General features: G+C 39.2%; 6 protein-coding genes and 1 long non-coding RNA gene across 21 annotated transcripts in view; 3 read left to right on the forward strand and 4 right to left on the reverse strand.

Moving 5' to 3' along the window:
- The window catches only part of LOC147757381 (uncharacterized), a 64,790-nt gene extending 64,436 nt beyond the window's left edge, over window positions 1–354 (reverse strand). The window contains exon 1 of the long non-coding RNA XR_015322529.1: window positions 1–354. This exon is cut by the window's left edge and continues 780 nt beyond it. This is a non-coding gene — a long non-coding RNA (uncharacterized LOC147757381).
- An 11,563-nt stretch (window positions 355–11,917) lies between these two features.
- On the forward strand, window positions 11,918–14,166 carry LOC111245527 (uncharacterized). 3 transcript variants are annotated; one of them, XR_002671367.2, is made up of 2 exons: window positions 11,918–13,348; window positions 13,653–14,166. XR_002671367.2 is itself a non-coding variant. In XM_022794004.2 (2 exons), exons 1-2 carry the CDS (start codon window positions 12,099–12,101, stop codon window positions 13,670–13,672), a joined length of 429 nt encoding a protein of 142 aa, XP_022649739.1. In that variant the 5' UTR covers window positions 11,918–12,098; the 3' UTR covers window positions 13,673–14,166. The 3 variants fall into 3 exon arrangements, 1 of the variants encoding a protein (XP_022649739.1); XR_015319929.1 differs by having other exon boundaries at window positions 11,918–13,319; XM_022794004.2 differs by having other exon boundaries at window positions 11,918–12,507.
- LOC111245526 (ribosomal RNA-processing protein 7 homolog A) lies at window positions 14,033–17,386 on the reverse strand. The gene is made up of 5 exons (XM_022794003.2): window positions 17,074–17,386; window positions 16,192–16,394; window positions 15,691–15,843; window positions 15,228–15,466; window positions 14,033–14,929 (listed from the first exon to the last, which is right to left on the reverse strand). The coding sequence occupies exons 2-5, from the start codon at window positions 16,363–16,365 to the stop codon at window positions 14,716–14,718; spliced, it is 780 nt and encodes a 259-aa protein (XP_022649738.1). The 5' UTR covers window positions 16,366–16,394; window positions 17,074–17,386; the 3' UTR covers window positions 14,033–14,715.
- A 4,142-nt stretch (window positions 17,387–21,528) lies between these two features.
- On the reverse strand, window positions 21,529–41,714 carry LOC111244265 (uncharacterized). Of its 5 annotated transcripts, XM_086978614.1 has the most exons (21): window positions 40,659–41,363; window positions 39,919–40,256; window positions 39,481–39,724; window positions 38,413–38,705; window positions 36,878–37,186; window positions 36,227–36,409; window positions 33,795–33,921; window positions 32,932–33,191; window positions 32,353–32,558; window positions 31,741–31,973; window positions 31,224–31,407; window positions 29,451–29,834; window positions 28,446–28,578; window positions 27,963–28,120; window positions 26,392–26,674; window positions 25,811–25,919; window positions 25,373–25,587; window positions 25,022–25,189; window positions 23,810–24,596; window positions 23,443–23,579; window positions 21,529–23,218 (listed from the first exon to the last, which is right to left on the reverse strand). In XM_086978614.1, the coding sequence occupies exons 2-21, from the start codon at window positions 39,928–39,930 to the stop codon at window positions 22,916–22,918; spliced, it is 4,728 nt and encodes a 1,575-aa protein (XP_086834740.1). In that variant the 5' UTR covers window positions 39,931–40,256; window positions 40,659–41,363; the 3' UTR covers window positions 21,529–22,915. The 5 variants fall into 5 exon arrangements, with proteins under 5 accessions (XP_086834740.1, XP_022646893.1, XP_022646894.1 ...); XM_022791158.2 differs by lacking the exons at window positions 39,919–40,256; window positions 40,659–41,363 and adding an exon at window positions 41,531–41,714; XM_022791159.2 differs by lacking the exon at window positions 39,919–40,256 and having other exon boundaries at window positions 40,659–41,358.
- A 1,722-nt stretch (window positions 41,715–43,436) lies between these two features.
- LOC111244266 (transcription factor MafK-like) lies at window positions 43,437–47,655 on the reverse strand. 5 transcript variants are annotated; one of them, XM_022791164.2, is made up of 3 exons: window positions 47,323–47,655; window positions 45,245–45,472; window positions 43,437–44,857 (listed from the first exon to the last, which is right to left on the reverse strand). In XM_022791164.2, exons 2-3 carry the CDS (start codon window positions 45,468–45,470, stop codon window positions 44,574–44,576), a joined length of 510 nt encoding a protein of 169 aa, XP_022646899.1. In that variant the 5' UTR covers window positions 45,471–45,472; window positions 47,323–47,655; the 3' UTR covers window positions 43,437–44,573. The 5 variants fall into 5 exon arrangements, with proteins under 5 accessions (XP_022646899.1, XP_022646898.1, XP_022646897.1 ...); XM_022791163.2 differs by having other exon boundaries at window positions 45,245–45,595; window positions 47,323–47,651; XM_022791162.2 differs by having other exon boundaries at window positions 45,245–45,991; window positions 47,323–47,651.
- Window positions 47,656–47,721: 66 nt separating this feature from the next.
- LOC111245141 (EGF domain-specific O-linked N-acetylglucosamine transferase-like) lies at window positions 47,722–59,995 on the forward strand. Of its 2 annotated transcripts, none has more exons than XM_022793086.2 (8): window positions 47,722–47,913; window positions 49,278–49,496; window positions 49,647–49,878; window positions 50,090–50,271; window positions 50,973–51,175; window positions 51,612–51,810; window positions 52,229–52,377; window positions 52,617–59,995. In XM_022793086.2, exons 1-8 carry the CDS (start codon window positions 47,866–47,868, stop codon window positions 52,819–52,821), a joined length of 1,437 nt encoding a protein of 478 aa, XP_022648821.1. In that variant the 5' UTR covers window positions 47,722–47,865; the 3' UTR covers window positions 52,822–59,995. The 2 variants fall into 2 exon arrangements, with proteins under 2 accessions (XP_022648821.1, XP_022648820.1); XM_022793085.2 differs by having other exon boundaries at window positions 47,846–48,811.
- A 6,248-nt stretch (window positions 59,996–66,243) lies between these two features.
- Window positions 66,244–70,895, forward strand: part of LOC111245449 (uncharacterized) — a 12,586-nt gene continuing 7,934 nt past the window's right edge. The window contains exon 1 of one of the 4 annotated variants that reach the window (XM_022793827.2): window positions 66,244–66,792. In XM_022793827.2, the coding sequence (XP_022649562.1) occupies window positions 66,790–66,792 (3 nt within the window). In that variant the 5' untranslated portion in view covers window positions 66,244–66,789. Of the gene's footprint in view, window positions 66,793–69,156; window positions 69,286–70,726; window positions 70,859–70,895 lie in introns of those variants that run through there. The other 3 variants (XM_086979497.1, XM_086979496.1, XM_086979498.1) reach the window with 3 other exon arrangements.

The raw sequence follows: 70,895 nt of genomic DNA on the forward strand, positions 1-70,895 counted from the left end.
GCGTCGTCTGTTGTTTGCCACGACCAATTTCATATTGGTCCTATCGAACCGATTGTATCTATCATGTAGTGTCGACAGGAAATGGTAGTTCGGCTTCAATCGATCCCGTTGCAATTTGTTATCTCTTTCGATCGGGGTCGATCGAGAAAAGTGAATAGACTTCAGGATCGGCTCCGGAGATCAAATAAAACAACGAATATTTATCTATACATCGCAATTTGCCGTTCCTGTCGGTTTTGTTGATGTATGATTCGTTCGCCAATGGTTTGTTGAATTCGTCTGCTAAAAAGGCCGTTGTATCTATCTCATTTCTTGCATATGGTGACGGCCCCTATTTTATGATAAATGGGATGATTCCTATGAAGTGTGATTGAGTGTTTCACCCTTTCGCTCTCGGATATAAAACAGGGACAAAAAAACACGCTTTCACAAGTACGATTTTTATCTATATATCATAAGAGGTTCTGCTAACTTTCTATGATTTGCTAACTTTATTTTTGTCATACTTGAAAAAAATAAAAGACTCTACGGTTAAATAAAACTTTAATGTTTTTGGATAATTAAATAAGTATTATATTACCAGACAGATAGTTACCAATGTCTACCGGGAAACGAAAGCAATATACATAATTAATAATAGGTTATCTACAAGAAAATGAACCATATGATGGGTATTGTGATTTGAGATTGCTTTACTATTCGAGAGGCACGCCTTATCACAGTCCCGACGATGGCCCAATAGTATCATGTTTGTACTGATAAAGAAGATCCAAAGTTACCTAGGTCCAAAACCCTGTGTGCACATTTTACGTTGAATGCCAGTCAGGTAATACCAAAATCGAACATCAAACACGGAACATTTATTGGATACATTTGCTGTCGTTGCCACAAGCTGGTTTACATAACTTTAGACGCGCACTTACTAAAGATTTCTTTATGCGGAACAACTTTGTTACCGGAAAAATCTCAACGAATAGGGCTAAGAGATCATTATGAGATGTCGCAAAAAGATAGGCAAGTTACGATGGGAGACGGTCCTTTGATTGACGTTGTTGCTGGTCACAACACGTTTCGGCACAAAAATTGAAATGGGTCAGAAACCTAGGTCATTTCATCCCATACTACGGTATTACTAACATGTTACGATATTATTAACATGTCTATAAAAATATTTTGATACGAAGTGTGCGTATTTTTGCGGAACGAAGAGAACAGGGAGCAATTACCCATATAGGTAACGATCATTGAAATTTTGAGAAAAATAGATAGAATAAACTGGTATAAAGTATTCCAATATAAAATGACTGACAATAATTACTCATACTAAATAAATGACTAATTAAAGGTTTCCTGTATAGATTTTCGTTTAGTATGCTAGATACCGCTTCAAAGTGTGACCCTAGAATCACACAACTTCAGTATGAGAGTTAACTTCGGTGAAAGTTATTTTTACAATTTCAAAACCAGTTGAACTGGCGGCAGCTCCACGATTCTAGCTGATAAGCTATGGCTTTGAAATGCGGCCTCAATCTCAATGACATTAGGCATGTTTCTGCATTAGACACCTTATTAAGCTTAGAATAGATCTGTGATCTGACTCGACCCGAATACCAGATCTAGATGCCATTTCATAAACCTACATCATAATAAGTGGGATTCTGTACGAGCCTAACTTCAAGTAAAGCTTGAAGAGAAAGCCGAACTATTTTGGTTACTCCCCATTGCCTTGGTGCCCTATTTTAATCGATATCACTAAGCTATAGCAAAGTAATAGTGGTTCCAAAGTATGTGTTGCTTTAGCAGTGTTTTTTGTCAACTTGCAACGTTATTCTTGGCATTCTCGAGTTTGACAAAAACCATTGCGTTCAGCCGCCTTCGAGGGGGAATAGTTGCTAAATAACTTTACCTGTACCATTAACTTATAAAGTTTTCCAGGTATGCGAAGTAAATTTTTTCGTAGTCTTTTGCAGTTTTCTAATACTTGCGAAGGACCAGTGTCGCCAATTCATATCGTTTTCACCTGATGTACCCATCTTGCGACAACTAAAAAAAAAAGATATAATGATCTGTAAAAGAACAATAACAACAAGGGTCTTATAAAGAAGAACATCGCTTCTCCGCGGTAGTTGACACATGGCATTCAGCACACTAGAAAGATAAAGCAGACAGCCATGATATTTACGATAGTCTAATGTCATAAACATGGGAATTCCCGTTACATTGTTGTATATGTTATGGCACGCGGAGTGTTCGAACGACCGATTATGCACGCAGTACAAAAAACGTTTGCCAGCAGTTTCTAAATAACCTCTTTTGCAAACTGTTTCGCAGTCACAAGTCAAACATGTGATCAATGAGGTCGTCGATGCGTGCTTTTGAGTCAGAGTAGAACAAATTTAATCCATATATGCGTTTTTTTTCTAACGGTAGGTTCAAACTGCGTTTCGTTAATAACCCTAAAAAGCTCGACTCGTTTTATCCCGACGGTCATATCCCAACAACGAAATCATCGTAATCACCTTTTTCCATCAACGGTATATAAGTCGCTTATTTTTCGTATGATTCTGCCGCGTCGTAAATAACTGCAGCAAATAATAGCAGTGAAGCTATTGAGCATTCAGTACTTTTTGTATTTCGATAATAGAAAATTCTGTGATTATTCTCAGATCCGCATAGAAATATTATGGAATAACGAAACTTCAAACCATCGAGATCACTACCAGCAGCAACGTGAGAGCTATCAATCTCGTCAAATCGGAGATATCGTCTTCCGCCTACGCTTTTTGCGTTCTGTGATCTCAGCACTTGAGACTTCGAGCTTCGTAGGAGCACAATGCTACCATTGCCTCAAACTGTATCGAGATACATATGCATTTGATTGTTATGTTTAAATAGGACTTTTTGTTTAGTCTATTTTTCGGGTTCATTGAGAGATAGGGAAACGTGGCGTGTTTGGAAGAGGGTAGCCAGATGGAATCAGAACTTCACCATTCGTGGGAAACGTGTACCCTGTTACTATTCTCGACTTGGCTCTGTTATACCTAAACATCAAGTCCGCAGCAGAAGGAAAATAGGCGAGTGCGGGTTACATGTGTGCCACGCCAGACTGCCTCACGATACATAGTCTACAGAGGTGCCTTCTTTTCCTCTAGCCTTCTTACCAAGATTATGGCAAAGAGAGCTGTCGGCAGAACTCTCATAAGACCCATGTGGGAACAATGGGGTAAAAAGGGGCGAAAAGAATGCTAAGACAATAACAAGCAAACTAGAGCATAGCAACAAGGACAAAATGGCATGGAGGTATTCTGCCACCTCATACCTATTTCTAAAACAACATTGCGTTACAATAAGTGTTTACCGTTCCACCGATAAGGACAACATCACAATAGTATGTGTCATCAGCCGTTACGGTGATCAATGACAACAATGGAAACTATATGGAACCGTAGTGAATAGTAAAAAGTTGTGTGATACCGTGATGGTAAACAGCTTTCGAGATTTCCGCTGTTGAGCTAGTAAAATGAATAGCCAAACAAAATTCGGTGAACCAAAATAGAAATGTCGTAATAATTATTGTCATAGTATCTAGGTACTAAACCTAATATAGCTAATGCAGTGATAGTTAGCAGCAGACGAAAAGAAAAATTTTAATGGGCTATTCTCCTAATGAGTCTTTACACTATATATGAGCTACAAATGGCTTCCATTTTGCCATTTGTATCGGCTGATTGATCACTGCCGTTACAATTGATTTTTTCCAGTGCGATAGAATGTATCATGGCGGACTTGAGTTGCGACACTATGCAAATTTCCAATACTTGAGAGACAACGTGTTGTACAACTCTTAAGTACGAAAGGATAGTAATGGAACAAATGCCCATTTAAGAATAGTGGCGTTTACTTGCCTTCGTTTGGGGCGGGATGGAATGATATGGATATATAAAATGCTTGCTACAGGTTTGATTTGTGGGTTAAACGTATTGACTGTCGTCTAAGCTATTCCGCCAGTACCAGCACGTAGAATTTCATGTATTGTTGATCATGCTTTGTTTTTTTTTTTAACTGTCAGGTTCTCTTTATTTACGTTGGCATACAGCGTACTGTATTCATGCATATTAACATTATGAGTCAGTCGCTCGCGACGTTGTTTTTCTTCATATTGTTCAGCAAATTCATTGACAGTCGTTTAAAATTTCCAATAACCATAATGCACTACTGGCCTACGAGGACTCCTCCTCAGGGTTACTTAGTTGGCACATACCGTAGTGTCTGTCCTATAAGAAAAATAGGGCGAAAGACTTATTTTCCTTGTCCCATGTCTGTCTCCCAATTTATTTATGAGCGAAAAGGGCCCATCCTTTTTCACTACTTTTATTCTCCCTCTTTGAGCCCCTTTCGTCGTAGCACCCCCGCAGCAAACTCCTAGCTTATCCCATGACTTCGCGCTTCAACGGACCAAAGCCGTGTCGAAACACATTCCACGTGATCCCTAATGGTCAGACGGCGCCTGGCTGGCGACGCTGGAGTTTACTATCATAGACCCACTCCTCCACTGGCGGCCAACGGCCGTGTCGTGTGAGAAAAACACGCTTTATTATACAGCAGCAGCAGCAGCAGCAGCAGCAGTAGCAATGGACCGTAGTAGAACGCAACGGTTATTTATTATGTTAAGTTGTCACCACAAAGAACCAAGGGCCATGTGCAGGGGGCAGGCTGGTAGATAGAACCAGTTGTCAACCCGACCGACTCGTTGTGCTGGAAGTGCAATGAAAGAACTATCAGCAGCAGCCTGGCAGGCAGTAAACTTAAGACAGGCACGTCAATGCAGAGAATGGGCTGGACAAAATAGAGCAGACTATAGAAATTGCATGCATTGAAAAATCTTGGACTTTGCACATATATAGCTTAACGGTGTGCACCAACGAGTATATAATACAGTAACCGAACTGTAGAAAATCATAGAAGCATCAATAATAATAGTCTGTGCTATGCTATTATAACGTATAGCAAACAATTGCAAAGCTAACGAGGTATGCAACAGGAATGATTTTCTTGTCTCACATACTCTATTTTATTGCTATGTTTTTAAGCCTCGTATTTTTACTAGGTCAAACAGAGTAAAAGTCAACTGTATTTAAACATGACTTGGAAGAACATGCCTGCCAATAATTCCATTAGTGTTGAGCTCGTTTTGAGAACACGAGTGGGTAAAAATGTCAAAATGTGCGAAAAGTGCGAAAAGTAAGAATGCTAACTTGTCTAAGGAATGCGCGATCCATGATTCTTGTTCAATATTTTACAAGGCAGACAAATAGAATTATAGATAAGCCGCAGTTAGCCAGACTCGTCACAGTCATTTAGAGCTCTTGTGTGCAGAACTGCTTACGTATGCACTTGCAAGGCCATTGGAATACGTTTTCGTTAAAGTTCGACAGCATATCGTAAAAGAAAGGATTACCTAATGATTAGAACTGTTTACCATATTCAGCTGACACGGAAGAATTTCGAAAAGACGCTTTTCATATCAGATAATATCAAGAAGTTTTCTGTAGCTATAAGCGGCCCACATCGAAATAAATGTTCTCTTGGCTAGAGGTTCGTTTTCGCATAGAAAGTAAATACATTCAAAAATACGGACCTCTATTCCGTTGCGAAATTCGTTTACAGCAGAGGCGGCAGACGACGATATCCAGTTGCCATGGGCAAGAACCCGAATTAGGCATAAGTACTACACTAGCCATGGAAATGGGTGCCATTCAGCATTATTACTGAATGAAAATTTTCGAAATTGCGATCGAAGTTGCAGTCACCTTATATCTAGACAAATGATCGACTTTTCTATTGTTTTATGAAAGTTGCCTATTGTAAATTCTAAAAAATCATCAACCGCCAGATCATAATGGCCGTTGACTGAACTGATGGCGAACCGATTTTCATCAATTGCTTTATAAAGGTAAATAATCTAGACTATAAATCTTTATCCATTTTATACATGTCCTACCTTAGTTACGTAGGCCCTGATTCAGAGCGATTGAGTCAGATGGCCTGAACCATTATGAGGCCTGTTTTTATAAGCAGCGAACACTTTTTCTATGGTGTAACATCCCCACTCATGTTAACAATGATTCTTTTTTAGTGTTTTCTATCGTGTGGATCACAGAATCGTGCAAAAAGATAATTCCTACATTAACTAAATATAATATGTAACAAATATAAAGAACAGCGTCAGGTATGCTCGAAGCCATAACAATATTTACTCATTCTTCGGGACTGGAACCGTACCAAATTTAGTTAAAACAAAAACAGAGATCTTTTGTAGGCTTCGTACAGGAGATCACTTATATGCCAAAAGACTTGTTATTCAACTTTTGTTCGACAAAAAAACCTGTAGCAATCACAGTATAAGCTCCGGCTCGGTTTTTATTGAACTGATCTATGGAATAGTAGAGCCTCGACTACGACTGTAACTTCCTTTGACCTACAATTTACTATGTTTACAATCTTTTCTTGTACAGGTTCCCACTTTGCTTCGTATTCTGAGACTTAGACAACGAGCCCCTGCTTGAAAAAACAGGCGTTGCTGCTTTAAGTCTCGTGTACGACACATACTAGACAATTTGCGCGAATGAAAAAAGATGATCACATTCTAAAACAAAAGCCGCATTCGAGGCTTTACGTGCCGAATTTTGGCGAATCCACGTGGTGGATTCTCTATGCGTTTATTCCTAATGCTTTCAGGCTGTTCAGTTAACCAGCGCAAGCAGCATCTCAGGCAGTAACTAAATAATTTTTTTTGCATACGAGAAACGGCCCCTCAACGCATGATCCTCTAATACGCTTGTATATGACTGACGAAAACCCCAAACCTCTAAAAAAGGACTGTATTAATATACTTTATGCAGACCCTTTTCAGCTGATTGATATTAATATGGCTAAAAATCAAGTCTAAAAGTTTCCTCCACGCGAATACGAATTCGATGAGCGTCTTAGTCGATGTTGCAACGTTATCTAATATTAATAAATATGACTCTCAATTAATCTTACTAGTATTACTTCTATAAATTTCGCTCAGCTGTCTACGTATTGGTATCAGAACGTTTTCTATTACTGGCTGTTCATTTAGATCTTGACGAAACGTAGTCTCTTAGCCTTTATTATATTACCGTGAAGGCGAAGCCGTCACGAAAATAACGCTACCAGCTGTTTTCCAACAGTTGAACTATTTTTTCGCATCGACCCTTGCTGTGGCGATACACCTAAATAGTTATCGATATAAGTTCAATGTCTTTGCTGGGGTTTCCTTCAAGATGCGATAAATAGCCTGGTGGCACCTGCCGCGTTTGAACTAGCCCTGCTGGCTGTATGTCAAGTAAAATGTGGGTTACTCCAGCCATTGTGCCTAACATCAATACACCTTTTCCCCATAGTCCGTTGTTATTTTGGAGAAGACTTTTCTTGTTGGCCTCACAAACTGCATCCGCCTTACGTGACCGTCGATTCTCGGGTAACAAGTTATGCAAAGTATTGTTTACCGATGATCAACTCATGTCTTCCTTGCTATCGTCATGCACAGCGAAGACACTGCGTAAAAAATTTGAACCCGCGGCTGATTCCTAGCCTCTACTTGGTACATATGGCATAATCTCTGATCTGAATCGTAAGCTATTACTACGGAAATCATCTAAAAAAGGGCATAACTGAGTCCACTTTATACATCACAGCTGCCAAGAAGCCAGTGTAGAAAAAAACGCGACAGACTAGCCTAATTTCTCTATGGATAGAAGAAAAGCTACTGATAACTGCAATATTTCCCAAACCGTGGTTACCCGCGATTAAAATAAGAAGTAGAAAAAAGAAAAGAAAAAAATGTTTATATGAAATATACAGGCGATTCTTGCCTTTGGTGTAAAAGCGATAAAAGAACTAATAACCCGCCAGTGACTAGACTCTACTGTATGATAAGAATGATAAATCATTAAACTTCACTTACATAAAGCACTAACAAAATAGTACATACCTTTGAATCACAGCTACAGATATTTCCAATACTACTAAATATACTGCTAAAGGAAAAGTAAAAATATATCAACCTGACCTTTCTTAACCCTGAAAATAATGTCAACAATAGATGTCCTACATATCCTTATATTACATGTAGTTTCGGCTACAATAATCAGCATAATATTTAATAAAATAATAATCAGCGGCTAATAATAATCAGCATTTTAGCGACGCACATGCAGAATCGTATGTCGCCTACTTCATCAACTTCGTTTTTCGGCTCGGAATATGAATGTGTTTTAATAAACGTCTCAATTAAGGCACAAACTAAGCAAAATGCACATAAACCGATGTAATATCTGCACCAGTGACCCTGCCAGAGAAATTTTCAAATGCCGAAGAAACTTTTGCCCTAGTAACTTATTTATTACTGGTAGTACATTTTCCCCAGGCAGTACTGGCTGGTGCAGCATCTTCTTTAAACCCAAGAATCAAACTGAAACGTCAAAAAAAATCCAATTTCATCCTTTGACTTTCTGATCTCATTGTGCTTATCCACAGCTAAACAGTTTCCACTACTAATAACGTCTAACCAACCTTGCACTAAGCCTCCCATCACCCCCGACCTTCTCATGTTTCCATTGTTACGTTGACCCGTTCCATCTTCGCTGCCCCTGTCTCTGCGGCGTTCAGGCAAAGCAAAGCAAGGCAATGCATGTCCTCACGCTCCCTCAAGGCAGAATTCCTGCGAGAGGCGTTCCTCGAGTCGCAGCGGCCTTTTTGTTATTGTTGTTATTGTGGTCGACTGTTAGTTGAGCAGCTGCCCTGTTTCCGATGCTGGTGGCGGGAATCATTGACGTCCACGCTCTGTCCTCGGGTGCTTTTATCCACCACTCCTCCTCTGTTACACCCCTCTTGCTGCTCCTGATCTTGTTCTTGCCTTGTCCACTGAAGCGTGTAACCGATGTCATTAGTGTCCAGCACTAACGACCAACTTCTAGAGGCTATCAGACGCTACGCCGCACACTACATTCTCTTGGCTGACCGGCTGGACCAAGTCGACTGATCACGAGGCGGACATTGACTGACCAGCACGGGTATCCTTATTCCACCGGTTTTAGCATAGCGGTTCATGACGTCGTGGGGGATAGGTAACCAAGGTATAGGGGCCCGATCAGCTACCAATGCCGATTGCGAGCAATGCAGAGAAGAAGATAAAGGAAAAAGGGGCAAAAAGGCGGAGAAGGCGAGGGATCCTCCAATGGTCTTCGAGGCGAACATCCGCGTTAACGTACAGAGCCACACTACAACACATAGATACGCATCCAACGAAGTCATTTTTGGGAAAAAAACAGGCAGCACGCCGATCTGCCAGAGGCAGCAGGATGAAGACAAAGACGGGTGCGTTAAGATTCTGTCAACCATGTTTGAGTCAACAGTGGATAGCGACCCTTTCTTTGGCGGGAGGGTTTGTTTGGCCGATACGCTCGGTTTGTCATGCTCAGGCCATATAGAAAGAAAGACAAAGTGACCTTGAAAACGAGTACTGTGTTTTATAAAAATGCAGACGATAGCAGCTGAGCGCATAAAGAAGGAGGCCAAAGGAGCACAAGGTGAAGGTGAAGGTTTGTAACAATGACGCGATGGAAGGCTAAGACGGAATATGGCGGAAAAAGTGGACAAGAGGCTACACGAGTAAGACACAAGCGGATATATGTAGCTATTATACATGTAGATATTTAATGACTGGTATTTCAAATTTCAAACAAATAAAACAGGTTATTGACTTGATGACGCGATATTGCCCCTATAGTTTTAGTTGGACTTGACTGATCATATCCATCGTATCAACATTAAGGTTAAAAAAACAAGAGAAACTGATAAAATTACCTAAAACGATAATCTTGTCTTTTGCAGTTGTTTCCGAAAGCGGAATACTTTTAGCAATGTTTGTTTAAGGGTCTCATACTGCATATGCATGTCAGACAGAACTGTCCAATCGCTCTCCGCCTTTTCAGCGCCATGACAAATATCCATGATTAATAGAGAGCACTGGAGGTAAGTTTTCCTCTAAGGCCAACCAGAATTAGCAGCATGTCTGGGGCTTCGAAGCTTCAAGACGTTATATCAGTGAATGGTAATCAGGTGAGTAGCCCAGTATATCAGGCTTAATTGCAGCCCTGTTATATAATCTGTTTCGGTATCATCTTATTGGATACGATGATACAGTAGTATCATCTGTTTTTGATGAAATATAATCTACATCTATTACCAGTCTATTCTAAACTAATGGTGTCTGGAATACTTGCCAAGAAACCGCGAGTTTTTTGAGTTACTGGAACTGAATCGCAATCGAAAAAAGATCTTGGGGCATGCAACTCCCAGCCTGGAAAGCACTGCGATTCCCTTCGGGGCATTTGGCTTCTGAGATCCAATGATAGCTACCGAGAATTTTAACCAGAAATTAGTTTCAGTGAAAATGCACTGAAGTTTAGCAGGTACTGCACTCATAGGCAAGGCAAGAATCGAAAAATGTTTATCATTATTTACAACGAGCTACGAAAGGTTAACTTTTATCAATATGAAAATATTTTAATAAGAAATACAGACTATACATTGCTATATTGATTCATTTAAGTGGTGTGCTTACACTCTGATTGGAATATTGCAATGTTGGCCGATTGTTTACGATTTTTTCCTTCCTTAAAGGTAAGTCTTTCAATTGTACATATCATTATTCAAAAAAAAAAATAAAATCATACTAAAATGATTACTTAAGCTGATTTTTTCTTAATTACATAAAGTGTTGCTTTTTTACATTAAATTACATAAAATATAGGCAAAAAATATTAGATCTTATTACGGACATAGTCTAGAAATGACCGTACTATATTTAGCCCTAAGTAATCGAGGTTAAAACGCATTAGTGATGAAAGAGGCCAATCATTTAGTTATGTTTAGTTGTTTTGCACGCTAATGGAAGCACACCAATCAGCCACGTGCTGAATGCTACTCATATAAAATCTTTGTACTTAAATTCATTTTTGCGTTGTCTTTTTCAAGTTTTAAGTTCCACTCGACTCTTCCGTATCAAAGTTTTGTAGAGTCGGGTGAATGAAATTTCTACTATGACTTTTGATGAGGATACTTATCAGCCATCTAGTCCTGTTACAATTAATCTAATGGCAGAATTACCCATACTTCTTCCATTAAATTAAAGCACTTTTGTGCGAAGTTAACCTTACCATGAAGAAATTATGCCAAATTATGAATTAGCGCTAGTGCTTGAAAATACCTAGACAACACTCTTCCAATTATAGGCGTTCCAGTATAGAACCAAAGTGATGCTAAAAATATCAGGGACAATGAGTACTGTATTAAGCCTCACATACATCTGCAGATAATAAAAAATAATCTGCGTACAAGTTTATGAACTAATCACTACTCGCCATTCATTCTCTGAAGTTCGTGCTTTCACAGTATATGAGAAAAGAGGAAATTATTAGACTAGAAATGGAATTACTGTGGACCATTTATGGCAACCACTATCGAACTCTAACCGATACATTACAATGTAACAAATCTGCTCATGGTTCATCTATTAGTCTCGAATAATCTTCGTTGTAAATACTGCGCGGAATAGAGGACTGTGCGTTCCCTGTTCATAGAGTATCACCGAACTCAATTCATTCATTATATTACATATATACGTTGCATGATGTATATACACTTGTACCAGTCATGCTGGCAATGCAAATTTCGGGGATTAAAATGTTCGGTAAAAAATACATCTAGCTTTTTCGGACATTTTGTTTTCAATGACACTTCTGTGATATGGATATTATCAGAGTTCAAGCTGACAAGGTTGTATAGCCAGCTAATCAGCCATGTTTGTTACTACAACGATAGAACGAAGTCTGCCGCAAACAGCTGTTAAGTCCACCAGCGCGACTGCGGCGGACTTTCGACAGTCAGCTCTCAAAACCAGATGTATAAGGTAATTTTGCGAAGCTATCGAGTCTTTCTCGGGCGCTCAATTAATTCCCGATGACAATGTCAAGGCTACGAATGAAGACATTCACCAAAACAGAGCTAGAATGGTCTCAGTATTTGGACGTGGCACGACGTCAGTATCCCTCACAAAGAACAGTTCAGCAATTTGTAGTCAAAACTTCTCGAATGCCAATTCTGGTAAAGTTCACAAGTTCCTTAATGGTACAGGCAGTTTTGAAACAGATACCATTCCGAAAGAAAGCACCGACAAAGTGTCGGACAGCATTTACACACAATTCGCACATGATACACAGTGCGCAAGACCGGAGTTTACGAAGAATCCTCAGCCCGGAATTGTTCCAGATTCAGGTTCCGTCACTTCAAATGAGTTCGCAGCAACGCCCCTGGGTAAACCACCCGCTCTTCAGGTCACTGGCCTTACCACGATGCTGTTGTGCGTTCTTGCCGTTTCAATTACCATAGTCGGCCTTCTAGTGATTCTTGCTCTGCAGGGTATGTGGCCATTTAATTATATGTAAGTGTATTTAACAGATGAATTTGTGTCGCCCCTTAATAGAATGTAGCTTGTGGTTTTGTAAGTTCGATGTGGTTTGTATGAGCAACGTGAAGGTTTCGGAAAAACAAGGTACGCAAAGTCACGGCTATCGGAATATCGTAAGGTGATATGCACAACATAAATACGTAAGGTGTTTTCGAAGATTTTGCCTTACGATATGGCGTAGCGGTAAGTTTTATTTACCGGTTTGGCGAAATGAGTGAATCTGCTGGAAGAGAGAAAACCCTTGAAAGAGTTATTCGTAGCTCAGGTAACTGAGTTACCGGAAGATGACTAAGACCAGGAAATACTGAAAGCTCTCTGTGTAGCTATATGACATGCTAGAAAATAACATATTGATGTCCGCAACCTGCCCGAACAAATCCTCAACGAACCTAACAATATATACTTCGATATTCGAACAACTTACTAAAATTTGGGCGTTCGATTACACAAACCAGTAGATACACAATGTGTCGTGTGTGCCAAACAGCGACTGCAGATATACAACAATACTGCATACGTAGCACCTTGTAGTAAAATCATTCCATAAAAACGACCGTTTTTAAAAGAACAGGACAAACTAGCTTCGCCATTTGCAAGCGCACCGACGAGCTAAAGGGCGACTCAGCTGACCAGTGTTCTAAATGGTATCGACAACCTGCTACAGAACGGCGATAATCGTGGCGGACGATGTCATACTTTTTGAACCGCGCGAGGGGTCGCGACATGCCGGTTCGTCCTTCCACACTCCATCGAAGCGGAATCGGTCAGCTCTGCAACTGCACAGAAATCTGGGTTTGGGTTGCTCATTTTCATTTTGTTGGCGGTGAACCGTTCACAGTCCTTTATTTTGTTTGACTCGAACTGTCGGCTCAGTTCCTCAAGAAATAGTGATGTTTCTCAGATGTAGTAGGCGAGCCAATTTCTAGCTGAAACATGGAATACTACGAAGCGGATGGATGGCTTCATATTGCTGTAGAGTATCCACTTAAGGTATTCCCATCTTAACGGCAGCTCGTAAGACCCATAAAGTGCGACTTTAAAATCAAAAAAGGCTAGCTCCGCATTTATATAAGCCTTTGATCGTTGCAATTTTCAGCTGTGCCTGTTCACTGGTGAGTAAAGGAACTTCACGTTTTGCACTACCCAGCCGAAGTGAATGTGGAGGTCAATGAATATGGTCTACACCGCCAACCAGGTCTTGAAGCGAACTGTTGAGGGTGTGCTGCATAAAAATCGAAGTAGTGAAGTGACTGGAACACTGCGATCTAAAACTGCCATTCCTGGGGACGATACTTACAGACTCGAGGTATTACAAGGGGCTCGCGTGTGAGGTATTGTAAGGAGTTAGGAAAATAGCTTATATAAAACCGGGTGATGTCTCAGACTAAAAGTTCCGTAACGTGCAAATGTTCCAAAATACAGTGAAGATTCAGATGGCACTGAATGTAAGTAAGAAAAGGAATTCATGAAGTAGTATACATTGTTGAAAAATGTTTATATTTTTCACAAAAACTGCAACAATTGTTTTCTGTTGATGCCCCGAGATCAGTGTTGAGATCGAACTTGTACTAGAGATCACTAACAATAAAATAATTAAGCAGCGTTTTATATACATATATATACTTATAGAAAGAGAGAGAGAGAAACTTACTCTAATATATTATTACATATACATATGTATATTACATAAAAAATCTATTTTCTTCGTTAATTAACTTTTATAGGTTAAATTGCATAAATAGGTTAAACTATGAAGTACATTTTACAACGTTTACGAGCCATTATTTTTTTCCACAAATGTTTGCTCTTGTCTTAGCGACAATTACATTCGAGTGATCTGCAAATCGACCCAGGCAGACCAGTCCCACAGAAAGCGTCCGTTGACTTGCTTCCTATCGTTCGGTTTGTACGAAAACACCATTTTCGCGTGTAGCAAAGCCTACATTTCACCACTTAACCACAACCCACATAGAGATTGAAAGTTGACGAAAACATAGCCGAAAATGCCACTTTCATAGGGCCAACGAGATAAGTTATAAATTAAAAAAGTAAATTGATTGTGCTTGTTGTAATTCTCGGAAATAAATTTTTAGCCGCTCTGCGTAAATGCAACGAAGACATTATACTGAATGTATCGTACTCGAAAGCTTAATGATTGTCTAAGTCGGTCTGAATTTTCTTTGGGCCTTCATAAGCGCTACTTTACGTTTGTCCTCCTCAAACTTCCGTCTGAGCTCTTGCAGTTTATCTAGTTTAGTACGTTTTGCTTGAAACGCATAGAAATTGTCGAGTTTCATCTTGGAGTCCTTGGCTTTCTCTCTTTCAAGCACACGGTTCTGTATTGCTTCTGTTCTTGGAATGACCGGGCGTTTACTGTAACCGAATCCAGTCAGCAAATTAGCACCGCACGGTTTGACTAAACTCCATTCTCTACTTTGCATTTTTATTAGTATCAACTTATCAATTTTTTCAATGGACACATCGATATTTGAATACTTACAGGAAAATTGCATCGAAAAAATGTATCTCTCAGCCTACAATAAAACACAACCTAAAAGTTATAACTCGCATTTGATTTGGTATCGATTTAGAAAATACACTCGATATTTAATGAAAAAAGTACGCAAAGGGTGCTTATAAACCACTTCTCCACGTGTCTATGTTTACGCACCTGTGTTTTGTGACCGTTACCCAACCGTCCTCGTCAGGTTCTTCAAGTGCTTTTGCTTTCCGCTTCTCGTCCTCCAGGCGCTGTTTATACTCAGCGATTGCATGAGCCACTGTTTCTTCTAGCTCATGAGGCGGAACATATCGACGAGCGTATTCATCCGTCCACCTTCGCAATCCTACCATTTCCGTGCCACGATCCTTGGAAATGACCGTTTCGCCACGCCCTCGGCGCGTCATTATCTGTGTGAGCATCATCCAGACCAGTTATCATCCCCCTCAAAGTAATACTCACCACAACTGAAGTCGTTTTGAAATGATGCTGACTTCATATATAATTAACAACACACATTTGTAAATTAGAAGCATAGAAAGTAATTACAAGAGGCCACGAATTCGGCGTGTATTGATAAGCAGCCAATGCGCAATAGTTGAGTTAACAAAGTACCAAAATCCAGCTTAGTTACCTGGGTAACCTCGACTTTGTCTTTGAAGACAGCGTAGGCAACACGGAAGCCGCAGTAGGCTAATAATTCGTCGTTGTTCATTGGCTTGTGAGGGCCTGCTTCAGCTTGGATAAACAACTGTGCAGGCTCAGACGGGTAGAGTAGATAAAGAATCTAACAGAGGCAGGAAATGTATTCAATAATTTACTCTTGTATTCTGCGAATATGCCTTCTCTACAAGAAAAAAAACAAACGAAATAAAAAATGTGTCGACAGGCAGCAAGAAAGGTTTCGGAATTGAAATGATACACTGATGAGCGCTGCCGCTGTTCGAAAGTATAGATAAAAACTGCTGGTTCTAGTTTACGAGGCTACCATGAATTCGTTTTTCTTAAAGGAGAATAACCATACTACCGATAACGTTTCTGTAGCCTTTTTCAGGAAATTTTCATATAAACATATTTTTTCTTGTATACCCATTCCAGTTCAAATACGAATCGTAAGTCTACTAGCGGTACTTACGTCTTTAGTCATCATCCATGGAGGTATATTGGCTATAAATAACGTTCTTCCGCGGGGCCTATGGACTTTGTCATTTCCTATCGTAGTGTCGACTTTTATGAACACTTCATGGACACCCGGAAGTCGTGAACTGAATTTCACGGGAATGACATTATAGTCATCAGCTTTAGACATGACTTCTTAATTTACTTTCCTTTCCCTCTCTGAAATTCGTTAATAGGTACTCTTTATTTGTATTCAGTAAAACTAGCTAATAACGACATCCACAACCACACTGTTAAATTCGCTGCGCTTCATATGTTTCGTAAAAACCCTGGCGTGAGAAAGGCGCATATCTGTATTCGACGTAGTAGGAAAACTTGGGACAATGTGGAAGTTCAGAAATCTAGAAGCATGTTATACACCAATGTTCCAATATTCCTATATTGGCCAAAAAAACATGTGTGTTTAGTATTGATTTATAGATTTTATGAAAGGCATTAGTTCAAAACTGAGACCGAAAAATCTGCGTATTTAAAGAAACCTCATAACGAGTGGCGCCTGTTTAAGCTGATAAGGAACCGGCAAATACTTCTCTAATAACACTGAAATAGATGGGAATATACATATATAACATGCACATCTCATCCAATAAACCTAGTTCCAAATCCGGTATTATTAGGTATGTTGTCAAACGTTAGCTTTTAGCATAAAACGCAAGGTGTTTGCATTTACGTACATTTTTTACCTAAGCATCTAAAACCGGTCCATAGTATAAAATGTTTGTTGTTGAAGATTGTAATTGGGTCTTTGATACAGTGTAAGAGTACAAGCACCATACTGCGTATTTTTCAAATATAAGGGTTATTAATATTTTTATATAATATACAGTAAATATCTCACCTATTTATTTATTTGTATACGGTAAGAACTTGATGTGGAATTCGCACGTTTAACAAATTTGGAATTTTGTCGCTTTCTGATTTCTAAGTTAATTAAATTGAATGAGTATACTTATGAAACAGAACCGCTTCGTTAATTTACAAACGTATTTTGGCGTCACTGATTACAACATAAACACAACTTAACAATTCGAACGACGACCATAGATTTGCACACGATCTCAAGAATAGTGACGTTCGGTTCAGCTCAAAACATTCAATTTCTTATAACAAAAGTCAGCTAGCGCACGTGTAATCAGTGTGTTTTTATTTTGTTTCGAAATTATGATCCTACTCCGATGTTTTCGAAATCGCCATAAAGCATAGCAACCCTTCGTTTTTCGAATTAGTCGAGGCGCGGAACCACTATGCAAAATAATACATTGCCTAGAAAGACCTTACAGTGGTTATAACCTATTAAGTGTACAAACCCGCCTAAGTTATTTTAGATTATGTAAAAGCTTACAATTGGCTTTATGAGCAAGCAAGATAAATGGTTCGCTTTTAAATGTTAAAATTAATATCTAATCGAGGCATGCTTACCATGCGATTAGTTGGGCGAGTAAAACCATTGCTATGCGGACCAAAGAACGGCAACGCTTGACATGCAACCGTTGTCTAAACGCTAGAGCTAAGAAATTTCGCCTGCAACAGTTGCAGTATCAGCAGAAAAAAGCGTGAAATGAGAGGTGAGGTGAGCATTCATAACAGATGAATGTAATTTGTTTGTACTCTTAGTGTGACAATAATATACATACACTCTTTGCAAGCCTTCGAAGCAAGCGTTTTAAGCTCATTTGCATCGAAACACGACTAGCTTATATTACTTTAGCTCCAGTTTTTTGTTTAAGCTGTCAAAACTTACATTTGTTCAATGTAAATTCAGACCAAACAAAAAAGTAATTTCTTAAAAACTTTGGTTTCTTAACATTGAAACAAGTCGTGGTTTTGTTCATAGAAAATGACGTAATCGGTGACGAATAATTTAAAACCGTGAGAATCATTCACTTTAAGAAAAGCTGTTATTAGAGGTCAGTCGTGTTTTAAAATTAAAAGCAATGAGGTGAATTCAAACCAAACATTTTTTTATTGACCAAGATAGCTGGGCACGTGTGCCATAAAGCGTAAGTTGAACGTCAGCTTTCTAAAGCAAATATCCTTAGACCAGACTTCTGTCCCGTACTTCTTTAAGCAAAAAATTAATCAATTTTCCAAGCAAAGAACTAATTTTCACAGCACGTCAGTACTTTTTCTCCACGATGTACAACCTACACAAATAAACACGGTATGACAACTGCTCGTCAAGGGTGTCTCCTCTTCAAATTGAATTAAGAGGACAATTGTATAATCTATACAACACTAAGCAGATTACGAGCATAGCATTCAACGATGTAAAATCATCTATCCGCGACCAACTATTTCCACAGCTTATTCCCAGTGATAGTACAGGAATAAGGTGGTTGTCTACCAAATTTGAAGTCGCGCGCCCGTCGAGATTCGAAACAAGGTGAAAGCATACTTTGTTTCGTGGAAGGTAAAGCATCTAAAGCGATGTATGACGAGTTAGATATCTGACGTAAATTCTGAAACTTTTGTAGCCTACTCTAATAGGAAACAACACTCCAGTTGTTTTTTCAGTATAATCCATATAAATTTAGTTTTGCGATGAATTAGAAAACACTTACGCACGTTATAATGTCAAGCATCGTGTAATCCGTATCTGATAAAAAAGACTATCAAAATTTTTGTACAAGCATCCATTCATCAGAGGAATTTTTAATTTATGCTTTTAAGTTAATTAAGAAGTTAAGAAATAGAGTATCACAGACGGCACCTGTTATCAACAATGAAAGCTGTCATTTACAATATACAATTTCAGTCTCACAGATATGAATGGGTAGCTAGATTTATCAAGGTCTCTGAACATTATATATATATATATATATATATATAATATGTTTATGGTAGTAAAAAACTAGTTTAAAAGATTGCAATTATTGCTCGTACAATAAATATGATGCCTAAAAAACGGCACCAGTGTTCTTTTCACTTGTGGCTCTTCATTTGGTGGTTCATTTGCCTGGGCCATCCACAGATGTACAATCAAATAGGTTACCATTAAGCTGAGCATCTGCACACAGATTCGGTTAGTGAAAAACTGAATGTCAACACATTTTCGTAGCTCTAAATATCTGTTAGTCAAACCCTCTCTCATTACTGGCTTATTCCGATAAATGATTGAAAATTAGAGGTAAAAATGGCTGACTTAATGATGATGTTGTTTAGTCCGTTGATTCATATACACCAAACGAAACTCTAGAGAAAGAAGTTTGCAAACACTATGAGTGTGTCAGTCCTACGAAGACCTATTGAACGGATGTATTTAAAGATGCCGTTATACAGGTATTTTACTATTCTATACATTTGATATTAAGATTTTTGATACATTGGTCTGGTTGGATACTGTGCGACTCAATTTTGATCTCGATGTTTTTAAAACGTTCGGCAATCATTTCTGTTTCTTCTGGGAAAAGCGCATATCGGCTCTTAAACCGACATGAAAAACGCGTAAGCTGAAGCAGTGAAAAAGATGCAAGATCCTGACCAAAAAAGCAAGAATAACAGGATGCCTACTGCGTTGACCGGATTCTAGCCGCATACATGTTAATTATCTGAAACAGAAAAAGATTGGTTCCGCTTACATTGACATATTTGACGGCAAACTGGATTTTGATGAAAATTCAGTTTTCCCGCCACTGAAAAATCAAAATTCTTTCCTTACGCTGCTCCAAAAGAACAGAATAGGATGAAATGAAATCAAATATGTGTACATCATCGAGAAAATTGGATGCCACTGACTACCTAATCTATTATTAAACGAACTCAGTAAGCCAAATGCATAGCGTGCCGCTGTAATGTAGGACGCACCGAAATAATGCCGTCAGCTATCCATTAACTGACCTGCAGCGGATGATAATCGGATGCAATGCTATATTACTTGACATATTACAAGATCCGCATCTGTTACCGTGAATGAAAATATATTGATACTATATTTCATTAATTCACATGTCCTTCAAAGCTATGTCTGCTTGTACTCCATCGAAGTTCAGTTATCATGCCGTCCGCCAGATGTAGCGAATAAATTTAGTTCTTTGTCAATCAAGCCATGCATATTTAAACCTCATATAAACAACACCAAGGAAAATTTGCCCTTACGTTTGCGTACGCTCTGACGATGTTTCGTAATAACGGACACTACTACCCGAAATACGTTTTTCCGTATAATTAAAACTAAGTATTTCTATAATATATTTTCACGTTTGTCGTATGATAAACAACCATATAGATACTTAGCAAATGGTAACAATCTCTAGTAGGCAAACAGCAAAACCATTGCACCGTCATGGGAATCATACCTAGGCCTATATTTGGTGAATATTAGGTAAATTGCGCGCCGCAGATTACATATTTGTCTCTTGGTCGGTGCCTTATAGATACACATGCGTTATCACTGAGGTGGCATAGATCATGAACTGAGCATGGATAAAAAAAAAAAAGCAAATGGTAAAACGCCTAGAAAACTCGATGCAATAAAATAGTAAAGAACATGGCAGGTCATTATTACTATATTTGATAACGTTATAATAGAGCACAATGAAACAGCTCAAGCGACTATGCTATGAACAGAACATATTTGCGGAAATTTCCATTCGTTCATATGAAGCCTAACGGCACGAGCTAGACATTTGTGTAAGGGAAAAAGAACCTACTACGTCCTATTATTATGAAACGCAATATAAAGTTCTTCTGTGAAAACGGCCTAACGTACAACGAAGTCTAAAGGTTAAAGCTATTATATCCGTTTTATGTACATATTAGATTATAATTTATCCTTAAATATAAAATAAATAATGTTCGTATGATGTAGTCCTACATAATGTAAAAATCGATTCTGATGATTCGCTCTTTGAAAGTTCTTAACTGAAAAATCGCGCTTTAGAAAACTCAATTTTATATTGAAAACAATAATAAACTATTTAGATTAGTTAAAATAGCTTTTAATTTGTTTATCAAATAAGTAAGGCTAACGGCATATTGAGCCACGCCAGTGCGCACATTGTCGGCTTCTGAGAAGCACCGTTGAAGAGTTGGTGTTGCGTGCTTTCAGTCCCTGTATCCAAAACGATCAACCAGATGAAAAATCGTTTTGTTTATTCAATGTAGGAAAATGCCAAAAGTCTACATCTAGCAAGGTAATCGTGCATTGTCACAATCCATTCAAACCAGAATGGCGGGATTCAATTTTCAGTGATGCAACGAATGGGCTAACGCCAAACTAATCTCGTCCCCTAAATATTAAATACGGTAATTTTATATATTCCGTTGCGTTGACTGATACGTTGAAAACACTATATTTTAACTGTATACATTACTGCAGTACATTTATTTTGGTCATCGCTTAATACTACTTACGAGAAACGCAGATTCCAACTTTTTACTATCTATGCTACACTTGGACATATATAGTTCAGGTTTGGCTAAATCAGATGGATACTCATATACTTCTTTTGATAATATATAATAACTTATTAAAAAATCTTCATATATATATATATATATATATATATATATATATATATATATATATAGGGAGACATGTGTATACAAATATAGTATCATTTGTTTTTGGCATGATTGGTGTGCACCATCTTACTATTTTTGTATTATTTCGTGATTATCATCATATAGTATATTTGGTAATTTTCTGTTATTATTTCTTTGTTTACTATGTATGTAAACCTATTTATAGTACAATTCAGCTCTCGTAGTGCCAACGTGGGAACGTGACCATGCCAGACATTGAATGCCACCTACATGTCTATTTCTATCTCATATGTAGCACATAATATATACTTATATGTATACCAAGAGCGCAAATAATAGAGTATCTTCGATTGCACTAGAGTATTTAAACATGTTTAGCTGTTTTCACATTTGTTGATGAAGATGTAACCACAGGTCAATATCGCATCCCCTATCATATCACATATGTCACTATAGAGCATTGCTTGGCACGTGAACAAGGGATTTCTTTTCGATCTAACTATAGGTCGGAAGGGAGAAGTTCTATTACTGCAGTATCCATCGTGCTGGTCAATAGGCTAACTCAGTGCGAAGTTAATGCTAGGCACATGGGATTTTTGATAGTTGACGGAGTACCGATTATTACACTGCAATTCCTCATTTATTTCATTATCGCGTCTCTCTTTTTATATATATATATATATATATATATATATATATATATATATATATATATATTGTACAGATTCATGTAAAGTTTATTTTTGATAATAACAATGATATTAAGCGTAGTGTAATAAGAAATAATCAACCCCCGACAACAGGATGCGAGTGCTAGGTGCTGCTATTATATTAGAGCCGGAAATTCGAATGTAGTCTTGACAATCAATGCTCACCGTCTTTTATAACTGGCAAGCACTTACATACTCTACAGAATAAAAACGTTGTATTCGCAGGCGAGCGCATCTCTCCAAGGGTCTAAGGGTAATCTGTCAGGGTTAAGGATTATATTATAAAGTCAAACCGCCTATTATCACAATCGACTGAATCAACAGAGATCCCAATTCACTTGACCGAATCAATTCGAAGCACGTTAGCGCATGACCTATGCAGACACGAACACTGTTTTTTCCTAAATCTGCTGCTCTATTGGGCTTAGCGAGAAGCAAATCTCATACATTAAGTTAAAAAAATATTAAGTCCTACAACACATTTATCTATTGGCTAGCCGCCGGTGTGCTGTTAGTTGCTGCGGTCGCTGCTGCGTATATAGAGGTGGCAGAGTCCTCGTGTAGGCTTGACGAAGACAACCGCTCAAGGACGCAAGAAGGACAAGCTAAGGGAATAGGACGACCTTGTGTAGCGTATAAAGATGTGACCCGATCCAGCTGGTCGGATGGCAACGAGGTCCCCAAAGAGCTAAGTTCGACTTGGCTCGAGGGGGCATGATGGCCACATGAGAAGACCACTGCGGGCCCACCTGCAGCCTGAACGAGACGTTTAGCGTCCAGTGAAGAGACCTACGTAAGAAAGGGTGGAGGTATTCTAGTAATTGTGTTCAAATAGCTTGTGACAAGTCCGAATTTCTATCCATATATCTTATCAACATTAATTATGGTGTGTGTGTATATAATGGCAGCAAAATTCACTAAATGTGGGCATGTAGCAAAGAAGCGCATCGTTCAGGTGAAAAACACATCGTGAGACATCTCAGCTACCGCGAACTACTCATCTAGTAGCTTACCACAATGGGTGCAGGTGGCATAGAGTTTTGCTTAATTTTTTGGCGGACCTGAGATGCAAGCTTCTTGCGAAACTTTTCCGAAGAAGACGTAGTCATCGCGTCCTCTCGGCGAATATCGTCTAGAATTTTACCACAACCTACGTAGTACAATAAAAAGAAAACATTTAAATTGTGATAAGATGCACCAATAAATTGTAGCTATTACGGCGAATCCATAAGATCTAGCAGTGTCAAGCGCAAGTTATGATACCTAGATTTCAGCTACTGAATCTCGAGCTCTTAATCGTGATTGCTTCTTATTCCTATTAACAAACTGTGTTACGTTAAACATGACCATAAAGTTTAATTATAATATGAATTGATTTACCAGTAACTTCAATAATTCCTTGACAGGCGGCAACATCTCCTTCAGGCGAGTTCATAGCACCGTTGACTAGGTCCATAAGACGTTCGTTAAACTCAGGAGAAAAGTTCTCAGCGACCCCCTCAACACCTAGACAGACTTCGGCCACTGCCTTGGCGTCACAGAATAGAAGCAGTCCCAATGCAAGTCCTATGCGATCTAAATGAGTCGTAAGTATCGCCTCTAGTTCTGATACATCGAATAACATCTCAATCCACGCAGTGATGGCTAAATTTAGGAATGCTTTGATGCTTTCTGAACTCATCGTGTCATCTACCCGACTGCAATAATAATCGAGCACCTCTTTCAGAGATGATTTTGGGTTTTTACACCTTTTCACTGCCTTTAGCTGATGTTCAAGGGCCTTAGTTAACCTACCCTCCAAGAGAGCGATTTTGGCCGCTGCCTGGTGATCACCCAAGGAATCACAATGCTCAAGCATTAACGCTGAATCGTACGAAGAATGGAAGATTGCCAAAGTTGCGTGGAGGGCTGCCCCACCAACATACGGAGTGGGGTCCATAAGGCTAAGGGGAGGGCAATTAAGCAGGCGCTCTGAATGTGTCGCAAAGAACAGCCTCTGGCGGGCAGACATCTCCATCTCAGAGATGTCCACATTCGGAATATGGGCTTGAGCTACCTCCGGTGGAAGGCCCGAACAGGGTACAGGCTTGAGTTCACCATGTTTCAGTACATGGGGTATATTGATGACTCGCCGGGCGGTACGTACCATGATCACGCGATTCGTAGCCTGAGTAAAAATAGAATATTAACATGTTTAAATATTTAGGACGTATGAAATGGAATGAATAAAAAATTACGTTGCATAAGAAGAAAAAATTTGTTTGCATCTGCCACTAGTTTAAATCCAGGTCCTTCGATAATGAAAGGTAGCAGAGGCTGTTTTAAAGCAATCGAAGCGCTCTATTATGCAGATTTTTTCGTACCTTAGCGGAATAAATTAGCCTAAATATGAACAAAAACAGAAAGAAATTATTAAGGAACAGAACAGGAATCACTTCATTTATAACAGATAAACTGCAAGCTTTAATATTGTTTTTTTTTCTTCTACACCGTGGCAATTAAACAAAATTTCAATGAACAGATCTAGACGAAAAGTAATAACAGGTAAGGCTGTTAGCCCGATTTAGCTTATATTTATTTAGAGTAACCTACCTCGGGTTCCTTAACATGTATTACGGTTTTAAGCGCAAGCTGGCTTGAATCATTTTGACCCCAGGCCATAACTTTGCCAGTATTGTCCACGGCTAGGGTGAAATCTTTACCACATGCCACCGACACCATCTGCCGATTAGCCAGGGATGATATTGCCGTTGGAGTTGCCTGTTAAGACATTACCAAAGTTTATTTAGGGCTAATCGAATGCCTTGAGGAATGCATTGGGCGAACGATAATGGTCAACACAGCCGAAGTAACCATCGGTTTCCCCACCACTTACATTTTAAACAGGTAAAGTGTAGCAGAAGTCATTAACATTAACGCTTGTACATGCCTATTGCTACTTACAATATCTTTTCGATGTCCGTGGCCAAGCTGGCCTTCAGAGTTCCTGCCTGCTGTGAGTAGCTCGCCTCTTGTCGTTACCAATGCAACGTGATTATATCCCGCCGACATTGACGCCACCCCATGGCTCAAATCACACAAGAGTGACGGACTTAAGTACGCCATCGGATTAGACGAATCATCTGATGAACCCTTGCTTCCATTAGCATTACCTGAACCTGTGAAGTTGATAAAGACGTTCATTATTTACTTAAGTATTTTATTCTTCAAATCAAAAAGTAAATAGAGGCTCAAACAGTAATCAAATTATAGATTAAAGAGTTACTACTCTTGTTACGAACAGTTATATTGATCATACTGTAAACACAACATTCAAGAGTAATCCTCCTTAAGAATGCTTCGGTCAACGTTGATTTAGGACAAAGAATCAAGACTTCTTACCTTGCTGCTGTTGACGAAATCTTTTTTGCGACTGAGCCTGAAGCCGTAGACTTTGAGGATTGCACCCCCAAGTATAGATTCGATATGCTGGCTTGGTTGATAGCGCATACTTAAAGGAAAGTAAGCGTCGGACGAAGCGAATGCGAAAATTATATTATATAGCGTATAATGAACGAATAGATACGACATACATGTAAAATAAAAATGTATATATATATATATAATATATGAAACATTTATTGTTAATGAAAATTAAGTCAAATTTATTCTTATAAGAGTGTTCACTCCCTGGCCTAACTGGCCGTGAATACCCCAGCCCCAGTAAAACACTCTGAAAAACAATATTTTCGTTAAAATATTATTTACATATATATACATATTTTCTTTTTATATAATTACCCCTGTTACCTAGTATATATCGATAGCGGGGCTTGAAGTAGAACTGTTAGCTTCTTGTAAGCGTAAATAATAGTAGAATGGATAAAAATCTCAAAAGTCAAACCCCAATGGGACTGCGGCTTACATACGCACCCATAGCAAAACATAAATCAAAACTTAAACTGAATTCTAAAAACCCTCACTGTCTGGAAAAATCCGACAGCGATCATCGAGATGCTGTTTGTTGGTAAACGGACGAGCTGTGGTCTGGAGAACTTCGTACGATTTCCGAGTCCCAATTGGCCGAAGGCGTTGCATCCGAAGGCCACAACACGGCCATCGTGACACAAAACGATGGAATGAGCTCCCCCGGCACCTACCTGAATAGGCGTCGCTGGGAAACCCTTCACAGCGGCTGGTAGAAAATAATCATTTGTAGAACCCTGGCCTAACTGGCCGTGAACACCCCAGCCCCAGCAAAACACTCTGAAAAACAATATTTTCGTCAACATATCATTTACACATATATACATATTTTCTTTTTATATAATTACCCCTGTTACCTAGTGTATGTCGATAGCGGGGCTTGAAGCAGAACTGTTAGCTTCTTGTATGCGCAAATAATAGTAGAATGGATAACAATCTCAAAAGTCAAACCCCAATGGGACTGCGGCTTACATACGCACCCATAACAAAACATAAAATAAACTATGGGCACCGCTTGGCATATAATCATTCATATTAGACCATCTTTTTCAATCCTATTTATATTGTTATGAGCTTTGGAAGTACCTCGCTCGAGGCACATAGAAATCAAAACTGTCGCTTCGAAAACGAATCTTGAAAAAGATAATATAAAAAACAAAGCTAAACTGGCGAATATGGCATTGTATTCATCAAGCAAGACCTGCTTTTGATATAGGCGCTCAACAATATGAGAAATACGTTTGGTCTGCGCTAAACACTTAAATAATTCCATGCAACAACGCCATAAAACTTCTGATGCTTCACTGGCTTATCATACCTTATTAATCGGCATACACCACCGTTCCACCCTTAAAAAAAATATAATCTTACGCCTGAATGATGATAGCAACAACAGCGGTAGAAGCTTGACTCAACTTTGGCTTTTCTCGCCGCCCGGTAACAGCAGAACGATACCACTGAATAAGATAAAACGAACTTCATGATGGGTAGCTCCGAAGCCCAGCGGGTACAGCGCTGGAGAGTCACACCCTTCCGCCTACAATCTAACGATTATGCCCGTGACTGCCAAGACTCTGGTCTACCCCATTTAATTTCGTTTCGATATTGAAAAATATTCTCTTTGCACTTCATCTTGTATCCTAGGTAGCTAAAAAAAAAACTGTTTGTTCCATAACACGAGCAGACTGTACCTATTTACATAATATGTTTTTTTTTTAAACAAAAGCTTCGCATGTCGAAGAAAAAAGTGCTAGGGCGTAAAGTATATCAATAGAATACAACTGTATTTTAGATCTGCTCTATTGCTTATAATATTAATAATCTGGTAAATTCTACATAATTGTATCTTACATGCATCAATTTTTGTTTAACATCAAGTATGTTTGTAACGTTGTTTGCGACTTAGTTAACACGAGGAAATTCGATTTTTATATTTTGTATAGTGGCTAAGGTGATTACTCATTTCCTAAGAATTACGATTAAATACAGTTAAAATTTTGAGTTCAGCACATGTGAAGTTAACGATTATAATGCATTGACACGTTATAAACGTTGGTAATACACGTACTTGCCCGCGTGCGTAAGAGCCATCGAATGGTATGCCCCGCAAACAACTTGTTTAACCGAATGTTCGTGAAAAGCCTCCACTAACTGAGGATGCTGAGAACGGCGAACTTCTAAACCAAGGCCCAATTGTCCGAAGTTTGATGCTCCTGATGCAAATACCTAACGAACCACAATAGAAATAGTGGCCTATTGTAAATCGTGTGGCTATTAATCCCTCGCTGTCGCTAGGAAGGATGCTAATGATACAACACAAGGTTAACAATTTTGAATGCTTCCCATCATAACACCATGTATATCCAGTGAAACGCTTCTTAAACCTATACGACAGATAGCGTCGTCCATGAAATCAGCATCGGCAACATCAGCTGTTATTTTAGAACGCAGTAATTTCTTGCATATACTTTTTCGAAGAGCATCATCTAAGTCGTCATCATCTGTAAACCAATCTATATTCTTCGTAATTATCTCTGAAAGCTGGACTTACCCCGTGGTCTGTAAGAAACAGCGTGTGCATGGTGCCGCACGCCACCTGTGTGACATTCACACGAAGTAGGTCCAGATACGACACTCGTTGTGGGCTTATCGTTTCGCCAAACGAAGGCTCACCTTCGCCGAAGCTGGTGAATGACAATGAACAAAAGAGAAATAGCACAGAGTACATTGAAAACAAACGTTTCTTTAAGAAACACAATAATTTTGACGATAAACACACAGATGATAAACTTCTCTTCCAAGATATACTTAGAAGTTTGACAAAAAATTACAATTTATTTAAAATACAACACCTAGGTATGCTTTTCGCCACCCAATGGCGTGGTCTCGCATACATTTGTGCACTAGTATCAAATTTTGAATTCGTGTAGGCCTGGATTAGTTATATAAGGCTTAACCACAGGATAACTATCATATATGTAGCATAATAGGTCGAACAATAGAAGATAATAATACATTGGGTTCGAATTTCGAATTTGTTTTAAAATTATTCCACATTTATAAAACTCGTCTGGACGTCTTATAGAGTGAAAATTCGCTTATTAATGTAATGACTAAGTAAAAACATCCAGGAGGTTAATGTTCGCTAAGACAGCCTTTCAGGAGGCTTTTTCCTACTGTGCCTGTTACATCTAATGCGAAACATACTCTCTTAGCTTATGTGAATAGGTGAAGTACCCAATAAACCGAACCGATAGCACATTTTCAAAATTATGTAATAATTATATATAAAATTTAAAAATTACTATTACATTCGTGCCCTGTAAGGTCGAATGAAACTGAATACATAAAAAAGTTTGACACAATTCTATTGATATCTTATATATCAACAAAATCAGATTGATATTATTAAGAGACCATACAATATCTCATTTTGAATACAGCTCAAGGAGTTGATTACTAAATAATTATATACAGTATATTATAACTATATACGATCATAAGCAATTGCACGATACGCATAAAGGAGGAATGTTTTCTTTATGATAAAACTCACCGTCCAGCGCGGTTTGTTCCCCAGACGTAGGCTTTGCCGCGGGCACACAACGCCGCATACGAAGGTCCGGCCGCCAAATGAATGCCAACTGGGGTGATGGCTCGCGATGGCTGCGGATGGAACTCAAACACTCTGATAAGCGCCGACTGGAATTCTGGTTTATTATTATGTTCCCAGTTATTACTATGCCCTTCGCCATTAAAGGCATTACCATTGCTGATATCGTTTTGTTCTTGTGCTGCATTTCGATTAAGGAGCAGCAGAACGAAAAGAAAAAGTTTAAGGACGTCCTGCTCGGATACCAACGATGGATCATCGGACGCGTCGAGAGACGAGGCGTCGAGCGAATCCGCTGAGATCAGCGATGTTTCAGATTTGGCACAACTGGAAAAAAACGTAATACATTCAAAAATTAATTAATACAACAAGTGAATCAATTTTATTGACCATTGTATACCGTGAGAATCTGGTCCGATTAAATATCAGAGGCAGGGACATAGTTACAACATACATAGCCAGTGGTCAGTCAAAGATGTGAAAATCGCTTTTGAATAATCAATATAAAAACAAGGAGAACCTCATCTAAATCTAGCAGTGATTGAAAGCCCAATATATATTATAAGTCTATTTGCTATAAATTTCATGGTGGATTTTGTATAGTTCGGCTGACCAGTAATTGAAAACAGTTGGACACTCCTCAAATGGCTTGAAATCTCGGCCTGATATTTTCAGCTAGTATTAATAGTTAATATGAGTCTCAAGTTAACTTATTCGGATTTAGAAATCCTACATATACTTTCACAAATGTTTAACAATTTTAGTATACGACGTATAAGGTCCACTACGAGTCAGCGGGATTATCTACATAGAATAATTATGCTTAATGAATGAAGCATGAATAAAATCCAAACTCATTTTCTTCTTTGGCTAAAATTGACAGTGCGTATTCTGACGACAAACGTCCAACGTATTGAACTCCGTTGTATGCACTAGGTGAACGCGCTAAGAAAAGCCTCATGATTTGCAACATTTGCTGTAAGCAACATATCTGTTGCCTCGTCCTATGTCCATCGTTGATATCCCTGAAGAATATCCTTATCAACCTTTTCAAAATGTCCAAAATAACAGCCTGCTGAAGAGTCAAATACCTCAAGCGGACGCATACTATGGCGTCGAAGGTCGAAGACACCTACGAAAAGCTTTGTCCTTGAACTGTCAATAACAGCATTTCAGGGCGCTTTGTTAAACATTCAACAACAACAAAACGGCAGTCTGGAAGCCATTTGAAAACCATTAAGGCTAGAAAACAACTGTATATACACTACCTGTGAATATATAGAGCCATGCTGGCGAACGGTTGACAAAATAAAGAACCTTGACCAAGCGGGTTATTAACAATAATTGAGCAGATGGTACCCAAGCGTCATCAGGAACCATAATGTAACTCTGGTGAACATGGCTAATACAAGTGCTGTGACTACGCCTCGTACATTCGGCCGTTGGCTGAATAAGGCACTTTTCAAATCCGCCGAATGCAAGTTCAGTGTCCTGTTCAAGCACGGAATACGGCACTTCAAGTGCTCGTACCAATCGTATGCACCTGTTATACGTAATGCGTAAGAATACTTAGAGAGACAACGTTAACAGAGCCCAAGAAAATGCAGTATAGTAAATGGCCATATAATAAAATTTCATCAACGACAACGCAGAAATATATGCGTAGATACAATGGTTGTGTCCAGCATTTATAACCGATCACATTAGCACACTCACCGTTGCCTTTTTGGCGTAAGAAAAAGCTTTCGTATGGCGAGTTTATTGCACGGTTTGGACGGATCGAATAGGGCGGCTAGTTTGTGGGTGCAGTCAGAGATCTGTAGAAGATCGCAACAGGTTCTTAGATAACGAGCGAGTAGACCAGGACTCGTGCAAAGAGCAAGGACCATTTCCGGATGACCTGTGTGACAAATGCATGCCGGAAATTCTATTATTAGCATTATCAAGTCTGCTGAGTCATAGACTACTTTTGAGCAAAGTTTCATACATTATTAAACTTCTGGATAACCCACAAGTTCTACTTTAAACGTGTCTCAGGTTCTTTGACACTTAAATAATCTAAGAAAGAAACAACTTGCGAAACCATTTACGTGACATCGTATCGTTCTTAGGTCAGTTAGGTCTACGGAAGGTAACAGTTATATTGCCAAAGCTCGCCTCGTTTCATACATGAATGATTATATTATTCTGTGACCTGACAGAAGAGCTGCACAGCGACACAGAAGATACCTACCCGTAAGACATTCCTGAATGGCGGTTTGTTCCTGTTTTAGCGTGGCGGCGCTGTAACTTTGACAGACCTGTGTGTCAGACGGTCCTTGAAGGTTCTTGAAGAGAAAGTCGGCCATCAGCGCGAGCTGGTTATGCAGTCGTGAAAAATAACTCAGCAGACTGTAAAGCTTAAAATTGCACAACGTCCGAATAACGACGATATCACTGTAGTATACGTTGTCGACTAGAAATGTCCTGCGAAATGACAAGAAGGACAAATAAAACCAAGTCAATCTCTAAATGATACGTACAGGTAGAAACGGCTGTAGAATGAAACAAACGATGTGCATAATTGACATGCGGTGGCTTCGAAGGCCAAACCTCTCTTTGCGAAAAATCTCGTTGTGGCTTCCGAGACCTACCAACGGCGCATGAATGTTACCTAATGCATGTAATAAACGAAATTACTTACTTAAGTAAACACAATTTTTTTTCATATAAAGTCACTCTAATCATATTTGTATTAACGACAGCTAAAACACTTCACTACTATCATCATGTCCGTCAGCAGTCACACGTGGCCTCCGTTTTGCTCTATCCACCGCTCAAATCCGTCGACTATTGAACGTCTTACCTGAATGCATTCGTTATAACCTCTCGCTGATCATGCTTCTCGAGTAGTTGGTGCACAAAACAGAGAACGGCGAAATTGGCGAGATGTGGTCGGTCAACCTGTTGAAGCTCGTGGCAGCGGGTTGAAAAAACGACCTGCGAATAGGCTAGCAACTCCGCTAGTGATCCTGACGAAACGAAATGTGCGATGCGCTTCAGTTGACCGCACTGCGAGGCGTCGAACGTTCGGTGACAGGACAACAGAAAAATTGTTCTAATTTAACGTTAGTAACACGTGAGCTGCCCTAGGTTCGAAACCGGACGTGGACGCACTTCCTTTTATGCTAGAAGGGGCCAGCATACCGAAGCAATATTGAACATAATGAAACCCAACGATTTTTTAAAGTTAGGGTTAAATAACTGATTAGAGAATGGTTCCATTACTACGGATCATTTTATCGTAAAACGCTGCTTGAGAAGCGATAACTGGATATTATTAAAGTTATCTGTTTTGTCACGCTGTTGACTATGATAGAAGATATTATTCAGTCAGCGTAGAAAAGCAGACTTAAGTACATGAAGTATCTCTAGTGAGAATTACCTTGGAGGTTTGGTACAGTTTGATGGCCTTCGTAAAATTGTTTCGTCGAAGTTCAATTTCGGCCGCCATTTCATAGAGTCGTAAGGGCGACAGGCGTGGAAAGAGGTTAATAAAATGTTCACACTGAGCAGTACTGGACTCCGTCGCGAGCTGAACAAATGCTTTTTGAAGGCTGCACGCTGGGGCGAGTAACTGAATTGAATCTCGTGTTGTAACGAACACTGCGGGTGGGACAATATCTACGGAACTGCATCCATTTTCTGACATGGCACAAGATTATTAGAGAGATGTAATACAAAAAGCAAATCCCAACAATTTAGTAATATTAGAAGATGTACCGCATCATCATGGTATAACATTACTTTCATTCCACCTATGCACAATCGTAGGATTATCTAACTAGTCATATATGAGGTGCGTAAATGTAAATTGCTTCGTTACCTCTATATTTATAGTCAATGCTTTATTTTCAAATACAAGCCGCGTACTATATATTTAATAGTGATTTTTGCTTTGTTCACATACATCGCTTTGGTTCGTAGAAAATTTTAATTAGCGACATGTTGTTCAGTGTCAAATGAATTTTGATGCTGTCTCCTTCGACTGCATACGTTTCTTAAGTGTTTATTCAGTATGAATGGGGAAAGCAGACAAGGGCTAGTCAGTGTTATCCTGATCACAATTGCGGGATAAATTCCTATGGTTAAAATGCAGCCATTATTTTAGCAGTAAGCCCCCGGTCTTTAGCGCCAGTGTAACTGACGTTTCTTGGCCTGAAACTGTGAGTTTTTCTTCTACCCAAAGCACAAAAGGCTGAAACGTCAACGCAAACAGCGGCAATACAAGCAAAGGGCGGGACGAACCTTTGGCTTCAGTGACATCTGGCGTCGCATAAAGCGAAGCGTGGGTGTTAACAATTGACGCTTGCATATTGTATTCAGCTAACAACGGGGAAACCTTATCCTGCTGCTGCTGCTGGTGCTGCTGCTGCTGAAATAAAGACCAATGAATAAGCGAGGCACACCCGGTTACTCATTTCGCCTTTTTGACCTGTTCTGCTCCAGCATGAACTACGTATGCTTGAGAACGGCAGTGCTTTTTTTTATTTCGTCCTGCCATACCTTATTATCATAAACAATATTCAATAATTTATTATTAATAGATTCCAAATATTACTGAAAATAGTCGTGTTCCAGACACCAGGAAATAGGCTGGTAAGCTCCAGAGGGAAACAGTTCAGAATGAGTACAGCTAGCACCCACCCAGCAGGAAATGCACAGACCGCTACTAAATCAATCCCAAATTTTCTGTGAGGTAAACATGCCTTCGTTCTTCTTGCTGTTGTAATACTAACTATGCTGCATAAGTTCGGCTTTATCTTCCAATAAAACAAATAAACTGTTTAACTTGTGTTAAATGCAAATGCATTTAGAAGTATACTGACCAAAATAACCGTTTAGTGCGCATAAAAGAAATAACTTCTCATTTATGTTGTTGTCGCTTATTAGGTCACCACTATGCTGCACGAACGACTAGCTATATCACCTAGTATCCTAAACAGACGAAATTTCTCGATTAGAAACCAGCAAAACTAGTTTCGCTGTGATTGATAAGCATATATTAATTATTGGCGTCAGAGTAACACCTCTTTTCGACTTACATTACACAACGACTTTCTCTTCCGTTCAGATTAGTCATAAGGGTCAGAATATGGCACTCAATAACCACAATTATGTTTGCTGGCCATTTACCTTGGACATCGTTTTCGTCTGTCACACATTTTTCTATCAAACCGTTATAATCTACGGCTGTCTCGTCATGGTCCAGCTATCTACCTCACACACTCGGCGTCGAACATGCGGCGCCGAGCTACGAATACAAACATATCGTCGTTTCCGCGCATTCTTCAAGCCCTTTGTTCTAATCAGAGATAGCACAGAAGCTACGGTTGTGCAATGATTACGTGAATCCTGCGACTCGCGGGCAACATAATTTAAAAGCAAAACGCCTATAAATACTATAGATATATACACAATATTTTATTCAAATATGCGTTTATACAAATACATGAGCACTACCGCCATTATTTTTGCCATTACTAAATTTCGCATCTGGTACCGAATCTATGACAAATTATAAGACCTGCCTTCTGTGACAGCTACTGAATCATCAATGGCTGTGCAGATTATTGCCTCATGAGGCATTTTGTGAGCTCGACAAGCATTCGGCGTTATGGCTAAGGACACTCGCGCTCGTCTGTATCTTTAATAGTACATAGTTTGAAAACACACCTTTGTCTACCAGGAAATCAGTCTTAAGGTGGCGTAATAGCGGTAGTGTGCTATCCTGTGTATCTCTTTGTCTGTGCAGCGTAACGAATTAGTTTAGGTTTAGCATATTAGACAATCCCCGCGATAGCTTAGTGGGTAACGCATTTGTCTAGAATTTGAAACAGAGCACCTGGGACATACAGCATACGACCGCTCACTGTGTTCACCCGCTCACCCTAGGTGTTGGCTTTCTTAATAGCTTCACGTATGTAAGATCGGTGGTAGCGAGATAGACATTGAGTATATGCGCCCACACACACATGAATTAAAGCCTAGGTTGCAAGCTCGTGTTAAGCCTAGGCAACAATGGTAAATGGAATGGTACTTCCTTAGTGCTTTAATTCTTTGAAGTGAAAAGTGCGTGTGATCTAGCTCAATAAGAACACCAAAAAGACTGTAGATAAACAGCCGAAGGCAGACTGCCATGGCATTCCAGCGCGCCGTACTCTTCAGACGACATATTTAGACCTATGTAGATATAGGTTCAGAAGGTGTTTCCCAATTCAATACGTGAACTAAGAGGGAAAACAATTATGCTATGCTTTGGGTAGTTGTTATCAGCTTCAGTAACTAAAGTTAGAGCTTTCACTGTGGTCGTGGGTTAGGGCAATGTTGGCGTAGTTTTTCAACAGCTTGCCTGACAACAACCTTGAAATGCAGTCTTTCGTGTAGGTCGTTGGCAATGGGTCGTATAGTTCTCCTGTGTTTTGACTTTAAGCTGTATATTCCTACCTATGAAGGTATCTGACATAACACGGTTTAGTCACCTGCAGACATTAGAAACATGTGCCAAAAACTCCCAAGGCCACAGTCGTTATGAATGGCATCACACGTGCTTACATCTGTAGAGACTGACTGTAGCTGTTACAGACTGGTTCAGACCATGCGCATGCATACTTCGAATCGGTCCATACAAAACGCATTGGACGCGCCTGGCATTTTAGCGTATTTCAAACAAACATTACCTTCTTCGAGGTAATGCTGGCTGGCGGCTGTGAAAGGAGATAAAGTTTAGTTTCAGAAGAAATATACATTAAGTCCTGCCACATCACGATTAATGATCCTGCTGTCATTTTTGGCAACTTGAATTTTTCGGAAAGATCGATAACATGCGTGGGTTCCCCCACAAGCACGTCACTATCGTACACCTGTAAAACACCCAATAATTTTCAAGCATCAGTGCTCTATACGCTTTTCTCACTGGATAGATCTTAAATCTGAAATACATATCCTTACTGATATTATATCGATTTAGAAGACAGTAAGCGCTGACACAGAAAAAAAAGTGGGAAAAACATATGCAGTTAATTTAACTGTAGATCGGAATCGTTATATTAGTCTATTTCTTTGCCTCTTCTTCTTGAATTGTCGGAATTTGGGCACCGGCAGGGGTAAACGGAAAGGCAAAGTAACTAAAGTAGAATAGTACAGTAGAGCCTGATGCCACTATTTCAATAGCTAATTTACCCTCTCTATTGAAGTAAATCGTTGATGCGATATCGAAGTAACGATTCCGGAGACCCACAAAAAAATCGCCGGTAACTACATTATAAAGACAGCGGAAAGAAAGTTTGTACGAAAAAAGATTTAGGAAGACGAGGAGAAGAATCACTTACGGAAAGTGTCGACGTCCTTTTGTTAAATGCTTTGACAAGGTCACCCTGGCTGGAGAGTTCCACATCGACGTTGAACTTCCCCAATGGCAAGAATACCACTCGGTGATCAGGTGGAAACACAATGCGGGGCTCGCTTCTGCTCTCGATGCACAAATGCGTTTTTTGTCCGAAAGAGGTCTGCACTACAAGAAGACGCCGATGTCGATGATAGTCCGAATGACACACCAAAATCGAATCAATTGGCAATGGTGAAGTCGTTCGATATAGAACTTCTCCCGTCGAAATCTCCACAAACAGCAGATCGCGATTCTGTCTCGGTGAATACAGATCAAAGGTTAGGCAAGAGGTTAATATAAGATATGTAAAACTTTATCGACCATACAGAAAAAAAAATATTGTTTGTAAATAATTTGGGGATTTTACAGGGCTAATTGCTTAATAATAACACTTATGTATTAGGCACTAATAAAGATAATCCCACTCTTAGGAAGTGGGATCCATTCAAATAAAAAGCATTTGGACAGGTATCATTTTTGCCTTAAGTGAAACATCTAATTGTTCCAGTGCTTAAGTTATGTAGGGTTGGTGCCATGCGATTCACGTGTGTTCTGAATGCGAGGCGTAGCATCATAGATTGATTTATTTTTTCGCTAGCAGCACAATGTAGATAATCGAGGAACGGAATTTAGATCTAACTTAATCACTCATCTTCTAACCGCAAACGTTAAATTCTAATAAAAAGGGACCTCTAATATCTTAAAGCCAACATTGATAAAAATAATTTAATCCATAAAAATAATCTACCAAATAATGCATGAAGGCCCCACTTGAACTTTAACTAGTTATCTAAGATTGGCATGATAAAAACCACACGATGGCCTAGACTACGATAGCTGAACAGAAACTGGCGACTCTAAAACTAGCACACGTGCTTCCTTTCTTCAGCAACCTCATATTATAACCTACCGATGTTTAGACTGTACTTCTCTATTATCTAATGTACAGAAGATCTCAGGCGATCATCTAGCAGGTAACGCCCTCAAGCAACAAGACCTAAAGGTTTCCTTACGGAGCATAATTTTAACGGGTGACATTATGTCAAGTGAATGATTCACGTAAAAATAATCTATAATAGTCAGGCAGAGAGCTTGTGTATAGCGAGGAAAAACATGCGGTATGATGATAATTATCATAAAATATTTTTACACTAAAGTGATGCTTGTCAGTTTGGTTTCCATACTATCTTCCTCAAAGAATTCCAGGTATTTCACACCTCCAGGCATTGGTTCATACATTCAGTACTTAATTCAGCTTATGTTAATACACAGGCATGCGAAGGTATCTAAAGTAAAGAAAAAACAACTTAATAATATAAGATGCTAACATCTTTCGTAAGTTTGAAGTTTCCTCCACAAGTGAATTCATTAAGGATGAGGTCAAAATGCCGCACAATTTTGATAAATTTAACAGTAGGTTGAAACGTTTTTAATTCCACATTGGCATTATTTTCTACATTGACTGCCCAGTATTCCTACCTCAAAGCCCAGTATAACCATTGGAACGCCCGTGCATGTCTCCCAACAGCACGCATCTGTTAGGGCCGATCCTTTGGCATGCTTTGAGAACACTACCTCTCCCTGGAGTGTCTGAAAAGGCTGCACAGCGGGCGAAGTGACGAGGGCCAGAAGCTGTATGACCCCAGATGACGATATAAGCACCACATTGTGACATGATGGATCCAGCAATAGTCGCAGATTTTCACTGTCTCCAGCTCGCCATTGCTTGATGCGACGCCGTCCATTGTGCTCGGTGAACGCGATTACCGTCCCTGTAGCACCGCAACCACACAGATAATGAATAGATAGTTGAATAGATAAATCACTAACGTAAAATAGTAGTTAGATCATTTCTAGTTACAAAAGGTTTCTAGAGGAAACATTCGTGAATAATTACTGCAGCACATTGTAGATGATAGTGGTTTATGAAAACTGCTCCGAAAGTTAGGAGATTACATTACATTTTAACGACGATGCTAAAAATAAGCTATTTTGTTGTGGTGAGAAGTAGTGTATTGCTCGAGTATTTGACTACTGAAAACTTTAAACGTATGTTTAAAGTAGCACATGTTGTGTTAACCGTTCAAATGTTTCAGTGTGCCAAAAATCATACATTTGTCTTTAAATAAGAAACTATTGCTTCCAAAAATCAATATCTTCGGTTCAATTCGTCGTCTAATGGGCAGCTACTCCCTTCTTGCGATGATCATTTTCTGATACTTTTTGATAGGTGATCGATGCAATTAGCATCTCGTCGCTTACAGGCGAGTCCACGGTATTTTATTTATGCATACCGACATTAAACATGTTAAATAAGGAAAAAAAAGAAACAAAAATGTAGAAACTGCTGCTGCTGCTGCCGCCTTAATAATTATAATAATAAATAAAATTACTATTTATTCGGGTGTCACACTCGTCACTGTCGCGACTTGAACTATCGACTTCGGGCCTTCTTAGCTTGCGGTTTAGCCATTCAAGCCTTTGCGACATGCATGTTAATACAACTAATGCAAGTAAACTCCTAGAAAATCCTTAAAAATATCCTACCATTCGAGCAGAGTGCTGCGATCGCTATTCTTGAATGAGTCGAGTGCGAGACAGCCTTTTGTATGGTCACACCGATAGGCAGCCGAAGCACGTTCCGGATGGTGTACAGTTCCACATCAAGTGGAGCATTCATCGTGGTGCTACAGCTGCCGTCAGCCGGCCTGGAATCGTCTTTGTGACTTGTCACATCACCACTGTCCACATTTCGGGGACCAAATGAAGCGTCCGACAGCGAGCGCTGCTTCTGAAAAGGCACATGATTATCACGATGGGTATATGAGCCGACTGCAAGACCAAGTATTGTCATATAGGATCACTAATCACCACTGGGGGTCCAAACGCGCACCGAGCACGACATAGGCAAACAAGGGTGCCTTGTAGAAGTCACCTGGCGATAAGGGTGTTTTGCAAATCACCGCGTATCAACAGCGCACTCACCGATGTTAGCATTTCGGTACCCTATTAGACCGCTACTCATATCCGAGGAAGTCTACCACAGTAACCGCATCCATAGCAATCATATAATTAGTCTGACGTTTATACGAGCTGAATGTAAACCGGTAAGCTTGAATCATCCAACAATTTTTAATGGCTTCCACTTGTCAATATCACAGATGTAATGTGGAACACGAGTGTCCGTCCAGTACTACATTGCCAACGAACAGGACACAAAGCATTAAGCTCAACGACGCAAGTATGTAGAATGGATGACCACGAACTATCGGGAGCTGGCAATGCGAGCGTATTCTCCCCTCAAAAACTCACTCAGATCAATGCTAAACGACATAACACAAAACCGATGTAGACAAAAATTACAGTTTTGAAAATCGTATCATTGCCACCAACATCGTTTACTGATAGCTGCGGCTGTAGCGGCTGACAAGCCTATTTTAGTTGCATTGATTTTCAGTGACCAAGCAAAAAAAAAAACTAGGCACCTTTGCGAAAAGCCCGTTTTCTAATGGCCATCGAAACAAAGTATTTAGGTATGCCTGCTCTTACGAAACGCATCATTCGAAATCCGTTAACATGGGGAATTACCACTATGCCAAACGCGCCCAACGCAGCAGTCAATATAACCTTCCATTCTTACGATGCAACTAGAAAAAGCCACACTACACATTCTAAACCGTCTAGTTGAACATAGATAAATAACCTAACCAACGAAGGCGGACAACCTCACTGAGCTTGAATTTGATCCGTCTGTTTCCTGTTACTATTTCTGCTACGGTTATTAGAAGCCAACTCGGTCGCGCACTCTAGAGACCACATGGGTGGATACAGCAGTCGCATCAATACGTTCCCTGCTCTAGCGCTCGCTTAGTTACTTGTCTATGTCTATAACGACCGATAATTATTTAGTGCGCTAGCAGCCGCAGTTCGAGCCTTACCGCTCTCTCCTTTGTTCGGTAAGAGAGAGAGAGAGAAGGCTTAGCAGCTGAGGTACGCTGAGATACAATTACGTCACGACTGCCACTTGCAACTTGAAGTAATATGAATGCTGACTGGGTGAATGCACGTTGGCACGCTGGCACGCTTGATTACAGAATCGCGGCAGAACTTCTCAGCAAGGGGTCTATAGATCTGGCGAATTATTCTGTTCAAGTGCCAGCAAAGCGCCTTTAACTAGCGCGAATCTAGTTAGTTAGGGACCTGAGCATGACTAGAACTGTACATCTCACGCAATTTTAGAAACGCCGCACTTTTAAATCTCGCTGACTTGTCGTCATTGTAACTAGTAAAGATCAGAGGTTGGAAATGAATTCGAATGGGACAGTTATTCCTAAGATGGAAATAGTCAGCGCTTGTATCGTCTCTACGACGTGTCTTTTCCAGCCATAATCGTTAATTCCAATAGCCAAGGGCTGCTGCTCATCAGAATGATAGGTGGAAAGGTTTCGTCACCTATTCACCATTTACTACCACAAAAAACTGCTTGCCGCGCTGTTTGTTTTCAACTCGATGCTACAAGTACGATTACTATAGCCGAAGGTATTATCAGCGTTACAATACTTGTCACTGTAGCGGCTATCCATCTTGCTTGAATTACCCGTTCGAGAAACAAAACACCACGAACTCTGACTGCGTCCCCGTCCCGATGCGATCTTGTTCGTTATGATCACCTCTCAGGCTTGCTTTTACTTTTCCGTCGCCAGCCATGCTTTAATTTGACCACCCACCCCGCTCAATTAATATTCTCTATGTAAAACATGGCGTAAAGAAGGCTGCCGCTACTGCTATTGCGGTAGGCTACACTGGCAAGATGATACGATTGTAGCAACGATGTTACTGTTATACATGCGCCTTATAAACGGTTCGCGCTCTCAAAGGGGTGAGAGTAAGTCGAAATCGAGAGTTGTGAGAGCAGGTCGAAATTGGAACCGAGGCAGGTAGCGGCGTCTTGTATTCCCTCCATTACCATTTTATTGCCGTGCCTCGTCTTGTCCACCATTATTGTTGCTTGTTTGTGCCAGGACAACGATGGCTTGCAACCATGGTTGCTGCTGTAGCGGTTTATTGTAGTGACATCCTTTTTTTCTTCGACGTAACCTATAGTACCTCTAGAAATACATATCTCGCCTGTGACAAGCGGTTATACCAATGAAGAGAGCATCAGTAACAGTGAACGCTGCCGCTGTACGAAACTTCGCTAAAGTCAACAAATCTGCGCTGGGAAATGGTGATGTGGGACCACTTCTTGCCGCGAGCCGTTTTCTTTGAGAAGTGAGCAAAAATCATTTTCCCGAATTCAATTGGATTGAAGCATTGCCGTATTTCCACAGCAGTCAATACATCACGGCACAGATTGGTGGCAAGCTGCATGGTGTTTTCGGTCAATTAACCAAGACATACAGAGAAGCAGATTTTTCAAACTTGACTAAGGCACCTATATCATTTCAAAATATCATATTGTACACGTATGCGTACTATATACGTAGATATGGTATGCTGACCGCTATTTGCCTGGTTCTCAATGGCTATGCATTTGCTATAGAAAAGCTTTAGTAGTTGACCCATATGGGGCGATTCTCGCATAATATGCTGTTGATGCCATCAACCGCTTCATTAAGTTCAGCCCACACCATACATGCCTATACCAAACGCTCTGACTAACTCTCTGACGGCAATCATTTGACGCTTTCTGGTTATCGTAAATACTTCAAAGAGGTCTCAAAAATGGGATACGTTCAGTCGTTCCGTAAAGAAGAGGCAGCCCTGAGCGCAGCATATCCTGGAATGTGTTCTCTGTTTACTAAAATAGAATGGCGATATTAGTCAGTAAGTCAGGAAGTAGAAGTATTATATAGTGTATTTTTCAGTAGAAATGTAATCGTCTGCAAACAATCATATGAGAAATACCAAGTTTTTTAGTATTAAATCTATATATGTTTTGGACTAGAGAAAATTACATAACAGTTATCTCAATCATACCTTGTAAACATCTACCAGATCATCACTGATGAGACCAATATATTGACATTTTAATCAACTTACAACTGTGTCATAAACACTGGACAGGAGAGCTGTCTTCTCACGATACATGGCCCAGAGAACGCATAACCTAGTCCCTAATACTTTATAGTGCATTTTGTAATGTTTCTTTGATCATTTCGTAAGCCCTTTTGGACTTATGTACCCCCATAGAAACCCATGAGGCCATCAGGGAAGACCCAGATACTAATAACTTTGATAGAGATTTATAAATTTAATGTATCCGTAATTACCTTTCTTGTTAGGATATATGTTTATGTGGTTTTACGTTGCTAATCATATAGTATTACGTGAACTTCTGCAGCTACCCATTTTGGACATTAGCATATCGCCTATTTGACATCGAACGAATAAAATTTGCCAACTTTTTATTGCATTAACATTTTTTATAAGTTTGAAAAGTGACTAAATGCTCACTTGGATGCGGTATATTTTACCACACGTAAACGCTATAGACAAGCTGATTTGGCTGTAATAGTCGTTCTCGTTTATTTGTTTCACTACATTATATATACAGATTATATACAAGAGGAGATGACATTGTTACAACAGCAACGTCTCTCACAAAATTATAGTCTCGATTTACATTGATTCATTTCCGTGATGAGCAGAGCATCAAGTAAGGCACGTTCCAACAAACGAATTACAAAGGCTCTTAGTTATAGGCTCTCTAAGTTATAAATGCACCCCACAAAAAGGTAACACGTGTCAATACGTCCATAAACTTTCATAAATGTTTGTATAGGTCAATTTCGTTTTTATGTAATGACTCAATTAGGTATGAATAATTTTCAGACATTGCATGTTTAAAATGGGAACTTTATTATATTTTTTAAATCTCTTTTTAATATGTGCAGTTTGTATGCTCGATGTCCCCGACCCTTAAAGACTATTGAGGTAATTTACGTTAATGCCACTATTTCTCAAGTGCCTTCAATGTAATTCAAACTCGCTCATTTAGTGCTGCTTGAAAATAATCCTCTGGGCTTATTCAGCATCTTCAAAAGACGCTGATGAACTAAATCTTCCGCTAGACTTGCTTTTCTAAAAAACGCAATCGTGTGAACCGCTAGTCGCAAAAACTTAATATACGCAGATATTCCATAGCTATGAAGTAACAAAAAAAAATCCGCAAAACTTTCTACGTAAATAACTGTGCTAGCTAGTGTTTTATAGATAAAGCATTCAGAAACGTTAATGTAACATCCATGAGCCATGACCTCCCATAAGTCTTTCTGTTACCCTCAAAAAAACATAACACATCATTCATATCTAAGTGGGCTGTCAATCAAACAACGTGTATATATATATATAGATGTGCTGGCTAGCCTGCATACTACTCTGTACCCCAGTCGATCGAATCATCGCAAGCCCAGCCGTAATGCGTTGACTGAGATAGACTATTGACTCCCAATCCACATCAAGAAATAATCATTGTAATATGTTGTCGAAGTCAGCCGATTTCTGACACAGAATTAAGCGAATAAAACACCTCGCGTGTCAAAAACACAGCTTGAACACAACGAAAACCGCTCAGGTTTCTCACTGGTATACAAAGCACCACTGTGTACAGTAGTGGTCGTATAAGAGTCTGCCATGTTCTAAACGTCCAGTTCAAGGAATTCTTTGGGTAAAGCGATATTCCGCTCTTGCGAATACTGCACGAGGTCTTGGTAGCGTGCGCGGATGCTGTTCAGATTTTGAGCAACCGATGAGTTCCGCTGTCGAAGAGTTTCGATCTCGTGTTCAACTTCGGCGCGTTGAGCTTCAAGGTCATCTTTTTGCTCGATACGCTTTGTGCGACAGCTGGCTGCGTAGCCGCGATTCTTTAGCGTTCGACGTCGCTGTTTCATTTTCATTATCTCGGCACGAGTCAGTCCGGCACCTGAAGTAAATAGAGATAGCGACACATGTTTTTCAGGAACTGTTTCGATGCCTTGGAAAAATTTGGTGTTCAAGTGTATCGTTATGGCATTGATCTTAAATATGAATTAATAACTATACATCTACATTAACCCAATATTTGATTAGTAAACAAATAAAATAGTCAATAAAAATAAATTTGTATTGGTAGAAGAAATTTTGATTTCGAAACAAAAACTGTGTAGTTTGCATAATGCTTGTGATTTGCTCACATAAAAAAAGTTCATATGAGTGCTCATCGACATGCTCATAACCCTAACAAAACAATATTTGAGACAAGCTTCTCGTGTTATAGTGATATTCTAAATATAACTATTATTTTAACATTAGCGAAAGCACATCTACCTACCTTTCAGTTCTTTATTGAGGTCGCGAACTGATAATGATACGAGGTCGTCGTCGCTCATGTTGATTTTGTCAGTGATAGACTTCGGCAGTTGCTCCTCAAAATCATCGCTACTTTCCGAGATATTTCGTATACGCTTCCGGCTCATACTACCACGCCTGCTCGTGCTCTCGGGCTCAATTTCATCGCCAGACCTGTCCTGGTCTCCGCTATCTGTCCGCCGTTTCATATCTGTTTTTCAGTGTGATCGTTGTGTCCGATTTTATTATGCACCTGACAACGCTTAATCTAGGTAGACTTGGTGATAATTCAAGCTCGCTCCTCCGCAGGACATTGGTATCTCATGTTATGATGCTGTTTGAGTACAGGTTTGTTAATGTTCGAAGCACAAAAGTCGGCAACTCTGCAGCCTTAATAGAATGACACCGAGTACAATTTCGAAGGAATCAACCCTTATAAAGGGCGGCAGTTACTTCGTTAAAACGACAGAGTCATAACCATAGTAGTGAATACATGTCCATCAAACTTTAATGTTACATGCTGCTTCTTAGATGGATAATTCTGCTTCGGCGAAAAAGAGCACGGCGATGCACTGGTCAAGTCACCTTCCAAATGGTCCATCGAAGCTATGGGAACAAGCCCATATACACACGCCCGTCGAGCAAAAATAGAGTTGAAATGACGAGAGCTCTCTTCTTGACTGGATCACGATTCTTTCCGCAAGTTGCTTCGCGCTTTCCGAAAAAGTTCCTTATGCAAGGAGATCTAATGACACTTGAGAAACTAATCAGCAATACTCGATATATCACCGTTATGTTTGTTACACGAACACGTAAATGTGATATACAGTTGATATGCGCTGCATACGCAGCACCACAACGAAACCAGTCAAAACAAAGGAACCCATTCAACAATAACGTCAATCTTCACAGTAATCAGCACTCGCGGGCAGCGGGTACTAGCAGCGCCATCATTCTCAATTAATAATAAAAACAAACAACCCTATATGGCCACAGAAACAAAACTACCCAACAAACGCATAAGCAGTGTGTCCCCCAAGAATACATCACATTGGCTTGCATCCCCTGAGACCAGACGACGAAAATCGCTCGATTGAGCAAGCAGGCTTCTCACTCGTTTCAAGCAACAGGCGAGGCATAGACAACCTGGCAACCAGAACGCACCGGCTGAAACATCGCTAGCAACCAAACACCACAATAACAACAACACAACAACAGCGTTTGTCGATCTGCTTGACTCTCTCACCCTCACTTTGTTATTGTTCTTGTTGTTGAACCCAAAAAGATCAGCCTCGAAGTGGTGCTTAAATGGGTAGCGCCTTGTGCTTACTAAACTTAGTGGTTGAACATTCGTAAGTTTTAAAGCAGGAAATAAACAGGGGATTGTTCTTTTGTTTGTTTTTTCTTCGTTCATTGGTTTATAATAAATTTGTAACGGACGTTACGTCGATACGACTTACACAATTCTTCTTGCTAAATTACCTATTTAAAATTGTAATTATTATTTATTTCTGATAGTGATTTCCCATCGGCCGATCAGCTGGCAGAGAGAACCCACCGCTAGCAACTCACTCGCCAGCACCGTTGTCAGCCGCTTACTGTTTGATCGACCGGATGAGGACTAGTAGCGCTGTGCTGTGCGTCTGCCTTCGAATAAAATTAGTCGGAGACAACGAATGTAGCCACTGCTATCGCAAAGTAGTGACAGGCGCGCGGCAGCGCAGTCACCTACATCTGATTACGTTGTAAACAGTATCCGTACAAAAGTTTTTATCGACGACAATCAGTTACTCTGTCACGGCAGTGGTAAAAGTCTTTTCCATTCCTGCAGTTCGTCGAACGGAAAAGCAAAAGAAAAGGCCCACTCGAAAAGCTGCGCCACTCTATCCTTAAAATATTTAAAACGCTTTGAAATTTTCCAACTGTCTGTCCGTGACAACTGGAGTAATTTGAACCGACTGATCAACTACCTGGTCCCCATTTTTTATATATATAAAGGGAGAAAAAAATGTACAGCAATAAATAAGTACGATAAATCTTTATATGCACATAAACACTTACCCGCTCGTGGAAAATGAAGCGCTGTTGTATTTCAGTAGAAGTTTGCGAGCAGTGCATTCATGTGATACCCCTTTTCAGTATGTGTGGGCTTCCGCTGTGTATTTCTCTATCACAGGTCGTAGGTTGGCTCACAAAATACACAATGAAGCAGCGATTCTTCCTCTCGTTATTCGCTCACATGGACACGCACACACGCGATTTTGGTTTTTCTCTTTTTTTTTTTCTTTTTAGAACTACGTTTGCGTTTCGCACTGCAGCATACTCATATGCGATGTACACGCTAAACACTGCCCTTTTCCATCCACGCCTGTGGGCGATGTAATTATCGTAAGAACCAGCCGCCCCGCTGCTGCTTGTTCACTCGCTCTCACGCGGCGTATCCATGGTCCGCCCTTCGAGGGGCGCCGTCAGGTTTGGCGGTAAAATTCAAATCCCGTTGCGCGTTTATGCCCGCATTTGGCCAACGGTTGTTACTCCGTTGACTTGTGAGCCTTGTGGGTACTTCGACCTCGACGGGCAAACGGCTGATGGCCCAAAAATCGCATGAAGGCTGCGGCGTGCAAAAGGATGACAACTTGTTCCGATAAACACGTACGTCATTTTATTTTTAAGGCTACCTTCGTTACGGTGCTACGGTGCTCCAAGTGAGGGAGCGAGGGGGGTTCCTACTAAGTGTGTGTTTTGATACCGGCGAGACACTGGCAGTCGTCGGTGGTGCTCTGGAAAGCAGGTCCGATTACGGCCAAATACTCCTCTCTGATCTGAGAACTCCGCGGGGACGTTAGTTGGCTCCAAAATAGTACAGCAGAAGCAGCTATAGTTGCATTGAAGGTCTAGGAGATTGAGAACGACGGCTCTGACTCATTACAGATAAAATTTGTTTGTCTTATTTAGTTCACTTAGCTTTAAACGGCTGACCGCTTCAGAAAATACTCACGGTTGTAGTAGCATCAAACATATAACATAGTCGGAACAAAGCAGTTAATGCTCACTGGAAGAAACCGGCAAGGTGCAAATTATACCAAAGTTTTATATGAGCATAAGGGTACTATTAAAGAAAAAGCGTGGGAGGACAGCTACGGACAGTGGACTAGTAACGAACGTGTCACGCAAACAGAGTGTGTATGGTGTGATAAATTAATCAGATCGATACAGACAATTTCAAATGAGCTTTGTCAGCTAACCGTTCATAAACGAGCAAAAACCTTGAGCGCGCGGTGGACAGTCAGGATATTGTCGTGCCGCGTTGGGTGCTAATGGAACTATGTGCAGATATAGACTCACCCACAGTACCGCATTCCGCATGAATATTGGATTGATGTCAAGGTGGAACGTATGGTTTTGTTTGGTGGTAGTTGTAGCACATTGTGCTGTGCGGTCGGAGCATAATAGCTTACGCAAATTAGAAGTTCCTGCAGAACATTTGCCTCTATGGGCCGCTCTTAATCAGAGTCTGTTAGATGAGTGCGTAAGAGACAAGGTTTGCCAGGTAAGCACTAGAGCCATATATGACATAATTTGTATAAATAAGCGAAATAATAATAAGCTAAGTATAAATATATATGAAGTCCAAAATGCATGTACGTTTTTTTGTTAATAATCGTAACAATGCACTTGTAGATCAGGCGTAACACGAAAAAGCGGACCAGCGCTCAGTTAAATAACTCAGTTTTATCCAATAAGATTTTCCTATGAGCAAAAAAATCTCACACAATTTACTGATACGTCATTTATTGTACAGTCATTGTCCTGCTCCTTGAATATTTCTCTCGCTTGATATAACCGCTTAAACATTATGAGAAGTGCGATAGCCATTCTTTCGGTTGAATTCTTTATTACAATGTTCGTGTTACTATCAGGCGAGTTCCGGCGACGCAAATTTTTAGCAGCGATATATGCAAAAAATAATTGACTAATAAAACTAATTAACAAATAAATCTCTCTTTTTTTCCTAGGCCAATCTCAAACAAAATAAATGCTGGGGTTACGAAGAGAAATATCGTTGCACCTCAGATAATCGTTACCATTCGCCTACCTGTGATGGGTCTGACCAGGGTTGGACTCGTGGGGGTGGTCGAGCAGCACAGGAGCGTGAGTTCTACGACACTGCTGATTTCGGATATATCGCCAAACGTCTACAAGAGATGGCCATTGTTTGTAGAGGAACAAGAATGGTTCGCTCATTTTTTGTTTTTTATAGGCTATGCTGCATGATTTGTACCGGCTACTAGATTTTCTAAATCGCGCATTTTTGAAAATTCAATCATTCGTTGTCTAGCGAGGTTCTCACGTGTATATACGTCTCCGGAATGCCATATTTCCAGGGAGATAGCGTTCTTGAATGTGTGGACCATGCGCGCCTTTGTCGTGCCCAGAATATCTTTATGGATTTCTCCAAACTCAAAGAATTAACGGGGCCAATCAAATATCGTGACGATGTCCTAGGACCTGGTCTTATTGGGGGCCACTGCAGGCTCAAAGTGGATCTGCTACGGTCTCTAGGACAACATAAAAGCCCCTTGCAGTCCTGGTTTGCTGAAATTGAACACTTCACCGGTAGGCATGTGGGGACAAGGCTGGAATAGCAGTTAATACAGTAAACACAGTGTACTTCTTTAAGGCAAAAAACACTATAGCGCAAAATTCTAAATCCTAATTCATTTTAGTTATTAAACTAGATATTTCATCTAGTATTTGTACTTCAGTTTTTCAAATCAAAAGCGCCAATGTGATTTTTATTTCCTAATATTTTACATTTTTACTACAGTGCTCCCACAGCGGCTGACCGTCGACGAGTGTGGAGAAGTCATTGAGGAACCAACTATGTTGGTGAAGCTGGACGCCACAGTAAATATGTATCATCACTTTTGCGACTTCGTTAATCTTTATGCTACTCTGCACTTCAATCAAACAGCTTTCCAAAACATCAACGTTATCGTATGGGATGGTGTACGTTAATAACCACATTAGATGCAAAATATTTTATTTCGTTTCCTAAATTATTTTTGGCAAAGATTAACTGTATTGTCTTGCTATATAATCTAGTGTTACGCGAAAAATTTTGACAATGACCACAAAATAGTTATGTTTTGTTCCAACGACATTGACGAGCTGAATCCGTGTAGATATACGTAGTAGATACGAATACCTTAATTAATGATCGAAGAATTTTGAAACAGAATTGAATGCAATCTGAAGCTGGCGATCCGAGTCAGAGTCAACGTCGGCAATGTCGTGTTGTCGTTAGAGAAATTGCCCCTGTCAGATTGGGGCGGATAAGAAGTCAACTATGGATTGAACCGATATCATCATTTCAACGTTCTCTTTACGCTGCCAGCTTAGCCAAGAGGATAGACGTTCATTCAGTTGGTCTTCTTATTTTGCTCTACTCATGTAGAATTAATGCTTCGAGTTCTTACACCTAGTAGTGGCATTAAGCATTGCTTCAGTAGGCCGGCTTCTTTCAGTAGGAAACGAAGTCTGTCTCGGCCTTGTTTTGAACTTAGATTTCTTTACGTATTTCTAAATTTACTAAGCAAATGTGTTACTACTGCTCCATCACGGGGCTTTGTTCCACTCACATGAACATAGCAAAGTTTAAGGGTTTAAGGGTTAATGTATAATCTATAGAATCTTCGTTTTTTATTAAGTATCCATACCGGAGCAACTTTGGAGCTATGTGGCGCATAATTACGGATCGTCCGCTTCGTCACATCGGCGAGTTCAAGAATAAGGGCAAAGTGTGCTTCAGTAATCTCCTCCTCCCGTTTTTGCCCCGGATGATATTTGGACTGTACTATAACATGCCGCTTATACCTGGGTGTCAAGGCAGTGGCCTGATGAAGGCTTTCAGGTAAGCAGTCTGTTATGATCTAAAAGGTACGTATCGTAGTCTATGTTAAACTTACTATATAGATATGATTAAACAATGAACAGTTCCATGTTGTACATTTCTGCGATTGGATTGATTGAAGTAGTTTTACGCTCGCAATATTTTTGAAGTGTAGAAAGCACTTCGAAATGAAAATTTATTCATTACTGTGTTGCTCAATGACATTACTAAAATTCAACGAGTGTTTGTAACGTTCCTATAGGAAAGAGTTAACAATTTTAGAGCAGATCGAGTGGAGTCGATTTAGCAATTCATTTTCGCTCCCACACATAGCGGAGAGCCCCTAGTCATATAAAGGTGAACGCAGACCAAAGTGTGAACAATATTGCGATTGAAATGAAGTAAAAAAAATATACTGACTGAAAAATATAAAATTGGGACTTCTTTCACAATGCAGGGAGCATACGCTCCACCGTCTAAACATCCCTGTCGAAAGGCCGTCTGGTGACCTACGGGTTACTTTTCTGTCGCGATCTACCAACACCAGGCGAGTTCTTAATCAAGATGAACTTATGGAGGAACTCAACAAAGTCGAAGGTGTGCAGGCAACAAAAATTGACTTCAATTTTAAAATGGACTTTATCGCGCAGATAAATGTTAGTATCGTCGACGAGAAAACCAGCAGGTAGCAGTGGCTTTGCATTGTGATATAAATATGAATACTATTGTTAAATTGGTAATCATTCTTTATACTTAAAGGCGTGTCGTATAGACTACTCTTTATCGAGCTGCCGTTTTGGCACCTATTTAAATGATATACCGATTATAAACAAACGACTAGTAAAAGCTGATGAATCTCTTATCATGACTGAATTGATATTTGCCTGAGTAGTTTATTAAAAGAGAGCGGCTTTAGGCCTAATAGACAAGATTCCATATATAGCTACCGTTATATATGTGCTACAGTTTGCTGATTTGTTCGATATGAGGACCAGCAAAATATAGCTTGTTATTTATCATGACTCTGCTGGTCGATATGTGGTAATTTTGTAAGTTTTTATATTCATATTTCAGATCAGCGCAAATACTGACTTATTAATAGGCGTACACGGTGCGGGGCTAACTCACACGTTATTCCTGCCGGAATGGGCTGCAGTTTTTGAGCTGTATAACTGCGGAGATCCAAATTGCTACCTCGATCTTGCTAGGCTTGCTGGCAAAAGGTTTCTATCGATATAACTTATTTGGCTGGCCGACGCTTTGTTTTACAATTGTGATAGATTTCATCCCACAAATCTTCTCATAATAGTAATAGTTATTACTATACTGGTAAAGTGCAATCAAGTTCGAAAATATTACATATAGCATTCGAAGTGCACGATGAGACGTATATATTTTGAAGAGGTCTTTAAAGAGGAATTTTATGCCGATGCCACCAAGGAATTTTACTCTCACTTTGCAGGTACTTCACATGGGAGAAACGCAACACATTAGAGGCAGTCGCCAATCCCAAAGGGCAGCATGCCGCGCATGAGAAATTTGCCAATTACCGATTCGATGTGAATGAATTTATCCGCATTGTTCGAAAAGCGGTGGCCCAGGTGAACGAACAACTGAAGGCACACACGTATCTTGGCCACAAGCGACCAGTTCACGACGAGATGTAGTCAACACTGCACAAAAAGTAGATACGATTCTTGTGTAGCTTGAGTGCGCTATAAAATTCGGAGAGCGCGTTAGAACAAATGTGTAAAATATGCCTGCAGTAGTATATTAACTACGTACGTAGGGTGCCACAGGGTGAGAAACTACATTACATTAGGCTTGCTTTTAATAACAATGGAATAACAACTTCAAACAATTAGATGGATTTCGCAAAGATGCTGAATTAAAAAAAATTATATTTAGCGCTTATTCACCAAACATAAGACTGTATGACTCTTCATTTGAAGATCACGTTTCGAGGGCGTGATAGAGAAACTATGACAGGCAAGGTGTGACTTTTTTATGTTTAGCCGACCTTTGGCCTGAAGTGGTCTGTGGCTCTCGACTACTTTAATTCTCTTGACTTACTACATAACTTATGGGTCATATAAAAAATGTTGTGGCTGTTCTTAGTTTGACGGATTTATACATACCCGGTTAACGCTCATTTTGCAAATTGATTGTGGTGTAGGTGCTCATAATTTTTGCCTTGTCTCTTGAAATGAAATTCATGCCAACGTTTTTATAGCGTCCTCGATTACCTGCTTATTTTCCTTTTAGAAAGGAATACAAAAGGTAGACATTGAAAAAAGTTTGTTCGTTCATTATATCTTTAACAAGACTTCATTTAATCGCAATATGTGGTAATAATGGAGCACACTAGACGCGCATGCATACGGCTCATTCTCACTTTTTTTATAACAAAAGTACGAACCAATTACATTGTTCAACAACGCGAGCATATTTTCAAGTGAAGCCAGTTTCAAGTTAAACGTGTTTGATTTGCCTTTTTTGACATGTGGTTTCAAACAATATGTTTAATTGACTTTTTAAAGAAGGGTACGTTTTAATAAGTATATTTCGCGAACAGACTTCCCAGTATTAGGATTGTGTGATTAGTTATTAGGATTGCAGTAATTAAGTTACATATCATTTCATACGTATAATTGAATTTTATCATTTTGACGAATCATTATATATAGTATTGCTCTTTATTTATTCGCTTTATTACGCATTAGACTAAGCCAAATTCATCAATAAGCTATTTGCGTATTTGAGTGATGTCTTGTCATAAAAAGTTGCAGTAACAATTTTTTTGATACTCATGTTTTTTCAAAATTCGTTATTATGCGGGTAATATTAGTATTACATTCAACATAAACTGTTCTCAAACTCGAATCTGCTAACTCTGACTTATTTGACATGCCATGAAACAACGGCATCGAAGTCTTTTTGTGATATATATATATCACATCTATCCATATACATTTTTCACAAGAGCTACAGAAGTAGTGTGAATATTAAGAATATAAAGTAAAATTAGAAGAGGTTGCACCCGGCAGTCTTTTTTGTTGTGTGTTCAATACCAACGCAGTACGAACTACTACTATTCATGTCTTTCGCGTCTTTCATGCCTCAGTGATTTTTATAGATACAGTCGACTTGGTCGGTGTCTCGTAAATGTACAAGAGCGAAGTTTTTGACTCTTGGCGGTCATCATGTCGATGTGTGCGGTTTCAAAATAGACCTCATCGTCAAAGGGATGAACAGACAGGCGCCATCATCGGGAACTAGATCAAAAGAATGATTTGTTTAGCACCGATTAAGCGAAAGCTAGACTACATAATACATGTTACAGGCAGTGGCGTTAAAAATATGCAATTTGCGGTACGTGGGACTACGTATTGCGCATTGTTAGATAAAAACAATTTCTATTGCATTTCCTGTTTGTATATAAATCAATTAAATGATGATAACGTCTTCCAGATAGAACCGCACAGATAGGAAGGACACAAATTCCGATTGCTATAAGAATGAAAAGTCGGGTCGATCTAACAGCGCATCCAACACCACAACAAAAGATACATAGTAGGCTAGAACGATCTGAATGAAGCTAGAACGCAGTAAGTTAAGCATGAAGAATCTGCTAATGCCGCTGGCTTTTGAAAAATATTTCTCATTTAGCTCTTAAGTTTGGGCCTCCACAAATAAAAATCTGACTGAACTAGAACTTATTAAATCTGGCTGCTGATATTAAATTTAAATAAATAAATAAATAAATTTCTTTATTAAGACGGTGTTAATGTTAAACCGAATGCTTAGTAAAAAAAAGTACAAACGACGACAGCATTATATGACTCAGTCGGGGTAGTGGATCCGTTATCGAGGCGGTTGCCTGAACCTAGTCGCAAGCTTGTCTTTATCTAAAGAAGTCTGCGTGTTCCGGATAGTTTTTGGAAGTAGTCTACACAATCTGAAATAACGAATCTGTTTGTTGTGGAAAAGTGTTCGATAAATCATGAAATGACCCGGGTACGACTCAGTTAACCAGCTTATCGGCAACTATCCATCTAGTTTGATCTGATGTTACAATTGCTAAAAATTAAACACACTAATTTGATTTCGAAGTTGAGCAGTGGTACTTAACGTTAGCTAGCTGATTCAAGATCAAAACACGTTTGTGCGCGGCGATTTGATGTCGTGAGGGGCTGCTTAGAAAAGAAACCCACGGCAGTTTTGGCTCATGTGACTTTTTGAATCCAGATAACTTGTAATTTAGTGCAACTGTAGGCTGGGACACTGTCTGAATACACGAGTAACACTGAATGGTTAGTTAGCGGCAAACAAACCGTATATATTAAAGACGCAATCAAGGAAAAGGAAAAGCAGTAGCAGCAAAACTAATAGGGATAGCGAGAAAGCAATGTGTTATAGAAATAACATTGGCAAACACCGGTCATACTAATAAGTCTTTCTTTTTAATAATCTATTGCTGTTTTTGCGGATGCTCGAAACCTGAAATCAGGAGCTGAAAAACTTCAAGATGTCAAACAGCTCCTGGGCTCTACTGTAGGGAGAATAATAAAAATGGTAGAACCATTTTTCTCGTCCATAAATTAATTCGTACAACTCCGTTTCTAATCTTCAAACAAACACCAATGATAGCGCTGATTAAAGTCGCAAGCATCAAGCAAGTATATTAGTTGATTTAAATGATGGGAAGTGTACGCAAGCTTAAATTCATTGATTCTTACTGTCCATAGTATTAAGCATTATGACTAGTAGAGACAACGACTCAGATGGAGTGTGGAGACAACGTCGAATGCTCGCAACTGTAAGCTTCGGCCCAGTTGCCGGTTTGTTCATGTACCACAAGGCGTGTACAAGAATTAATGGAGTCCTTCACTCGTATATTATAATAAAGTCTTTATTACTACGGTATTATTGCTACTGTTTTTCTAGAAATAAGTAAGTCGAACAGAACAACATGTTCTGTCAGCGTACGCTCAAGAAAAAGAGCGCGAAGAACAAGCAAGTAATAGACTTTAATTGCATTGTATCGGGTTTTCATTAACAGCAGCAAAATTACATTCACCTGCATGAGACGTTGCAGGTCGGCGAGATTGTAACCGTCTATGGTTTCGCGAAATGCTTTTCTACTGATTTATCCTTTATGGGAAGCAACGATCTATTACAAAATTGGCAATTTCAGCCGTTACATCCATTGAAAGAGTGGTGTTAACATGGACTTCTTCACTGTTAATTTTACTTTTCTAGTAGCTAAGTCCTACCCGTTTGGCTCTTTTCGTGCATAATATTTTTTCTAAGCCAAGCTGCCAGAGAAAATGAGTGACATTCCATTCTCTCAAGCATGTCTTAGAGAAGCTGTATCCAATCGCCATTATTATCAGAACAAATGATACGTTTTAAAATGCGTATACTCTTGTTATTATTCTTCTGTGTTGAATCTTCCATAAGAGAAAGCCATTTTTCAAAGTCGAAACGCGAATTATCAATCATAACGACATTTTCCTTTCTCCTGTTCAGAACTTCTGAGTGCGGTCATGATACGCGGTTTTGCAACCATAGGCCAAAAGTAGATAAGCGACTTCATCTATAATTTCCAACTTGACAAGCGAAACACACTCAGAGTCCTGTCTGTTTATCTCCGAAGATATAATAATTTAAATTAGGCAATGTGTTTTATGAAAATTAATCTTAATTTTAAAGATAAATACAAGCTAACTTGACTCTACGTGAGAATAGGTGAACATATATGGTCTATATAAATAATAGGCTGTATGAAAAGCGCCTTGTCTAACGCGGTGGTAATCCAACAGGGTTGGTTTAGGTCAAATCCGGCTTGCCCCACTCCTTTTAAACAGTCTGCAGCATTATTAATTGAAGTTGCCGAACTGCTGGTGTGACGTATAAGAAAGAAAGCGAAAATTAGTTGATAGCGTTCTCGGCGGAGCAAAATCCGCCCGTCGGGGCCGAGTCTCATACTCATCGGTCCATGATAGACAAACATTGCCCTGTCGGGCTCAGTCGCCCGTAAACAACATTGCTCAAACTTCTTAAAAAAGCGCGTAAAAAGTGTGATCCTCTACCCTTCCAGCCTGTGGCATTGGCAATTTCAGTTTACTAAAAAAACTGAAAAAAAGAACGCCTAGAAATACGATTGCTTTTTGTCTACAAAAGACCGCGCCTAACAAGCGTGCTGTTTGTTACTTAGAAAAATATACATCAAAAGGCCACACATAAAAGATCTATAGATACACAAAAATGCATCGAAACCTGTACAGTTCTAGGTCTGTTTGTGCTTCTCATAGCTAGCAAAAGGACTCGAAGAGATAAGTTAATCCAGCAATGGAAATCTATTCCCTTAACAACGACAAAGTGGATTAGTACCTTGATTTCCAGAGGAGCTTTACTCACAGTCCGTTATTAAAATGTAATAATTACAACCGTACATACAAATTGAAACATCTATTAGTTGCTGGCAACTACTTTACTGGAATTTATTTAGGATATTTAAATATTATAATATTTAATATTTAAATTCGTAATACAGAAATAGCACTATTGCATTTTGAGATGCACACCTGCAAACTAATAGATGAAACTGACTGCGTAGCAAGTTCAGGGTTAAGTGTCCAGTGAGTTAACATACCGATAAAATGGAGCGTGACACAAACGGCAGCATTAGACCCATAATTTATTTTACTTGTTCAGCTTTATTCATTCACCTAACGTTGACGCCGATTTCAAGCATTTAACTTATATAACCTAGCGGTTGAACCCAGATAAACGTAAAGGAAAAAAATAGTAAAACCATCTGCCCCGAGTCTACATATAGAATATATGCCAAAAGTTATAGCGGGACTATTCCTTTGATCTAGATTTGAACTAGATTTACTCATTTCAGTAGGAAAGGGCCAAAGTTTGTCTGCTAGGCTAAAGGGGGGGGAATAGAATGGGGTTAATATAGGGACAATACAGGAACTGCAAATAAAGTACGTGACTAGAAAAGGCCAAATTATACAACAGATGTTTTAGCATGATTCCTAAAATGTGCTTTTGTAACTTGGAAACGATTAAAAGGAAAATATACTTAAATGTTTTTTTTTAATTATTATTTTCTGGTTGATATTTGGGAGCGAGGGCGACCTCCAAACCTAAAGTCGTGGGAGGCATATAACACTGTTACTTTTTTAGCTGTACGTATAATGAAATCTGTAATTACACATTATATAAGTAACGGTTTTACTAGTATATTAAATAATGTTCACAATACGTTATAACGAGTTCTTGGTAAAGGCGATTAGAATTTAAACCTAATCAAAATTATGACTAAAAGGGAGCTCTTTGCTCCTCCATTGCGATCTCGATAGAAAAAGACGACTCAATTTTTTCAGGTGGTATATTTCTCCTATCTTATTGAGTCCCCAACAAAAGAATTTTGACTTCACTTTTACCATTGTATATCACGCTAATAGTTGATCCTCGTGCACTTCAGTAACTTTTACAACAAATGTGACCTATCATACGAACACACATTATACATCATATTTACTATACGTATACTGCTGTATATATTGTAAGGCTGTAAATGATTACGACACTTTCCATAAAAAACTAAAATTAACTAATGGTTGTTTCGAACTTTTACGTCTGCTAGTGCTGTTAGGCAGCTTCTCATACTGGTATAACCGACTGCAGATCAGCGACAAATAAGCCTAAGTATCACTCTACGTTCAGTTCAAAAGGACTGGATTGGTTTACAGGGAAACGTCCACTGCCTTCTACAGATCCATTACTAGTGATTTGCCGTATTTTTCCCTAATTTATTAGATACCCGTTACAAATAGCGATGACAATGGAGATGTATATTGCCACAAACAACACAAACTTTGCTAGTCTTTAGTTTGTTACCACATCAGAAAGACTTCTGAGAGATATGCGACCCTACAGACTGTATTTGTGCATGGCGCAGTTACTTCATCGGATAGGCTCCGTGAGGGGATCCAGAGCGATTACACATGTCTACAGTGTAATATGAGTATTGATTTAGAGTGTGTCTCGTTAAACTATCTAATGGCAGCAGAACTCAGGGTGACATTATAACTTCCGTGGTTGGAAGCATACAAACGATGCGTTCCTGCAAGCTACGTATAGGACTAAATAATTATAGTTAAAGTATAAGTTTTTCAGACCATTGTTGCAGTCTGGACAGTAAAGTCTTTAGTAAAGGACTGCTAATTCAAGCTGTGAAATTTGAATTTAATAAAAAAAGACTTCTATAATTTCGTTAGAGCTTCACGCATATGGTTGAGTACTGTTGAAATAGACGATCATTCAGCCAATACCGCAATTAACGCACACGAATTGGCTACTTGCATAGAAACCATAGTCAAATCAACGTTGGAAACGTATATAATCGATTGATAGAGGAGATCGCTACGTGAAAACGTAAATGTGTTTCACAGATGCTTTTCCGCTTTTATACAAAACAAGAGTTGGCTAACAGGCTGGCGTGTCTGTTAAATTATAACAAGGAATCTTAGAACCGTACAATTTTAATTAAAAAATGCGATACTACGTTATGTTACAATAAAGCAAATAATGTACGAACCCCTATTGAATTGGTAAAACAGTTAGTCGGCATGTATGAGCATAGTATACAGCAATTTAAACTCTCAATCAATATACTGCAGCAGCACTGTACAAATATAGAGATAATATTAACCAAAAAATGTTCACTAAATTGCACATCTGTATCGATCTAGGGTTTAGAATCTGCCTCTTTGAAATAAAAATACTTGGCAATACAATAATTTGTAATGCGACGAATTACTCAATTATGTTGTTAAGTATATTATTAATATATATATATATATATATTACCATGCCTTCCACACTGCATATACGTAGGTTTTTCGGTGCTCTATCGGATGTTTGAAAGAAAAGCTTAATGAAGCTCTACAATCCTTTGTAGTAGCCTTATCCAAACCTATGAACCTACTGGACACCGCTGGAGCACCAGTTGCGGAAGTTACGTCTACGGGCAAATAGCCCCACTTGAACGAGCAGAAACTCATATCACGATGAAGGTCTCACTGATGAGCTTAGTAGGTTCTTTCCGATATTAGAGACCAGAATAATAGAGACCGCTTTGTACGCTGGAAAAGCCTTGTTGAGCGCTATAGTTTCCCAATATAAAAAAGTTCTGACAGCGCTTTTTTTACGACATGCATGATACTAGATATGAAAATGATAGGTTTCGTTTTTCTAAGAGGCTCGTACAGCCAGGATTGGGCACATAGATACGGTTGTACTGAGTTAGGGTTTATGTGCAGGACTTGCCAACGGGCTGCGGCTTAAAAGGCCTCATCACGATGTTCCTAAGTTGCGAAGACCTATGAGGCCTTCGGCTCAAAATGACTTACTAAGCCTTGGCCATTTTTAGGAAATAAATGAATGAATATGTGCACAAACCGTACTTAATTGCACCCATTGCATTGATGAACCATAAGGCCTAGGCAAACTACGAATATATCACAACTTTACTTTCACAATAAGAACAAATTAATTAAAACCCGTATAGCAGTGCTATAAAAATGCAATGCTATTTAAAAGAGATTCGCCCAGAGCCCGACCTAAACGACTGGGGATGAGCTACCGCTACCCTTGCATTGCTATGTGCAGTATCCCCGAAAGCTTTAAGTCACGTGTAGGCTCTTCATGCGTTTAACGATATGAAGAAAGGAGGCGGCGAACGGCGTTTATAAAATAGTCTCTGTTTGGAGTGGTAAATAAAATTCAATCCTTGGTTCTTACCACTCGAAATCAAGCGCCTCATTCGAAAAATATGTGCTCAAAGATTTGACGTTCCCTGGGCATTCCGTGATCAGAAATTATTTGTTCCGCAACACAATTCAAAAATGAAAGATATAAATACGGTGTTTTGTCTTTTCATTTTTTGCGTCACATATTGAGTAAGACGTGGCTATAAGAACTCTTTTTAACGTTTAACGAAATTGCGCTTTGGATATAAATGTATTACAACAATTACAGCGGCTAAGAGACCAAGGCCCGCTTTTAATAAAGGCGTAAAAAGTAAACTTATTTTAATAGATATCGTACTATTTTGAGTAATGTAAAATTCAAAGCTGTTAGTTTTTTAAACTGTAAATTCTCGCCTTAATCAAATAATACTCGATTAGTTAATAGTCGATTGTATCAAGCGTCGCAAGCAAGAATAGATTGTAGCCTTTATTATAATGTTGTAATTTTCCTTGAATTTCAGTTGCAGATCACTTTTTCATGGGTAAAGATGGCTCCGCGTCAATGACAAGGTTTACAATTGACATCTTCTCGACTGTTTAACTATCTAATTTTTTAACACTTTGATACGCTTAAAACTGGGTATAGTGTTTAATATTCCGTTGATCTCATTTACGTTTTATGGTCCAATTTAAAAAAAAAATTGTTAAAGTTCATTAAGGCGTAATTGATGAGTATCCGACCGAAAAATTAATATGACTTGAAACTGCTTACCATACCATAGAAAAAGTACACAGAAAAATATTATGTTTTTCACGCAAATAGATACACTTAGCAAATAAATTGTCGAATTTCGAAAAAAATCTAACTCGTAAACAGCTACTTTATGAGACAACGAAGCGAATATGCTATGAAATCTATGCGCTTGACAGTTTTCTATCCATGATTTTAGCAGATGGCAAGGAAACTAGAAAAGGAAGATCGATTCACCTATGTTCACCTGATAACTTTTTTGCCTACTTAGGTGACAATCGCTTTTTGGTCGAACCGTGGTAAAGCCACACCTCATCAGAAGCGCATATCCTATTTAAATAATGGATTAATAAATAAGTAATAAAATATAAAATAATGAATGCTGCACACCGTGACGAAGGCCCTTACACATTTGATAATACAGCAAGTTTTATTACTCGATTATTGGCAAAAAGATTGCCAACAAAGCGAATATAAACCGACGATACCTAGCCAATCAAACTAATAACTTCTACTACTGTGGCAGCCGAATTTATACGACATTTATGGAAAAGTGCGTTTTATAAGTAAGTGCTGAGCTATACTGTGTAAGTATATTGTACCGTACTAGTGCTGAGCTAACTTAAAAAATCAAGCGGTTTTAGGATGCCGAATGTCACTATAATCATCAATGACAAAAATCATGTCGGCAAAACTAGCTGTGTCGTTGCAGATCCAACAATAATACTTCACACAAATATATGTTTTGACATTATTATAGAGGGATAAATTTGTTAATTTCAAGCAAACTTTAATCTCAATTATCCCGATTTTTAAGAAACGCGATCTTTTAATAAATAAGGCTCTATTATATGATGTTTGAGTCGAAGATTTGCCTGTACAATATATTCGGTTGAAAAATTAACCTTCCGAACGAAAGAAAAATAAATAAAGCGACACGTGAGCCTGTATGCTGGAGTAATGGCACAGAAATTACGCCACTGGGAACTCACAGAAGTGACGGGGCTTCTGGCGACATGAACTAACAGTAGCAATGGATAGAAGCGCCTATCCGTACTACCTCATAACCGCATCGCAAATGTGTCCCTATGTAGTTCAACCTTCCAACCATATAAGCTGCAGCCTTGCAATTTCTATGACGAATATATGTAGAGCATTTTTTAACGAACAACATGTGTTGCTTTAAAAAAATGAATGACTTCGACGATTTACCCGATACAAAATGCAAAAAAAAAACTCGACCCCAACCCGAGCTTTATACGCGCACACGAAAACACCAAAATATATGCATCCTTGATTGATAATACATGATTTGATTAAATCGCCGGCAGTTGAATCCTACCAACTACACAATGAGCCGTTGATGCAGGAGTATCAAATCACTCATTGTTTCCGTATTTGTTTATCAAAAATAATTCTCCGCATATTTAAAAAAGCACTCTTTTACATGCACGTTGCAGTGCCCATAACGAGACATCTGTCCCGAAAGTTGCAATTCGTTCACGTATTTTGGCACGATATACTGCAGCACTTAGACGCTTAGATTTATCTGTTTTCACATATGGAATAATTTTAATTTTTAGTAAGCACCCGATCTTGAGTTCGATCTACGCCTTTACCTGTGCAGAGCTCAGAGAGAACACCAGAGAATTGGTTACACAGGTTTAAAAGCCTTAATATATGTTCCTGAGATTTGCCCGGTTACCAGACCAAATTGTTTGATCAAGGTAAATCAAAGTGTAGTTTTGTTGGAAAAATACGAAATAACACTAGGAAATTTTTAGAAGATTGCCCTCGCAAGTACCCAAAAAATATGCTATATGCAGTTTTAATTAGGTTCTACGGTAATAAAGAAAAAAAATGGTCCACAATTACTATAATAATCTCCTTTTAAATCAGCTGAGTAACATGAAGAACTACGACGCCAAAAATAATAATCTTCTGGGTGGTGTCCATTTTAGTCTCGCTAGATCAAATCAAAGTTCAACAAAGCTATCTAGCTTATTAAATCTGGCTATTCAGAATATCAGGTTTTAGTGTCCCGCCTTTAAACTGCCTATTCCTCCGCGAATACACGTGCGAAAACGAAACGGAAAATCAACAAGTAGACGTCCATAATACCACTGACGTGATACGTCCAGTAATTTCCAAGGAATAGTTTGAATCTCCAGCTTGTTTCGGACAACAGGGCTCAATGGCCTGCTCTAGTCACTACTCCAAAGTACGCACGTTTGAGTAAGCTGCAAATCACAAGTTCTAGAAATCCGCTGCCTACACGTCAAATTCTATATGGGAACGCAAATTAATTAATTGTATTAACATCTAGATCGAATAAGTCGTCCGTAAAGATTGCTTTACCGTAGTAAAATGATGGGAACGATGGATAATGATGCTGAGGTAGTATAGAAGACACTGTCCGACAGATGTAATTGCTCGTTAGAAGTTTCTGCTTTTTTAAGTTAACCTCTTTTGTTTCGATTAGCGCAACATATTAAGTCTCCTGTAATATCTGCATGCTTTTCAAGTAGGTTCTACGCATGTAGTATAGCTATTTTTAATGAGCGTCAATGTGCATACTCTATTGCATCAGTTATATCAATTAATCATTCACTATACCAAACGCAATGTTTTCAGGTGAGAAAAGTGTGGTCGCTGACGGTCTATCTTCTCAGTAAGATTCATTCCATACTACTTCGCCATAAACACCAAAATGCTAACCGTTTCTTCAGAAAGCCGCAATTAAATCACCTTTACATTAGAACAGAGATAATCACATGCGATGTTCATACTTATATGGTTTAACGTTAGCTCTCACCAAATGAGCGATAAGCAACCGGCAGTAGCAATAATAACTGCTTCTATTGGTAGCTAATTTATTTCAGAGTCATGCTCCTTTTAATAGATGTAGCTAGTTAACAACATATATATATATATATATATATATATATATATATATATATATGAAAACGTAATGAAATTGTTCTTAGACATATGATTTAAGTGTCCACAGCAGAATCAATGAATCGCTTTGCTGATTATGAGTGTTCTTGCTTTCCCTTCGTCGATTTTAAGCCCTCATAAAGACACGAATACTCATCCACGTTAGAGTACAAACCAAATGGAGCTTTGTTACGTCAAAAGAAGCTGCGACAGTATTGCATAAGAATTTATATTTGCACGTATATTAAAAGCACAATTCCAAAATGTATTATTTTTGGCCCTTCATTCAGCTTACACAGAAAGCTTTGCAAAATCTGATGGGAAACGGCTTGCACTAGTAAAACAGCAATGAATTATGAGGCATATTATTATTATCATCTATTTCGCAAGTGTTAGCTCCCTTGTATGTTTCGAATATATATAAAACTATATGTAATATAAAAACAAGAAATTCTAACAAACGATACGGAGATGTATGCTTCAGTTGTGAACGTGAGGTTACTACGAAGGCGTATCTTTCAATGTAATAAGTTCTTTGAGATCAAAGCGGTGGTATGATATACAATTTGCAGTCCTTACATAATAAACAAGGTGGAACAAGGTTCCCTGCTAGATAGAAGTATAAAGACAGGTCGGTAACAATATAATTATCTGTGAAGATAGTACATTTTACATCGTCAACACATATCTTGGTTTACTGTGTTATGTTCTTAATCTTTTTCCGATTCGCCATTTATCCTTTGAATTAATGCTAATACTAGTTAGATACGCTTCACCCCCTGGTAATTATTAAACGTCTCTTCGCAACGGAAACGACAGGATTCCCATGTCCATACCCTACGCTTCACTTTTCAGAGACATTCAACATACCACTAACAATTCGTTGAACAACATCAACCTATCAAAGCCTGTATTATCTTTCAGCGTTGTGGGATTGCCTTTACAACTTAACACAACTCATCTGCAAAAACAACACGTCATTTACGGAAGTTTGAACAACTTAGTCTAAGTTTGGCGCGAGTTACTTTGATTACGTAGTTACGTGGAGCTACGTAGCTGTGATCAGAATATTTCAAAGCTGGAAAGCTATAGGGCATTCCAGCCAAGGGTCAGCCAGGGAAGAACTTTATTTTCCTTAGGTTGTGAAAACCATTAAGAAAAGTTCTTGCTCAAGCAGCCGAATACTACTGCTAAATCTATCAAACAAAAGAGACTTAATCCACAACACTGTTATGCACAAAGTGCGCCCAGAAACATATACATGCTTGGCTAGATACATGAAATCAGTTTGTGGATGCTAACAACAAATTGGGTACGCCGAGACGCAAAAGATTTGGCACAAGCTGATCCAGCTTAGCATCTTAAATCCGTAATATATCGCCATGAACATTTAGCTTCAATTAACCTTCGTGTTAAATTATACGCTAAAGAATTATAATCTACAAGTAGTTTGCACTTTTTCCCTGCAATTATCAAAAAAAAAGTACATCCTTGCACTGAGATGAAGTCTTGGCATATGGCCACTATTTGAAATTGCCGCCGTAGCCCGCTCGCATAAGGTGAAATAAGCAGAACAATAAACATAGCGGAAAAGACTTATTACGTCGTCAAATAATTTAACGCACAACTTCGAAATGACAGCCTCACCACTCTTGACATTTTTTTAGAAAAAACCTGAGTACCTTCAAATGCAGTTGTATTCGATACCCTCCCTCCGGTGTCGATCTTTACCCAATCCGACCCGCCGGCCTATAATTGCTGATTAGCAATATGCAGCAATACGTTCCAAAGTAGCTCTTATTCCCAATTCATTTGCATTCAGCTCAGCTTTCTTTTCCTATATTTTTTTACGCCAATTTCGCTCATACCAGCGATTCGTTTAATGCGTCGCGGGCTGGCACTCAGGACCACTGGCGCCCTGAGGCCGACCGAGCCCGATATCCAAGATGGCGGCGCTCAGAAGGTGAACAAACCGAACAAGCCTCTACGGCTTACAACGGATTTTAACAGTAATAACAACATTGAAAGTGATTGTGTCAGTGAGGTGTAGTGTGATCCGTATTTGGTAACAAGTCGTCCAGTGTTGATCTTGTCAGAAAACAATTTTTTTCTGCAGAAACACTATAGAAGAGACGAAATAACGCCTGCATTACAACGAAGGCCAGCAGCAGATGGTGAGTTGTTTAGCCTGTGTTGTAAGTGCGATCTTTTTCGGATGTTCGAGCGCTAATCGCTCGGGACGTCCGGAATTGGCAGTAGGCAGCACTGCCTGTAATAGTGTCAGCAACCCAGCGGAACTCTTAGCAATGAACGGTTAACTGACGGGGCTGTCCGACTGTTAAACACAGAAGTCTCAGAGAAATGAAAACGCACGGACGGTGGAGAATATTATCTAGATTCCGTCGCTAAATCTATCTGGAGAAACATTTGTCCGTGCAAAAAGGAGAGCGAGTATGAAAAGAATGGCTTGTACAAAGAATTCGTAGGTCGATCCACCTACCATCGTTATGCCTTTGAAGAGGTTTATAAGGGGCGGAGTTCTCAAATGCAAACGATAAAGCCAATTTCTAAAAACAAGTTCTCAAGCTTATTTTTAGAAAACATGCACTCGTTTGTCTCCATTACGTTTTTCCCTGCTGCGTAGGTGACTGACTTCGATTGAGCCTTGCAAAAATTACTTCTTCTACCTGCTGTACCTAATTATCGCTATGATAGCAAATACCGAAAATGGTGGTTTGATAGTAGCTGAGAGTTGTTTCCATCTTTTCACAGAAATGGTTCGCGCACGTGGATCGTTTGTATTTAAAGTGTTCTAAATTTAAGTATAACTTCTTTAGGGGCATAGCGTTATTTCGCTTTGCTGACAGCAAGCATTGCAGGTCCTAGTGCTATCATCAGTGGGCCCATAATAAAACCTATCTAGCGAATGCTTTTAATACTGAAATGTTGAATTTATTGACACGAAATGGAGCTCTGCTGAGGTAATTTGTACGGTTATAAATAATTCGTTTAATATACTGAGTATAGGCAGAAAGCCACCAATCGCTTAATATAGGCTTCGCAGATGCCAAGGAATTCATCTATTGCATAGAATAGCTCCTTAAAAGAGAAAAAAGTGAACAAAACACACACGTCATTTGACTTAAAGAAGTTATTGTAATGTGTGATGTATCTGCATAAAATATAAAGCTATCGTTATTTTGTTAATTAATAATGAAAGTCAGCTAGTAGTAGCTAATAGTTAATAATGAAAGTCAGCACCGTTGATATTTTAGGATTCTGATACCTTACGTAATACGATGTGAAGACAACCGTAAAACGTCGTATATCAACACACTCTGTAACCAAACAATTTGGCATTAGCAATAGGGAACCTATGTTTTGTAGGATAAACATAGACCATGGTTTATGAATTGGGCGTCTACCTTATGGAATACGGAAGTTCAGCTTTTTTGCCTGTACTGAATAAGCTTTTGAGGTTACACAGGTTGCTAAACTCCAGCAGGTATAGGGCGCCTGCGTGCACAATCTATAACGCGTGAAAAGGGTCACGCAACCTGAATAAAAGTCTTGGGCCAATGTCCTGCAGAGTCAGGCCGCCTTCTAACAAGATCACCGCTATTAAGGTTCACTCACAGCTGCTGAAACGGTCAGTCAATTAAAAGATTTGACCGATTAAAAATTCTTAGTTTAAAATCTTGAATAAATTTAACACGTAAATTCACTCTTAAAAAAGTATGAGCACCTTTAGGAAGCTTTGGCGCTTCTCAACCGTACAGTATCTACCATGCAGTCTATAATAGAATATCTGCATGAATTCCTATCACGGACAGAGCAAATGTTACCTTCGATCGCCAAGTAATAACCGTCATTCTGGAGTAACACTGAAACATTTATTTAGTGTCTTATGATTAAATTTGTTATTCTAATTCTAATATTGTTTCAAATCCACATCCTGTTTCTTATTTTTTATATTAAACTCAAGATTTTCAAGAATACAATCACGCCCCCATTCAGATTAGTTGGAAGTTTGCTGCAGTTAAAGTGGGGCCAAGAACTCCAGTTCTCATGGTACAACTGTGCGAGTTGAAGCACTGGGTTAACCTGGGAAGTGCTTGCTTATAGTGTCAATATATAAACACATCATATTCGCGTCATAACCTGCCAATATAATAAGTTCTAGTGGTCCTTTTCTTATGGCTGGAGCCTAATAGCTCACTGGAGCGATGTAGGGTAGTCCGGCAGAGACACGAATTGTCATAGAATACGTCATAGAAAAATGCGAATAACTTCCGTTTGTACGATATGTTAATGGGCATTATTGTTTGATGGCCGTGTAGTACTCTTTAAAGTTTCAATAATTATTTTGGTGGTCACTTCTACGTGAAGGTGTTTCGAAGCGATGCGTTTCGAGTTTTTTGGGGTAAAATGAAGCTGCGATTAAAAAGAAGTGAAAACTATATTCGAATGCTCTTTGTACACCGTTTACATGTGGAACGTCCCTTAAAGTCGCCCGCATTGTTTTTAGCATTGTTCTATACAGGATTTGTTGTTGAAGATATCGGACGGTCCCCGAGTGTCATATGAACGGCTTCTTGGAAGTGGTTGTGCTGTCTTTGGACCTCGATTCCGACCTTCAGACCTGTAGAACTCAGTTGGGAGACGAGGTATTTTTAAAACTGAACTATTCGAAACATGGGTAACCAACCAGTCAAATATATCACTCAAACGACTATCTGACGTCATTTTCGTTGGGTGAATAAAGTGCTGAGTATGATATTTACTTCAACAGAAATTCACATATTAATATCACGTTTGCATCGGTTCAGATATTGGATAATAGCATTCCTTTGTATCTTTAAATGGTGCTCATAAGTTATAGCAGCGACACTTTATTATGATCACCAAAGAACTCGTATGCTGTCAAATACACTCAACGAACATTTCATGTAATTTCTTTTTTAAACCCCAGCAACGGAAGCTTCATTAACTAGCTTGCGTTACATAATCTTGAATGGCATACACTTCTTCTTGCTTATTCGAAAGATTTGAGATGCACGCCAAACTTCCAACCTGCTTAATCTTAGTAATGTATTTTAAAAAGCGGGAAGAAAAAAGGGCCTTATTATATCGACAGTCCGCTGGGTGACGCCCTAGAACAGAGTGCCTGTGTTAGGATCCAAGCAACGGGAGCCATTAACTGAGGGAAGGACGGAAATCCTGGAAACAACAAATATTGCTATGACATTAAATGTGTAGCAAAGTATGAACCTCATTTGGCGCAAAGTGTACCTCGATAAGTCTGATGGGACATGGTAGGGTGCACACAGATTGCATTACACGAAGTAGGAAGAAAAAATCTGCTGTCTGCGCTTAGTGAAGCGCGAATACTGGTCTACCATTTTTTCAGTTGCTATTTGCTGGATATCGGAAGAGACCAGTTAGATGTGCAACTTAGACTTTCATTTTCACATTTAAGTAAGTTCCTCTAAGATACCTGTTTAGAAGAACAAAGGCTCAAGTATAGTTGAGCAGAGCAAACCTAAGTATTTATTTTTGTTAGAGCTTGCTTGGGTTCAGCTCATCGTATTATTGAAGAGTCCTTTCCCCCAGGGACAGCATTGGATACACCGCAACCTAATCAGTTTCGTATACCCTTAGCAATATGAAGATATGCGTAAGGCGCAAAAGATGACAAGATGATAAGATGTCACATTCGATTCGGCAAAACATACATTACGTATAGCAGAAATACATAATAATCGAACCTGGTGAATGATCGCTATATTAGTCGTATATTAGCAGAGATGGCTCTATTGTTGCTCGACCCTCGAAAGGCCCATGACGGTACAAAAGCAACTACAAAGTGTATTGGAGTGGCAAAAAGGCATGTGTCCTAAAAGCTGAGAGCAAAATCAAATAATCACGAGACGAATTACTGCAACGATTATTGTTTGGATCAATGCCAAAGGCTTTAAAAGACTTATGTGAACTGGCTATTATGAGGCTATTATTCTATTTGTAGTACAGAGATCCCAACCTGTGTGTGTCTGAAATTTAATTGTCGATCATTTGTTCGATAGAGATTCGGATGAGACATTGCTCTATCTGGCTTGAAGATGATAGAACAAAGTGGAGAATTAAACGGATGTGTCTGAACGGACCGTATATGGCAGTGTTTGTGAAAATTTACGTGAAAAATATTTTCAAGCATTTGGGAGTAACATTTATGATGCTCAAGTGAGTAATACGAGGCTGCCAACTGATTTGCTGTCCG

This window comes from Varroa destructor, unplaced genomic scaffold (assembly GCF_002443255.2).
Source record: "Varroa destructor unplaced genomic scaffold, Vdes_3.0 BEIS01000002.1, whole genome shotgun sequence".
Lineage (NCBI taxonomy): Eukaryota > Metazoa > Arthropoda > Arachnida > Mesostigmata > Varroidae > Varroa > Varroa destructor.

Excerpts from the sequence above, each read along its gene's own strand:
- LOC111245527 (XM_022794004.2), top strand. The coding sequence starts at position 12,099 with ATGGTCTCAGTATTTGGACGTGGCACGACGTCAGTATCCCTCACAAAG. Across the intron at positions 12,508-13,652 it reads AGTGATTCTTGCTCTGCAGG|CTGTGCCTGTTCACTGGTGA; the intron begins GTATGTGGCCAT and ends TGCAATTTTCAG.
- LOC111245526 (XM_022794003.2), bottom strand. The coding sequence starts at position 16,365 with ATGTCTAAAGCTGATGACTATAATGTCATTCCCGTGAAATTCAGTTCA. Across the intron at positions 15,844-16,191 it reads CATGGATGATGACTAAAGAC|ATTCTTTATCTACTCTACCC; the intron begins GTAAGTACCGCT and ends TGCCTCTGTTAG. Across the intron at positions 15,467-15,690 it reads ACAAAGTCGAGGTTACCCAG|ATAATGACGCGCCGAGGGCG; the intron begins GTAACTAAGCTG and ends ATGCTCACACAG.
- LOC111244265 (XM_086978614.1), bottom strand. Across the intron at positions 28,579-29,450 it reads GGAACAAACCGCGCTGGACG|CTTCGGCGAAGGTGAGCCTT; the intron begins GTGAGTTTTATC and ends GTCATTCACCAG. Across the intron at positions 24,597-25,021 it reads TACATGTTAAGGAACCCGAG|GCTACGAATCGCGTGATCAT; the intron begins GTAGGTTACTCT and ends ATTTTTACTCAG.
- LOC111244266 (XM_022791164.2), bottom strand. The coding sequence starts at position 45,470 with ATGAAACGGCGGACAGATAGCGGAGACCAGGACAGGTCTGGCGATGAA. Across the intron at positions 44,858-45,244 it reads CCTCAATAAAGAACTGAAAG|GTGCCGGACTGACTCGTGCC; the intron begins GTAGGTAGATGT and ends TATTTACTTCAG.
- LOC111245141 (XM_022793085.2), top strand. The coding sequence starts at position 48,587 with ATGTGCAGATATAGACTCACCCACAGTACCGCATTCCGCATGAATATT. Across the intron at positions 49,497-49,646 it reads TTTGTAGAGGAACAAGAATG|GGAGATAGCGTTCTTGAATG; the intron begins GTTCGCTCATTT and ends CCATATTTCCAG. Across the intron at positions 49,879-50,089 it reads TGAAATTGAACACTTCACCG|TGCTCCCACAGCGGCTGACC; the intron begins GTAGGCATGTGG and ends TTTTTACTACAG.